Below are 72,089 nucleotides of genomic sequence, written 5' to 3' on the forward strand. Positions count from 1 at the left end.
CAAATTCCTCATTGAAAGCTTTGTTAGGGGAACCAAAGATAATATCATCAACATATAGTTGGCACACAAACAACTCCTCTTTGACCTTCTTAGTACAAAGAGTGGGGTCGATTAGCCCAACTTCAAATCCACGATCTTGTAACAACTCAGTAAGGTGGTCATACCACGCACGTGGGGCTTGTTTAAGGCCATAGAGTGCCTTATCGAGTTGATACACATGATCGGGAAAGTAGGGATCCTCGAACCCGGGGGGTTGTTTGACATAGACCAACTCATTAATGGGACCATAAAGAAAAGCACTCTTCACATCCATTTGTTGCAACTTAAAGTTATGATGAGAAGCATAGGCAATTAACATGCGAATGGACTCAAGGCGAGCAACGGGAGCAAAGGTTTCACCGTAGTCGATACCCTCGACTTGGGAGTAGCCTTGTGCCACCAAACGAGCCTTGTTGCGAATGATAGTTCCATGAGCATCTTGCTTGTTCTTGAATATCCACTTGGTCCCAATGACATTATGGTTCCCCGTTGGCCTTGGCACCAATCTCCACACCTTGTTGTGCTCGAAGTTGTTTAGTTCTTCATGCATTGCATTGAGCCAATCCCGATCCTCGAGTGCTTCATAAACCTTTTGGGGTTCCACACAAGAGACAAACGCATGATGTTCACAATAGTTTGCTAATTGTCTACGAGTGCTTACCCCCTTAGTTAAGCTTTCAAGCACATTCTCCATGATGTGCCCTTTGGTGGTGAGCTTGGAAGCAATCTTGGCGGCACGATGCTCCAATTCCTCCTCGGAAGTGAGATGAGGAGAGGAAACTTGATCATCTTGAGCGCCGTCTTGAGCTTGTTCTTGATCTTGAGCTTGCTCTTGATCTTGAACTTGCTCGGTGGTGAGAACTTGACCTTGGGCATCATGTGGTGGTTCACCACCATCTTGAGGGTGATCTTGCCCTTGATCTTGTTCATTTGGTTGAGGGCCTTCACTATGTTCTTCGGAAGCGTGTGGGTCTTGGGTTGGTGATGGTTCCACTTGAGTGGAACATTGTCCTTCTCCTTCGGCCACAAGGGGTTCCTCAATGGGTAGGATATGACCAACACCCATTCTTCTTATGGCTTGGGGAGGAATTTCATCACCTACATCACAAGTACCGCTTTGCTCCACTTGGGAGTCGTTATTCTCATCAAACTCCATGTTACACATCTCCTCAATAAGCCCCGTGGACTTATTGAGAACACGGTAAGCATGGGAGTTTGTAGCATAACCAACAAATATGCCCTCATGAGCTCTAGCCTCAAATTTAGACAAACGAACACCTTTCTTGAGAATGAAACACTTACACCCGAACACCCGAAGGTACTTGAGGTTGGGCTTGTTACCAGTGAGTATCTCATATGGAGTCTTGTTCAAGCCTTTGCGGAGATAGAGCCGATTTGATGCATGACACGCGGTGTTGATGGCTTCGGCCCAAAAGTTGTAGGGAGACTTGAACTCCGCCATCATGGTCCTTGCCGCATCCATCAACGTCCGGTTCTTCCTCTCCGCTACACCATTTTGTTGAGGGGTGTATGGTGCGGAATATTGATGCTTGATCCCCTCATCACTAAGAAACTCATCCAAGGTGTAGTTCTTGAACTCGGTGCCGTTGTCACTTCTTATAGTCAAGATATTTGCATTGTGTTGACGTTGGGCTTCATTTGCAAAGTCAATGACGGTTTGTTGGGTCTCGCTCTTCCTCTTGAAGAAATATACCCAAGTGTATCTTGAATAATCATCCACAATCACCAAGCAATACTTTCTACCCCCAAGACTATCAAAAGATGGAGGCCCAAAGAGATCCATGTGAAGGAGCTCCAAAGGCCTCTTCGAGTAAATGATAGTCGTGGGAGGGTGAGCCTTCTCATGTAGTTTCCCTTCGATACAAGCACTCCAAGCACGATCTTTAGCAAAGCTAACATTTGTTATTCCACGGACATGGTCCCCCTTGAGAAGACTTTGCAAAGATCTCATATTGACATGGGCTAGGCGGCGATGCCAAATCCATCCCACGTCAACTTTAGCCATTTGGCATGTCGCGGTCTTAGTGGGTCGCTCCGAAAAGTTAATCACATAGAGACCATTCTCGACATGCCCAACAAAGGCTACTTTAAGAGTCTTGCTCCACAAGAGGGCCACGGTATCAATATCAAAGAATGTGGCAAAACCCATGATTGCAAGTTGACGAACGGAAAGTAAATTGTATGCAAGGGACTCAACAAGCATGACCTTCTCGATCGTGAGATCATGAGAAATGACAACCTTGCCAAGTCCCAATACCTTAGAAGACGAGGCATCACCCCACTCGACATTGGTGGGCATAGGTGGAATCTTGTGCACGTCCACCACCAAGTCCTTGCTTCCGGTCATATGATTTGTAGCTCCACTGTCGAGCAACCATGATCCTCCACCGGAAGCAAACACCTACAAGAGATCAATGCTTGGTTTTAGGTACCCATTTTGTAATGGGTCCTTTGATGTTAGTGACAAGGGTCTTAGGAACCCAAATAGACCATTCTATGTACTCATAAGGAGAACCAACAAATTTGGCATAAACATGCCCATCACTAGCACGGCATAACACATAAGAAGGGTTAAAGTCGCCGGCTTTGTTAGGAGGGGTGGCATTGCCCTTCTTGACACCGCCACCCTTCGCATTGTTCGTCTTCTCCTTGGAAGCACCCTCTCCCTCCTTCACAAAAGTTTTCTTGAGAGGAGGAGGTCGTTTGGTCTTGTCATTCTTCTTCTTGTTCTTGGGCTTGGGTGCGAACCCAATCCCCTCCTTGGCCACAACTTCCTTTTGATTGCTCAAAAGGTCGTTGAGGTTCTTCTCACCTTGTATGCATGACACAAGGCCTTTCTCAAGTTACTCCTTCGACTTAGCATTTTCCTCAACAAGATGCACATGCTCACAACACGGGTTAGAAGCATTTGCATTATCAATTAAAACCATATGAGGAAAAGTGGCTTTCTCCTTAGTTAGCTATACTTGGAGTTGATCATGAGACTCCTTGAGGCTAGCATGAATACCTTTCAAGGCCTTGTGAGCCTTGTCAAGTATATCAAACTCCTCCTTGAGTCTAGCAAGATCAACCCCAAGTTTGGCCTTCTCGGAATTTAGCACACGAGAAACAACAAGAGCATGATCAAGATCTTTCTTCAACTTAGCATGATCATCATTGTATGACTCCTCAAGATCCAAACGATGACCACGCTCTTCCTCTAGAGCGTTGGAGAGATCCGATATCTCATCGGCATAGTCACGACTATGTCCCTCCATCCTAGAGATGGTCTCTTCATGAGCCTCGATCATGACATTGGCTTCACCAAGTTGTTCCAAGAGAGCAACGAAGTGCTTCTTGGATTTACCCTTAAGATTACTCATAAAAGACTCAAACTCATTATTCTCCACATTAGACCCCTCATGTTCATCAATGCAATCCGTCAAAGAGGGATTATTAATGATGGTAGTTTTGATGTTGGGGGTTACCTTGTTGGTGGCTTTAGCCATGAGGCACTTGGCGGTGATGTTCTCATTTGGTGAGTCGAAGAGAGACACCCGTGGGGTTGTCGCAATGGCAACGGGGGCCATGGCGATCGACTCTCCATCTTCATCATCATCATCCTCATGATACTCTTCTTGGGCCACCAACCCCTTGGAATGAGTCTTCTTGGTGAAGTTGCTCTTGTTGGGGAAAGACTTGGCCTTGTCTTTTCGGATGAGCTTGCCACCATTGTCTTCCCTCTTCTCGTATGGACATTCCGCAACAAAGTGACTCACATTGCCACAATTATAGCAAGTTCTCACTCGTTGCTTGACTTTGGCGCCACTTGAGTTGCTCTTGTTGAAGTTGGGCCTTGAGTTCTTCTTGTTCCAAAATTGCCTAGAAGCAAGAGCCATGTGTTCATGATAGTCATACTTTGTATGTTCGGGGTTGTTCTCCTCTTCTTCCTCTTCTTCAACACAAACCTTGGCCTTCAATGCAAGGTTGGGCTTCTTTTCCCTTTGAGAGCGTAGCACCGCATTGTCGGCGGTCTTGTCCAAGATGCTCATAGCCACAAACTCATCCAACACTTCACTTGAGGACAAAGTATGGAAGTCCGGCCTTTGACGAATGACGGAGGACATGGCCTTGTGGTAAGGCATCATTGCCTTGAGGAATTTACGCTTGATCCAATTGTCATCCGTGTCCTTGCTTCCATGATCTCGGAGTGAAACCGCGAGTTTGGTTACTCTCCGATAAAGCTCACGAGGTTCTTCATCCTCTTTCATTGCAAACTCGTCGGCTTCATCTTGCACCACTTCATAGTTGGAGCGTTGAATGCTTGCGCTTCCCCGGTAGAGGGAAACAACTTGGTGTCATGCATCTTTGGCCATGGCGTAGGGCCGGAGGTGAGGAAGATCTTCGGGAGGAATTGCATCTTGAATGATGAAGAGAGCATTCTCATTGAATTGATTATCCGCGGCTTCTCTAGGAGTGAAGTTGCTTCAGTCATGCAAATAGAAACCTTCTTCAATGATTCTCCAAAGATTAGTATTCACATGACTTAAATGACGCTTAAAACGATAGACCCAAGAATCAAAGTCCTCATTTTTCACAATCTTAGGGGGAGGACTGGCATGATTCAAATGAGTAGAAGGAATCGGTCCACCATAAACAGGTGGAGGTTCCACATGGGCAAAGATGTCGGTGCCATTCTTACCACTAGAAGAAGGAGCCTTTTCACTAGTAGCTTCCCCCTTGTCAGAGTTAGCATCCGTCACCTTGTTAGTGGGATCACCCACTTTCAATGGTGCGGTGGATAGTTTAAGCCCTTCAATAAATTTATTAAACATGCTTTCAACCTCGGTCGTCATGGAGGTTTTCAATGTGTCCAAGGCCACATTGAATTCCTCACGAGAGACCAAGGTTCCCCCATCGCCTATAGACGAGACCGGATTCGCACCGGAGTGCTCCTCCACACCGTCTACGACGTCAACCATACTCTTCGGACGGCAAAGTCCTAAATAAAGAGACGAGGCTCTGATACCAATTGAAAGGATCGATATAGTTGACTAGAGGGGGGTGAATAGGCAACTAACAATTTTTAGCTTTTCTTTATCAAATTAAACTTTGCATCAAAGTAGGTTGTCTAGATATGCAACTAGGTGAGCAACCTATATGATGCAACAACCACAAGCACACAAGCAAGCAAAGGATGCAACACAAATAAACTTGCACAAGTAAAGGGAAGAGATAACCAAGAGTGGAGCCAGTGGAGACGAGGATGTGTTACCGAAGTTCCTTCCTTTTGAGGGGAAGTACGTCTCCGTTAGAGCGGTGTGGAGGCACAATGCTCCCCAAGAAGCCACTAGGGCCACCGTATTCTCCTCATGCCCTCACGCAATGCGAGATGCCGTGATTCCACTATTGGTGCCCTTGGAGGCGGCGACCGAACCTTTACAAACAAGGTTGGGGCAATCTCCACAACTTAATTGGAGGCTCCCAACGACACGACGAAGCTTCACCACAATGGACTATGGCTCCGCGGTGACCTCAACCGTCTAGGGTGCTCAAACACCCAAGTGTTGGGTAACGTAGTAATTTCAAAAAAATTCCTACGCACACGCAAGATCATGGTGATGCATAGCAACGAGAGGGGAGAGTGTTGTCCACGTACCCTCGTAGACCGAAAGCGGAAGCGTTAGCGCAACGCAGTTGATGTAGTCGTACGTCTTCACGATCCGACCGATCAAGTACCGAACGCACGGCACCTCCGAGTTCAGCACACGTTCAGCCCGATGACGTCCCTCGAACTCCGATCCAGCCGAGTGTTGAGGGAGAGTTTCGTCAGCACGACGGCGTGGTGACGATGATGATGTTCTACCGACGCAGGGCTTCACCTAAGCACTACTACAGTATTATCGAGGTGGACTATGGTGGAGGGGGGCACCGCACACGGCTAAAAGATCAAACGATCAATTGTTGTGTCTCTAGGGTGCCCCTGCCCCCGTATATAAAGGAGCAAGGGGGATGTGCGGCCGGCCAAGAGGGGGCGCGCCAGGAGGAGTCCTACTCCCACCAGGAGTAGGACTCCCTCCCTTTTCCTTGTTGGATTAGGAGTGGAGGGGGAAAGAGGTGGAGGAGAAGAAGGAAATGGGGGGCGCCGCCCCCCTCTCCTTGTCCTATTCGGACTAGGGGGGAGGGGCGCGCGGACCTTGCCCTGGCCGCCTCTCCTCTTCTCCACTAAGGCCCACTATGCCCATTAACCCCCCGGGGGGTTCCAGTAACCCCTCCGGTACTCCGGTAAAATCCCGATTTCACCCGGAACAATTTCGATATCCAAATATAGGCTCCAATATATCAATCTTCATGTCTCGACCATTTCGAGACTCCTCGTCATGTCCGTGATCACATCCGGGACTCCGAACAACCTTCGGTACATCATAACATATAAACTCATAATATAACTGTCATTGAAACGTTAAGCGTGCGGACCCTACGGGTTCGAGAACTATGCAGACATGACCGAGACACGTCTCCGGTCAATAACCAATAGCGGAACCTGGATGCTCATATTGGCTCCCACATATTCTACGAAGATCTTTATCGGTCAGACCGCATAACAACATACGTTGTTCCCTTTGTCATCGGTATGTTACTTGCCCGAGATTCGATCGTCGGTATCTCAATACCTAGTTCAATCTCGTTACCGGCAAGTCTCTTTACTCGTTCCGTAATACATCATCCCGCAACTAACTCATTAGTTGCAATGCTTGCAAGGCTTAAGTGATGTGCATTACCGAGTGGGCCCAGAGATACCTCTCCGACAATCGGAGTGACAAATCCTAATCTCGAAATACGCCAACCCAACAAGTACCTTAGGAGACACCTGTAGAGCACCTTTATAATCACCCAGTTACGTTGTGACATTTGATAGCACACAAAGTGTTCCTCCGGTAAACGGGAGTTGCATAATCTCATAGTCATAGGAACATGTATAAGTCATGAAGAAAGCAATAGCAACATACTAAACGATCGAGTGCTAAGCTAACGGAATGGGTCAAGTCAATCACATCATTCTCCTAATGATGTGATCCCGTTAATCAAATGACAACCCATGTCAATGGCTAGGAAACATAACCATCTTTGATTAACGAGCTAGTCAAGTAGAGGCATACTAGTGACACTCTGTTTGTCTATGTATTCACACAAGTATTACGTTTCCGGTTAATACAATTCTAGCATGAATAATAAACATTTATCATGATATAAGGAAATAAATAATAACTTTATTATTGCCTCTAGGGCATATTTCCTTCAGTCTCCCACTTGCACTAGAGTCAGTAATCTAGATTACATAGTAATGATTCTAACACCCATGGAGCCTTAGTGCTGATCATGTTTTGCTCGTGGAAGAGGCTTAGTCAACGGGTCTGCAACATTCAGACCCGTATGTATCTTGCAAATTTCTATGTCTCCCACCTGGACTAAATCCCGGATGGAATTGAAGCGTCTCTTGATGTGCTTGGTTCTCTTGTGAAATCTGGATTCCTTCGCCAAGGCAATCGCACCGGTATTGTCACAAAAGATTTTCATTGGACCCGATGCACTAGGTATGACACCTAGGTCGGATATGAACTCCTTCATCCAGACTCCTTCATTTGCTGCTTCCGAAGCAGCTATGTACTCCGCTTCACACGTAGATCCCGCCACGATACTTTGTTTAGAACTGCGCCAACTGACAGCTCCACCGTTCAATGTAAACACGTATCCGGTTTGCGATTTAGAATCGTCCGGATCAGTGTCAAAGCTTGCATCAACGTAACCATTTACGATGAGCTCTTTGTCACCTCCATAAACGAGAAACATATCCTTAGTCCTTTTCAGGTATTTCAGGATGTTCTTGACCGCTGTCCAGTGATCCACTCCTGGATTACTTTGGTACCTCCCTGCTAGACTTATAGCAAGGCACACATCAGGTCTGGTACACAGTATTGCATACATGATAGAGCCTATGGCTGAAGCATAGGGAACATCTTTCATCTTCTCTCTATCTTCTGCAGTGGTCGGGCATTGAGTCTTACTCAACTTCATACCTTGTAACACAGGCAAGAACCCTTTCTTTGCTTGATCCATTTTGAACTTCTTCAAAACTTTGTCAAGGTATGTGCTTTGTGAAAGTCCAATTAAGCGTCTTGATCTATCTCTATAGATCTTGATGCCCAATATATAAGCAGCTTCACCGAGGTCTTTCATCGAAAAACTCTTATTCAAGTATCCCTTTATGCTATCCAGAAATTCTATATCATTTCCAATCAGCAATATGTCATCCACATATAATATCAGAAATGATACAGAGCTCCCACTCACTTTCTTGTAAATACAGGCTTCTCCAAAAGTCTGTACAAAACCAAATGCTTTGATCACACTGTCAAAGCGTTTATTCCAACTCCGAGAGGCTTGCACCAGTCCATAAATGGATCGCTGGAGCTTGCACACTTTGTTAGCTCCCTTTGGATCGACAAAACCTTCCGGTTGCATCATATACAACTCTTCTTCCAGAAATCCATTCAGGAATGCAGTTTTGACATCCATTTGCCAAATTTCATAATCATAAAATGCGGCAATTGCTAACATGATTCGGACAAACTTAAGCATCGCTACGGGTGAGAAGGTCTCATCGTAGTCAATCCCTTGAAATTGTCGAAAACCTTTCGCAACAAGTCGAGCTTTATAGATAGTAACATTACCGTCAGCGTCAGTCTTCTTCTTGAAGATCCATTTATTTTCAATGGCTTGCCGATCATCGGGCAAGTCAACCAAAGTCCACACTTTGTTCTCATACATGGATCCCATCTCAGATTTCATGGCCTCAAGCCATTTTGCGGAATCTGGGCTCACCATCGCTTCCTCATAGTTCGTAGGTTCGTCATGGTCTAGTAACATAACCTCCAGAACAGGATTACCGTACCACTCTGGTGCGGATCTTACTCTGGTCGACCTACGAGGTTCAGTAACAACTTGATCTGAAGTTCCATGATCATCATCATTAACTTCCTCACTAATTGGTGTAGGCGTCACAGGACCCGGTTTCTGTGATGAACTACTTTCCAATAAGGGAGCAGGTACAGTTACCTCATCAAGTTCTACTTTCCTCCCACTCACTTCTTTTGAGAGAAACTCCTTCTCTAGAAAGGATCCATTCTTAGCAACGAATGTCTTGCCTTCGGATCTGTGATAGAAGGTGTACCCAACAGTCTCCTTTGGGTATCCTATGAAGACACATTTCTCCGATTTGGGTTCGAGCTTATCAGGTTGAAGTTTTTTCACATAAGCATCGCAGCCCCAAACTTTAAGAAACGACAACTTAGGTTTCTTGCCAAACCACAGTTCATAAGGTGTCGTCTCAACGGATTTCGATGGTGCCCTATTTAACGTGAATGCAGCCGTCTCTGAAGCATAACCCCAAAACGATAGCGGTAAATCAGTAAGAGACATCATAGACCGCACCATATCTAGTAAAGTAAGATTACGACGTTCGGACACACCATTACGCTGTGGTGTTCCGGGTGGCGTGAGTTGCGAAACTATTCCGTATTGTTTCAAATGTAGACCAAACTCGTAACTCAAATATTCTCCTCCACGATCAGATCGTAGAAACTTTATTTTCTTGTTACGATGATTTTCAACTTCACTCTGAAATTCTTTGAACTTTTCAAATGTTTCAGACTTATGTTTCATTAAGTAGATATACCCATATCTGCTCAAATCATCTGTGAAGGTGAGAAAATAACGATATCCGCCACGAGCTTCAACATTCATCGGACCACATACATCTGTATGTATGATTTCCAACAAATCTGTTTCTCTCTCCATAGTACCGGAGAACGGCGTTTTAGTCATCTTGCCCATGAGGCACGGTTCGCAAGTACCAAGTGATTCATAATCAAGTGGTTCCAAAAGTCCATCAGTATGGAGTTTCTTCATGCGCTTTATACCGATATGACCTAAACGGCAGTGCCACAAATAAGTTGCACTATCATTATCAACTCTGCATCTTTTGGCTTCAACATTATGAATATGTGTATCACTACTATCGAGATTCATCAAAAATAGACCACTCTTTAAGGGTGCATGACCATAAAAGATATTACTCATATAAATAGAACAACCATTATTCTCTGATTTAAATGAATAATCGTCTCGCATCAAACAAGATCCAGATATAATGTCCATGCTCAACGCTGGCACCAAATAACAATTATTTAGGTCTAATACTAATCCCGAAGGTAGATGTAGAGGTAGCGTGCCGATGGCGCTCACATCGACTTTGGAACCGTTTCCCACGCGCATCGTCACCTCGTCCTTAGCCAGTGTTCGCTTAATCCGTAGTCCCTGTTTTGAGTTGCAAATATTAGCAACAGAACCAGTATCAAATACCCAGGTGCTACTGCGAGCTCTGGTAAGGTACACATCAATAACATGTATATCACATATAACTTTGTTCACCTTGCCATCCTTCTTATCCGCCAAATACTTGGGGCAGTTCCGCTTCCAGTGACCAGTCTGCTTGCAGTAGAAGCACTCAGAATCAGGCTTAGGTCCAGACTTGGGTTTTTTCTCTTGAGCAGCAACTTGTTTGCTGTTCTTCTTGAAGTTCCCCTTCTTCTTCCCTTTGCCCTTTTTCTTGAAACTGGTGGTCTTATTGACCATCAACACTTGATGCTCCTTCTTGATTTCTACCTCCGCAGCCTTTAGCATTGCGAAGAGCTCGGGAATCGTCTTATCCATCCCTTGCATGTTATAGTTCATCACGAAGCTCTTGTAGCTTGCTGGCAGTGATTGAAGAATTCTGTCAATGACGCTATCATCCGGAAGATTAACTCCCAGTTGAATCAAGTGATTGTTATACCCAGACATTCTGAGTATATGCTCACTGACAGAACTATTCTCCTCCATCTTGCAGCTGTAGAACTTATTGGAGACTTCATATCTCTCAATCCAGGCATTTGCTTGAAATATTAACTTCAACTCCTGGAACATCTCATATGCTCCATGACGTTCAAAACATCGTTGAAGTCCCGGTTCTAAGCCGTAAAGCATGGCACACTGAACTATCGAGTAGTCATCAGCTTTGCTTTGCCAGACGTTCTTAACGTCGTCAGTTGCATCTGCAGCAGGCCTGGCACCCAGCGGTGCTTCCAGGACGTAATTCTTCTGTGCAGCAATGAGGATAATCCTCAAGTTACGGACCCAGTCCGTGTAATTGCTACCATCATCTTTCAACTTTGCTTTCTCAAGGAACGCATTAAAATTCAACGGAACAACAGCACGGGCCATCTATCTACAATCAACATAGACAAGCAAGATACTATCAGGTACTAAGTTCATGATAAATTTAAGTTCAATTAATCATATTACTTAAGAACTCCCACTTAGATAGACATCCCTCTAATCCTCTAAGTGATCACGTGATCCAAATCAACTAAACCATAACCGATCATCACGTGAAATGGAGTAGCTTTCAATGGTGAACATCACTATGTTGATCATATCTACTATATGATTCACGCTCGACCTTTCGGTCTCAGTGTTCCGAGGCCATATCTGCATATGCTAGGCTCGTCAAGTTTAACCTGAGTATTCCGCGTGTGCAAAACTGGCTTGCACCCGTTGTAGATGGACGTAGAGCTTATCACACCCGATCATCACGTGGTGTCTGGGCACGACGAACTTTGGCAACGGTGCATACTCAAGGAGAACAATTTTATCTTGAAATTTCATGAGAGATCATCTTATAATGCTACCGTCAATCAAAGCAAGATAAGATGCATAAAAGATAAACATCACATGCAATCAATATAAGTGATATGATATGGCCATCATCATCTTGTGCTTGTGATCTCCATCTCCGAAGCACCGTCATGATCACCATCGTCACCGGCGCGACACCTTGATCTCCATCGTAGCATCATTGTCGTCTCGCCAATCTTATGCTTCTACGACTATCGCTATCGCTTAGTGATAAAGTAAAGCATTACAGTGCGATTGCATTGCATACAATAAAGCGACAACCATATGGCTCCTACCAGTTGCCGATAACTCGGTTACAAAACATGATCATCTCATACAATAAAATTTAGCATCATGTCTTGACCATATCACATCACAACATGCCCTGCAAAAACAAGTTAGACGTCCTCTACTTTGTTGTTGCAAGTTTTACATGGCTGCTACGGGCTGAGCAAGAACCGTTCTTACCTACGCATCAAAACCACAACGATAGTTCGTCAAGTTAGTGCTGTTTTAACCTTCTCAAGGACCGGGCGTAGCCACACTCGGTTCATCTAAAGTTGGAGAAACTGACACCCGCCAGCCACCTGTGTGCAAAGCACGTCGGTAGAACCAGTCGCGCGTAAGCGTACGCGTAATGTCGGTCCGGGCCGCTTCATCCAACACTACCGCCGAACCAAAGTATGACATGCTGGTAAGCAGTATGACTTGTATTGCCCACAACTGACTTGCGTTCTACTCGTGCATATGACATCTAGGCATAAAACCAGGCTCGGATGCCACTATTGGGTAACGTAGTAATTTCAAAAAAATTCCTACGCACACGCAAGATCATGGTGATGCATAGCAACGAGAGGGGAGAGTGTTGTCCACGTACCCTCGTAGACCGAAAGCGGAAGCGTTAGCACAACGCGGTTGATGTAGTCGTACGTCTTCACGATCCGACCGATCAAGTACCGAACGCACGACATCTCCGAGTTCAGCACACGTTCAGCCCGATGACGTCCCTCGAACTCCGATCCAGCCGAGTGTTGAGGGAGAGTTTCGTCAGCACGATGGCGTGGTGACGATGATGATGTTCTACCGACGCAGGGCTTCGCCTAAGCACTGCTACAGTATTATCGAGGTGGACTATGGTGGAGGGGGGCACCGCACACGGCTAAAAGATCAAACGATCAATTGTTGTGTCTCTAGGGTGCCCCCCTGCCCCCGTATATAAAGGAGCAAGGGGGATGTGCGGCCGGCCAAGAGGGGGCGCGCCAGGAGGAGTCCTACTCCCACCAGAAGTAGGACTCCCTCCCTTTTCCTTGTTGGATTAGGAGTGGAGGGGGAAAGAGGTGGAGGAGAAGAAGGAAAGGGGGGGCGCCGCCCCCCTCTCCTTGTCCTATTCGGACTAGGGGGAGGGGCGCGCGGACCTTGCCCTGGCCGCCTCTCCTCTTCTCCACTAAAGCCCACTATGGCCCATTAACCCCCCGGGGGGTTCCGGTAACCCCTCCGGTACTCCGGCAAAGTCCCGATTTCACCCGGAACACTTTCGATATCCAAATATAGGCTTCCAATATATCAATCTTCATCTCTCGACCATTTCGAGACTCCTCGTCATGTCCGTGATCACATCCGGGACTCCGAACAACCTTCGGTACATCAAAACATATAAACTCATAATATAACTGTCATCGAAACGTTAAGCGTGCGAACCCTACGGGTTCGAGAACTATGCAGACATGACCGAGACACGTCTCCGGTCAATAACCAATAGCGGAACCTGGATGCTCATATTGGCTCCCACATATTCTACGAAGATCTTTATCGGTCAGACCGCATAACAACATACGTTGTTCCCTTTGTCATCGGTATGTTACTTGCCCAAGATTCGATCGTCGGTATCTCAATACCTAGTTCAATCTCGTTACCGGCAAGTCTCTTTACTCGTTCCGTAATACATCATCCCGCAACTAACTCATTAGTTGCAATGCTTGCAAGGCTTAAGTGATGTGCATTACCGAGTGGGCCCAGAGATACCTCTCCGACAATCGGAGTGACAAATCCTAATCTCGAAATACGCCAACCCAACAAGTACCTTCGGAGACACCTGTAGAGCACCTTTATAATCACCCAGTTACGTTGTGACGTTTGATAGCACACAAAGTGTTCCTCCGGTAAACGGGAGTTGCATAATCTCATAGTCATAGGAACATGTATAAGTCATGAAGAAAGCAATAGCAACATACTAAACGATCGAGTGCTAAGCTAACGGAATGGGTCAAGTCAATCACATCATTCTCCTAATGATGTGATCCCGTTAATCAAATGACAACCCATGTCAATGGCTAGGAAACATAACCATCTTTGATTAACGAGCTAGTCAAGTAGAGGCATACTAGTGACACTCTGTTTGTCTATGTATTCACACAAGTATTACGTTCCCGGTTAATACAATTCTAGCATGAATAATAAACATTTATCATGATATAAGGAAATAAATAATAACTTCATTATTGCCTCTAGGGCATATTTCCTTCACCAAGAGTAACAAGATCCGCTAGGGATTAGTGGGGGAATCAAATTTCTCTTGGTGGAAGTGTAGATCGGGGCCTTCTCAACCAATCCCGTTCAAATCAACAAGTTTGATTGGCTAGGGAGAGAGATCGGGCGAAAATGGAGCTTGGAGCAACAATGGAGCTTTTGGGGGAAGAGGTAAGTCAACTTTGGGGAAGAAGACCCCCTTATATAGTGGGGGGGGGACAATCCAACCGTTACCCCCCAAAGCAGCCCCGCAGAGGGCGGTACTACCGCAGGAGGCAACGGTACTACCGCTGGGCCCAGTGGTACTACCGCTCCCCCACGCGGTACTGCCGTGTAGTCTGGGAAGGCAAGAACATGTGCAGGGATTGGACCCAGTGCGGTACTGCCGTGGTGGTAGGGCGGTACTACCGCAACTACTGCCGCTGCTTTGTGCCCCACAATCCGACACGAGAGGGGACCCCCTCGAGTCGAGGCGGTAGGAGCCCGGTACCGCAGCGGTACTATGGGTGAGGACCCACAGGCGGTACTACCGCTGTAGAGCGGTACTACCGCCTGTGGCTCTTGAGCGGTACTACCACTGGGACCAAATGATGCACATAGGAAGGGGAATGAGCTCTCCATTGAAGCGGAAAGGCTCAGAGGGTGTGAAAAGGATGTGTACGTGTTGATTCCACCCTAGCCTTACCAAAGCGGACCCCCTCTTGATAGTACGGTGACTCCTACGAAACTAGTTCACCAAAATAGAAACGAAAGAGCTACACCGTCTTAAATAACACTCCGAGGGGAAAGAAACCGTCTCGTGCCAAAGGATGAATATCTTGCTCAAAGCACACGATTAGTCCGCAAACATGTTGTCATCAATCACCAAAACTACATCTAGAGAGATATGCCTTAACACCGGCTCCTAGCAGGCGGCCCCCTCCGCTCCCTTGAAGTTCGCACCACATTATTACGACGAGACGGGGCATGGCTACAGTGCAGCCTGCCACCCCCGAATCCAGGGCGGAGCGTGGCCACAGTGCAGCGTACTGGGCGGACATCCCTCGCCCGGCGCGGCACTATTGCCACGCAGCCCGTGACATCACCCATGGCAGAGGAGGCCATGCTCCCACTACGGACTGTCAGTACGGCCCGTAGGCGGCATGCCCTACCTGTCCGTGAGAGACCGACTCCTGACCAGTCGGCGTAGGGGAGGCCGACTCCCCACCAGGCGGCTCTCCCCCTTCCTCAAAGTCCGTGCGCCATTAATCAGAAGAGACGGCAAGTGGCTACTGTGATCGCCCGCCAGGCGGCGGGACTGTAGCCACGCCTTCCCCGACCAAGCACACATCATCAGTGGCACTGCCACAGTACTAAGCAGCCGGCAGGACCTGCAAGCGGCGGGCGCAGCCTGTCGGTGAAGTACGAGACAGCCGGCGGGACCCACCAGGCGGCGGGCCCCAGCGGCCGACGGAGAAGCCGGCGACCACAGACACTGACAGCCGGGTCCTACACCCAGCCAGATCACCATTGTACCCCTGGGTGGTAGGCCTATATAACCCCCCCAGAACACCCATGCAAAGGGTTCAGCCTCATAGAGATTACACACACACGCATAGAGAGAGTGAAGCTAGGACTAGCCTTGTTCTTCTTCCTCCTCTAGAGAAACAGCTCAAGGAGCAAGCTTGTAGCCACCCTTGTTGAGATAGTGATCATGCGGAGACCCCGCAGAGCAGGACTAGGGGTGTTATCTCCTAGGAGAGCCCCGAACCTGTTTAAAGTTCGCCGGCGTACATGTCTACGCCTAATCCCGTTTCCAGGCACCGGCGATGTCTTACTCTCCCCCACCATGATAAGCCATCCTTTGGCATATGTCGCACGACACCCCCGACACCGAAGCATTTCAAGATATGAAATAAACGCCTACGACTAAGTTGACTTTTTCCGTAGCAACACATTCAACAAATCGAAATTGCTGAAATGAACTGAATTTCGGTTATTTTGGTTTGGGGTGAAACTGAAAGTGAAAACCTTTAACAGCATCGAGCTGCGCGTTCCTCGCGTCACTCTCTTGCTCTGCTCATCTCCGACCGATCTGATGGATCGCACCGACCCTGCGCGGGGCCGCCTCGCCGTGCTCTCTTCCCACCTTCTCGGCGTCGGCGCGGAGGGCGCGGACCCCGCGGCCGCACTGGAGAGGTCGCCGGCGTCGGCCGCACCTCCGGGGACCCGCGCCGGCGTGCTCGCCGTGGTGAACACGAGGACGGGGGAACGGTACGAGGTCAAGGTTTCGGAGGATGTCACCGTCCGTGCCACAGACTTCAAGTACAAGCACATGACAATTTAGAATGTTTTCGACTACTATTTTAGTGACGTGAGAATGGCAACTTTAGCTGCCAAGCATGGCAACTTTTACGCTTTAGTTTAATTTTTTGGCAGGTGCTTGCCCCTAACTTAGGCCCTGTTAGGCAAATCGCTACGGAGTGGAGCCTGCGGAGCGCCTTTCCAGCCATTCCCCAAATTAGAACTAGATTCTGCTCCACTCCGGCGTGGAGTTGGAGAGTGGAGAGAATCCGAACAACCCCTTACAGTCAACTAAAGTTGTCATGGAAAGCGTTCGGGTTACCACGCTTAAACCCCGAACGTGAGGCACTTATCATTTCCGCTCTTTTTATTTCTTTGCTCCATACACGGGAAGGAAGGGTCCACACAGGGGCGGCGCTAGGGGTATTCTTGGGTCTTCATGTGAATACCCATGATTTTTACAAAACAATGACATTTTTCGAAAAACAAGAATGATTTTGGCAAAATAAATACACATGAATACCCGGTTGCAAATTCCTGGAGCCGCCACTGGGTCCACATTGCGAGATAAGTGAGATGACTAAGATGCATTATTTGCCACGGACGCAGTCTGACCGGTCAATGCAAACACAATATGAAGCTACACGATACAGTGAACACACGAGACAAAAACATTCACCTCAAAAAAAAAAACGCGCCAAATACATTGACCACCGATGCTACTTCAGAATTCAGAAAGGAAAGATAAACAGCAACGTGCTGCGTGAAGCAAAAGCCGTACCCAACCAGAGACGTCCAAGCAACCGCTTCCCTCTCTCCTCTTGCTCTGCTCGTCGTCCCTCCAGTCCACCTACTTCGCACCGACCGATCCGATGGACCGCGCCGATCCCGCGCGGGGCCGCCTCGCCGTGCTCTCCTCCCACCTCCTCGCCGCCGGCGCGGAACCCGCGGCCGCGCTGGAGAGGTCGCCGGCGTCGGCCGCGGCCCCGGGGACCCGCGCCGGCGTGCTCGCCGTGGTGGACTCGAGGACCGGGAAGCGGTACGAGGTCAAGGTCTCGGAGGACGGCACCGTCCGCGCCACTGACTTCAAGAAGGTATAAAACCGGCAGTCCAGCCTGATATTAGCTTGTGTTCTTCGGCGGTGGGGTGTGGCGTGAATCGATCTGTGCTGCCTCTGTCCGTAGCAGAGAGCTTGTGTTCTGCAGTTCTGTTGGCAGTGGGCTGGCCTTATGGATTCGGCATAGGATTAGGATTTACTCTATACTTGTCGTAGCTAAGCGCAAGTAATCAAAGAGCTTAATTTTTGGGTTCGAAGTTGAGGTTCCAGTCCAGTAATTAGGAGCAACTGTTGAACCTGTGAACTGTGATCAATTGATCCAACAATTGATCAAGTATTCTTTTGCTTCACGACATGTATATTGGAAATTATTGGACGACATGTATAGCTTAGGGAAGCTGGTAGCTGTAACTGATTTTGTTTGTTATTGCGGTAGACATTGTCTATAAATTTCTGTGATTTTGCAGCACCAAATTTGAACGAAACACACTACTCCCTCTGATACATATCAAATTGTGGCTGATTTAGTACAACTTGTACTAAATCAGCGACAATTAATATGGATCGGAGGAAGTATAAGCATTTTACTCTCAATGGCACCTTGGCCACAGCTCTGCCTCAATGATGCTTCACTTGTATCATGAAACCAGATCGAAGAGAACAAACTGATTGTCACTGTGTTATGTTGTAGATTACCGCTGGAAAAGATGACAAGGGTCTTAAGACTTATGATCCTGGTTATCTCAACACTGCCCCTGTGCGTTCTTCCATCTGCTACATTGATGGGGATGAGGGAATTCTTCGCTACAGGGGTTATCCAATTGAGGAGGTTGCTGAAAGCAGTTCGTTTGTTGAGGTCGCCTACCTCTTAAGTAAGTGTTTTGGAACTAGTATTTCTATTGAATTCGAGAGCATATATATATTTTTTTTTTGTAATTGTTGGTTAATGACTTCTGCGTCCACAGTGTATGGGAATTTGCCTTCTCAGAGTCAACTGGCAGCCTGGGAGTTTGCAATTTCACAGCACTCTGCTGTTCCTCAAGGACTCTTGGTATGCTTTGTCCCTTACCTTTTCTTTTAAAGTCTTGATACTGCAATATATTAAGAATATCATGTAGGTTTCGGGCTTCCCTCAGATTACAAAGTGATGTATGGTGCTTTCTAATTTTGGCAGGATATCATACAATCAATGCCTCATGATGCCCACCCCATGGGTGTCCTTGCCAGTGCAATGAGCACACTTTCTGTCTTCCACCCAGATGCAAACCCTGCCCTTAGAGTAAGCACATTCTGAATGCACCAATTTAGGCAGATGATTATTCACATAGTTCTTACGCAATGCGATAGTATCCGTCAAACCCTTGAACTTTCACTGTTATAAAATTTATTTGATAGTTTGTTGTATATGCCATACTTAATTTTGTTTTTTATCTTTTATTATGCTCAACAGTTTGAAGTTGATCTTTGACATATTCTACCCATACAGGGGCAAGATCTGTACAACTCAAAGCAGGTTAGGGATAAGCAAATTGTGCGAGTTCTTGGGAAGGTATGACTAATAATCTGATTATCTTCAGTTAGTGTAGTTTTTCAGGATACTCATCCAACTGATTAAATTATGTTTGCCATGCTAAAAATATCCGCGGATTCTGCATATAACCTCATGATGGAAGTTGCAACAACAGTACTTTCTGTCTTTAGTCATGTACTTGGCTTAACTTTCTATATCTGACCATTTGTTTAGGCACCAGCAATAGCAGCTGCAGCCTACCTGAGACTAGCAGGAAGGCCTGCCGTCCTTCCTTCAAATAATCTTTCTTATTCAGAGAATTTCTTGTATATGCTAGACTCTTTGTAAGTCACATTAGTTTATAATTCTTTTTATTTGTTTTTCCCACATATTTTTGGCTAAAGAATTCATTTTGTACATATTTTTCTACTTTTGATGTGTTGCAGGGGTGACAAAGAATATAAGCCAAATCCCCGACTTGCACGGGTTCTAGATATCCTTTTTATTCTCCATGCTGAACACGAAATGAACTGCTCAACAGCTGCTGTTAGGCACCTTGCTTCAAGGTATCATGTCCTTCATTCTCCTCTCAAGTGGGAGTAGTAAATTGATGTCTAATTAGCTATGATATCTGTGTAGTGGTGTCGATGTCTTCACTGCTCTTTCTGGTGGTGTTGGAGCTCTATATGGTCCACTGCATGGTGGCGCAAATGAGGTAAATTATATCGAGCTCTGCCTCCTCCTGGTTCATGCATTCAAGCTTATAATGTTTCTGCATATTTAACAATCCCCATCATTAGAAATTCATTAGTTAATCTAAGAAACAACAGGACCTTGCTTCAGCAGCTCTTACATGAAAAACCTTATGAATCCTGCATCCACTTGTAAGGAAGTTCGTACTTTTAAGTCAGTTTTAGACCATGCGTTCCACCTCTGGCTCTACCAGGCCCATTCAAAACCCAAATTGAAACCTAACAAAACTGAACGTATGTTATTGGCAATCTCATGCAGTTGTAGTTCATCCTATGTGCCCTAAGTTTGTTGGTGGCAGGAGCTTGTAACAGTTCTATGACGACCTATGCCTCCAACTTCTTTTATGAGGAGAGTCTGATATCAATATATCCCTGACCTCATCTACATTGCTCAATATCTCCTTCATTTGGAACAACCAAAACTAGTGCAGAAAGTATAACCAAGGTTATTAAACCACAAGGAACAACATATTGACCCGTGTGTGGATTTTATTAGATTTGGTACCTGTAAAGAGTTTATGCATACTGGCAGGCTGTCATTTTTTCCATGTAAAGCAGACTCCATTACTATTTATAATTTGGAAGGTCTTTAATCTTTGTCTGATTCACATTGAAACTCAATAAAATGAATTTCTGAAGCAAGGCTCACCAACACATTTTCTAAATATGTATTTTTGTTTCTCATCGCGGCGTCAATGCAAGTAGACCATCCTCTCTCAAGAATTTCCTTCCAGCCTCACATCACCTTAGTTTTGGGGGAATTTATGTATCGTGAAGTATTTCAATTTGAGAAACCTGCATCCTGGCCCATAGAGATCAAAGGATTGGCATCTTACTATGGGACTTAGTGTTATGTTCTGTATGTCAGGCGGTACTTAAAATGTTGAATGAGATTGGAGCTGTGGAGAATATTCCAGATTTCATTGAGGGAGTGAAGAACAGGTGATACACAACTCCTACTTGATTGATATTTTTCTTGTCTCCGTGATGGTCTTTTCAATAGAATTTCTACTTCAATACCTTTTTGATGCACCGTTAGACCTGTTTTACAAGCGATGTCTGTCCTTTTTCAGGAAACGGAAAATGTCAGGTTTTGGGCACCGTGTGTATAAGAATTATGATCCTCGCGCTAAAGTCATCCGGAAGTTAGCAGAAGAGGTTTTCTCGATTGTCGGACGGGATCCTCTTATCGAGGTCAGCTATTCCCGATCTGTTTGACTGTAGAGAGGAAGGTTTTCTGAGAACTTTACCAAACCTCCATTTATGTAGAGAGAGTTTGATCAGTGCTCTCATGTAATGAAACAGAGTTGCTCTGTTTATGCCATGGGTACCAAGTGTCAGTAACTTAGTCTATGAAGCATTATGTTTCGAAATAATAGTGTAAAAGAATCGAACCATGCAAAGTAGAAAATACAGTAAAAATATATTTTTCTACTGGGTGAAAATTGAGTCGAAAAACGGTGAGATAGATGAATTGCAATTCAGATTATTTCCACTTTGGATCTGATGACTGTTGAAAGGAACAAAAATAGTGGACTTAAGTTGTCCGATTGTTCGCCATCTGTTCTTTTTATGACCGAACGAAAGCTGTCTGTTTTATGCTACTCTTATTTGCCAATATCACAAATGGCTAACACTTCAGGGTTTGATAACCGTTCATTTTGCTAATTAACTTCTTTTTCTATAAACACCCTAGAGTTATGCTATCAACAAGGTCCTAATAATTATGTCGTTTTCTTTAAATGAGGATCCTAAACAGCTTGGCTATCTGTGTGCAACTGTAACCATGCGTTGCCAAATCAAACACATCCTTATGATGTTTTCTGATGCCATACCAGGTTGCTGTTGCTTTGGAGAAGGCAGCACTGTCAGATGAGTATTTTATCAAGAGGAAGCTGTATCCAAATGTGGATTTTTACTCTGGCCTGATTTACAGGTGTGTCAGTTGTTTCTTCGAAACTGAGTCTACTTTCTATCCCCCATGCACCCTATTTCTGTTATTGAATACTTACATTGCGACTCGTTGATTTTCAGAGCAATGGGATTCCCTACAGAATTTTTCCCTGTATTATTTGCAATTCCTCGCATGGCTGGTTGGCTAGCACATTGGAAGGAGTCACTTGATGACCCAGACAATAAAATTATGAGGCCTCAACAGGTCAGTAGCTATCAACAGTTTTATGTAGAGCACTTCTTTTTGCTTGTTCTGAATTCGGGGACAACCATTTTGTTTTGTTTGTCAGTCTATATATACTGAGCACCAGCTTAAGAGTTACTATTATTCTTTGATCTGTAGTGCGAAATATATTGTTGTGCATGCTTCTTGTTCTGTTGAGTGTTGTTCGGTGGATCTAGTTTTCTCTGTGCTTTAGCAAGGACTTCTTATCACTGTGATACATGTTCCTCTGTGCACCTTGAAACGATCAAACGATTTTGCTTATACAGAAGTCGGTCAATGAATTCTAGCCATGTTTCACTTTATCTTGTCTTCCTAGGGCATCTTTTTTTTCTTCTTCTGTCATATTCTCAAAACTAGTAGAACCAATAATCCCGTCAACACTATTTGAGTCATGCAGTTGCTAAATCAAAACCATCCAAGACACAGTATTTAGTTACTCAGGCAGCCAGATCTTCTCATACTTGTGCAATGATTGCTTTGTCGGCGTTAATTCTTTTGCTATTTCTTCAGGTATATACGGGCGTTTGGCTGAGGCATTACACCCCTGTGAGGGAACGAGTGGCATCTAACCAGGGCGAGGAACTTGGTCAGATCGCTACATCAAACGCGACGAGGCGTCGCCGTGCCGGTTCTTCCCTGTAGAACAACAGCACGCATGGATGCATGGTGCAGCATCCAGCCCACACAATAAACCAAGCTGCTGTCCTTGCCACTCATAACGCCGCAGCGGCTTGAGACTGGGGGCTGTTACCCTTCTGGTGTCACCAAGACACTTAGCGGTTGCCATGTAATAAAGTAGTAGTAGAAGGCACGCTGTGGACACTATCTATCCACGCACTTCCAGTTTCCAGCTTCATCTCTGCATGCATGCAATGTGAGCTCATGATTGGAAAAAATAAATCATACTCCCTCCGTCCCAAAATAAGTGTCTGAACTTTTGATGGCATGTCGGTCTTCATAAGAGTGCACATATTAGTGCGGTGCGTAGGATTCGATCCCTGGCCAGCAATGAAAAATCATGCCATTTGACCGTTAGTTAACGCGCTGTTTGACCATTATTTAGTTCTTTTTTACCTTGGGGAAACGTTGGTTTTTTTCGGTTCCGTTTGGCCAGACCATGGCGTGGTTGCCGGGGGCGGTGCCTTGATGGTCGAACCTGCCAAATCGCATCCAAAGATCATGAATATAGCGTGGCGCAACAGAGCGCGCCATTCTGTCTAGTTCATTTTCTTTATCATGTGGTTACTGTTTTCAGTTTTTGCTGTTGTAACTTGCTACCTTACTCTGTTCTAAGTCTGATTTTGGATCTATGCATGCCACATCCCCTGTCTTCTTGAGCAATGATAATACATTGATGCAATGAGGAGACACATTGCTGGCTCTCACTTGTGCCCGCCACCATCGATGTTTGTTCTAGAAGCGATGATGCACCAAGCTGGATGGGGTCGGTGTCGATCATCGTCTTTTGTAGGCAGTACCTTATGGGAATTATGCACCTCGTATTTCTAGCACTAGCTAATGATATGTGCATTTTCTCGGTGAAGGAGCAGTGGGTTAGCTTGGACCAACGACAGAAGTGGTGAGGCATTCTTATGGAAGTTTATCTCACTACACCCGACTAGAGTCAAGGACTGTTAACATGCTTCTTGATGTCGCCCGTTCCGAAGAAGCAAAGCCAAACAAATTGCTGCCTCCCCTTGGGCATCTAAGACGCGCATGCGTTCTTGTCGAGAGAGGATTGCGTATAGATATTTATAGATGTAGAATAGTAAGAAAGAGTCGCCAAAAAGCGAGGAAAATTATGAGGTGGACACATTTAAGAACCTAGATGCACATAAATAATTGAAGGTACTGCTCCGTCAAAACTTTACGAGAGACTTTGGACATGATAGGTAGGCTGCATCACCGATCAGGCATGTTACACAAGCTATGACTGTCTGGTTATCTGTATGCGTCCATCATATGTTAATCGGAGTTGCTCCATTGCTTACATGACTACTCTAGACGACCGTATGTTAATTGGAGTTGCTCCATTGCATACATGACCACTCTAGACCAACATGAACCTTAAAGCATCTTTAGGCACGCGCAATAAATATAGACATATCCAAGGACTCGTGCAACCTTTTTTAATCTAGACTTTAACATAAAAAATATACAGTCGTACATACAGTGGGATTTATAGTTAATTACTCCTTCCGTTCCAAAATGTAGTGCATATAGATTTTCTGAAAAGTCAAACTTTACAAACTTTGACCCAAAAACTATTTATATCTATAATATAAAATATATAAAATACGAAACTACATCTTATGATGAATATAATGATATATTTTTGGCATTCTATATGTCAATGTTTTCCTCCACGAACTTAGTCAAACCTTGGGAGGTTTGACTTTTCAGAAAATTTATGTGTACTACATTATGGAGTGGAGGGAGTAGTAAACAGTGGGGTTTTTATTAGTTAAAAAGATGACCGCTTTGCAAAAGAAAATGACCGGCCGTATACCATCACTAGTAAAAAAAGGGGCCTAATGTGAAGTACATTAGTCCCGGTTTGTAGCTGAACCGGCACTAATGTGACCTGATACGTCTCCAACGTATCTATAATTTTTTATTGCTTCATGCTATATTATATTCTGTTTTGGATGATTAATGGGCCTTGTTATATATTTTTATATTATTTTTGAGACTAACCTATTAACCGGAGGCCCAGCCCAAATTGCTGTTTTTTTTTGCCTATTTCAGTGTTTCGCAGAAAAAGAATATCAAACGGAGTCCAAACGGAATGAAACCTTCGGGAACGTGATTTGAACGGAGTCCAAATTTTTTAGTGACGGTTGGAGCCACCACCCGGTACTAAAGGGGTGCCCTTCCCGACGTTTGGCCTGGCCAAATTTGACCTTTAGTACCGGTTGGTGGCTCCAACCGGCACCAAAGGCCCCTCCTATATATATAGCACTTACGAAAATTTCAGTTAGTTTCTTCTTTATCTGCTTCTTCCTCGTAGCGCCCGTCCACGTCCCCGTCCCCATCGCCGTCCCCGTCCCCGTCACCGCCCCCGTCGCGCGTGCCCGTCCCCGCCCTCGTCGCCGCGCGCGCCCGTCCCCGCCCTCATCACCGCCCCGCCCGACCCCGTACGTCGCCGGCCGGCCGCCCCGGCCCCATCGGCGCTCCCCGTCGCCTCGCATCGTCGTCCGTCGCCCCGCTGTGTAAGATCGATCGACCGCCCTGGCCCTGCGGCGCGCCATAGCCGGCGGCCCTCACACACACACACACACACACCTACATGTACAGTACACACAAATGTTAGATAAATGGTTAGATTAATGTCAATTGTTAGATGATTATAGAAATGTTAGATATTAATGTCAAATGTTAGATATGAATTAGATAGAAATGTTAGATATTAATGTCAAATGTTAGATGAATTAGATAGATATTAATGTTAGATGATGAGTTAATTTTTTATACTTCTAGTTATAGATAAATTAGATATATTAATGTTAGATGAATTAGATATATTAAATTTGGGTATATAGAACTAGCTACTTTATTTTTAGTAAGAAAATTAATAGAAGTAGTTTATTTTTAGTAAGTGCGTAGTTGAATTAGTTGAATTAATAGAACTAGTTGAATTAGTTGAATTAATAGAACTAGTAAGTGTTTATCAATTAATGTTGCAACTATGAACATAGAAAATGTGGTCTGACGACGAAAACGAATTCGGTATGTGCGAATACTGCGAAGACGAGCGCGGGCTGTGCGACAGAAATTTCCTAGTTGATGATAGGCGCTTCAGCATCAAGCTGGATGAGACCTTCGAAGTGGATACAGTAAGTCACAATATGAAAAGTCTTTTTTCGTAATTAATCATGACTTATGCTTCATTTGCTTCAACTTTTTTACTATTCTACTAGCATATCCCCTGCCATGCAAGAATTTTTGTCTTGGATAAGATAGGTTTCAGTCCTAAGAAAACTATGGAGGTAAAGAGAGTTTACTTAAAGACCGAGCATGGTTATACTTTCAACGTCAAATTATACAATGCGGACACCTACACCTATTTTGAACGCAAAACTTGGCAAGCACTATGCAAGGCTTATGCATTTGAGCCTGATATGGTTCTCACCTTTGATATTTGTCTGGAAGATGATATTGAAGGTAATAGAGACATTTGGGTCGATGTGCAGTCGCCTCCAGTTCTACCATTATGTGAGTTTCTCAACCATATTGATGTCTTTGATATTGTTTATTCAAAAATTGTTGACAACTCATTTCTATTGACAACTTATTTCCATTCAAGCAAACATGTGCGGCGCTTGGTAGACAGGACCATCCACTGTCCCGGGGTTGAACTAAACTGCGAGGAGATAAGTCATTATGTTTCATGTCTTGAGGATCTTGATGCTGTCAAGAGAAATTATTTTCCCGAATTTCAAAATCTCAGTACTCAAAACGTGCGACCAATAGTGTTCGTATTGAACTACGGTCACATCTATTTAGGAAAGATGGTAAGATTTTTACTATTTTTCCTCAGTGCATCTTTTGCATACATTATTTTTCAAGCTAAAATTCATTGCTAAGTATGTTACTATACGATGTTCTTCAACAGGGACTCCCGATGATAGTTGTGCCTTAATGGATCGAGACTAAAGGTCGCATGTCAATGGTTAGCTTACGACCAAGACATCCTACATTGCACATGAGTGCATTCAGGATTTCTAAAACCGAGGAATGCTAAATAGTGAAAGACTGGAGCAAAATTGTGAACGATCGCAGAGAAGTACTAGGGGGCAGCAATCAGAAGTGCAGCCCACGATTAGGAGTCAGGTTCATCTGCATGCTCCAATATGATGAATCAGGAGAGCTACACATGTTCTATGCTATTTTACCTGAGAGAGAGCAGCAGGAGTGATTCAGCTGCTAGTTCCTGCTCTTAGTACTTGTCCTCTCACGTGTTCTTCATCCTGAACTTAATCTATCTCAAAGTGATTTGCTTTTGTGGTCTTATGAACGCTTATAATCTCATGACCATGTTGAACTCGATGATATCTTTGCTTCTGGTACAAGTGAATGCTTCTTCTTTAAGCTAGTGTTGGTGGCGTACCGGTAATGAGTATGATGCATGATTAAATTAATAGTGGTAATGACTATGATGATGATTACCTAGAGTGTTGTTGGTGATGATATGATGCAAGAGTTTTTATATTAATATGATGATGAGTTATATATATCATTTATGAAAGAACAACAGATATTAGTTTCAACTGGATATATGGATCCTAGCTAAGTGATCAAGTAATATGGATTATCAATAATAATCCATATTACATGATCACTTAGGATCCATGCACTTAAAACTAATCCGCGGTTCTTTCACCTAGTGAGTTAATAACTCATTATAATGTAAAAACAATCTCTAAATTAAATGGAAAACACAAAATTAAAGGAAAAATAAATAATAAACCAAAACCCCCAAACCTTTTAGTATCGGTTGGTATTACAAACCGGTAATAAAGGTCTCCCCGCCCCCGGCGTTGGCTCGTGCCACGTGGTGGCCCTTTAGTGGCGGTTCGTGTTGAACCGGTACTAAGGGGGGGACCTTTAGTCCCCACCCTTTAGTACCGGTTACAGAACCGGCACTAAAGGGCCTTACAAACCGGTGCTATAGCCCGGTTCTGCACTAGTGCATCTAATAGACTTGCCAAAAAGGGATGACCTCACTAGTAGTTATGGCATCTACTTTGGTTTCCACTTTGTCTATAAATAAAGCGAGGCGAAAGCCTGTTTCGATATATGAACACACTATTGTTGTTAGGATATCTAGTAAGACATTTGCAATTATCACCATATTAGTTGAAAATTACAAGATCTCTCGAAAACTATGTGTCAAGGGATTTGATAGCTCAAATACGTCGAAATTGGATTATTAAATTTTTAATTACATACCATTCCTTGTTCCTTCTAGAATTGGAAAGGGCAATAAAGAGCCTACGTCCATTGACGTTCAAAGGCACCTAGGCTCCGAATGTTGATGTTGAATTGGCTGCAGAGCTCAATCTTTTTGATCAATCAATTTCATTCTCTCAACATTATTTTCTCTGCTTTGACGTCCATTTTGAGGCTATTCCGAGATATTTGAAAATTGTTCTTGGCAAGCAGGGACAAAACTAATTCATCCAGCTGCATCCTAACTTAATATAAGGTGTTTTTTGACGCTGTGATAGTGGCAGTTGTCGCTCGAAAGATTCGTTGGGGCGCATGTGGCATCCAGCTACGGAGACAAGATTCGTTGCAGTGACACTAGGCACGCTATGGATGTCATATCTGGAGTTCATAATTGCGTGACTGGTCTTTGTACGGTATCTCGTCCTGTCCGTCCTACCATTTATAGAGGATCTGGCTGATGCCACGTGACACACGGGCGAGGTAAGGGCGTGCATCATGGCTCTCTTCCTGATGCCACTCGTTCCCAAGGAGAATAAATGGAAGAAATGGAGGACGCATGGCATGGTTTATGCTTTAGTGTCAAGGCTTAACTAATTGGTTGGAGACTGATCTATTATAACTCCATCCTACAAGCACCCCCCCATAGAGGCATAGCGGAGGAGTGAATGACTGAACGAATAAGAGATGTATGGGGATGCAACAAGAGCAAGAGTCTCATATATAAGAGGTGTGACGCTAATTTGTCACGGGATGGAGTCAGCACTGGAATTAATGTCATGTGATCTCCATCGGGCGCATGTGGCCATTGATTGATGGTGGTGTCCCTCGCGGGGGAAAAGACGACACAAGAGCCTTTTGCCTGGTCTTAAAACAGTTTACAACTATTCTAAAAAAACAAACCAAATGATAGGTGCTACACGTGTGGCACGAAGCAATCTGGTACCGACGTTTTTTACAACTAAAGTTGTCATCCGAAAAGAAAAGGCAAACAAAAAAACTAAAGCTTGACATCCGAAAAGAAAGTTGTCATGCTTAACAACTAAAGTTGTCACTAACTTGCCATAAAAAACGTTCGGAGTTGCCATGTGTTTGTGCCACACGTGTGGCACTTATTAGGATCAAAAAACAAACCTACAACTAAAAGTTCAAAATAGAAACAAAAAGGGCTCGATAGAAGGCCGTAAATGGCTGAAGTAAAGGTAACAAAGATCCACACAATCCTAAAGTACCCCACCTAGACGCATAGGTGGCTCCCCTAGGAGATTAACTAATTGAGAGAGCAAAACTAACTGTGGTTACTCTTTGGAGAGGACCTCGGGGGTCACTTTGTATTTTGATGCTAGGGGAGTACGTTATATGGGCGTCTAGACGCCACCACATGTCACGTGTCGGGTGTTTCGTGTTTAAAATGTGTTTTTTTGTTTTTTTCATTTTTCTCTGGTTTTCCCTAAGTTTTGGAGAGAAAACATTAATGGCTTTTTCTCTTTTTTTGTGCGGAAAAAATATGTGCTCCCACAAAGAATCACATATTTGTTTTTCATGGAGGCATAATTGTGCTTCTCGGAAAGGAAAAAAAATGTGCTTTCACGAGAAGTAAAGATTTGCTTCCGTGAGATTCCTGAAAAGAGAAAAAGTATTTGCTTCTCTTTCACAAGAAGCACATATTTGCTTCTCGTGGAGCCAAAGATTTTTTTCCGCGAGAAGCACATCTATGCTTCTTGGAAAGGAAAAATATTTATGCTTTCGCGAGAAGTACAAATTTGCTTCAGTGAGAATGTGCTTCTTGAAAAGGGAAAAATATATGCTTCCACGAGAAGCTTACTTCCGTGAAAGACACTGTTGTACTTCTCAAAAAAGGAATGAAAGTAAAAAGAAAAGAATGAACATACTTTTTCCTTGAAAGAGACACCAAAAGAAAAAAAATCTTCAATTTTACTTTGCCCCATTCCTGTGAACCAAATGCATAAACATATTTTTTTAGTCGTCAAAGCATATTCAAAATGAATCTTATTTGAAAGCGCTGGTCACGAGAAACACTAGTGCGAAAAAAACGTAATTTGAACTTTTTGTTTAAAGGATACATAAGTTCGAAAATCAAAAGGTAAAATGAAAATCACCTGAAAAGAAAAGCTAAAATAAGAAACCCGTGGACCTGCGTGCCCTCTCCCTCATGTTTTAGGGGAAAATCTCTCTCGATCTCTCTCATAGTGCGACCAACCAAGCACGCAGAGATGACGAACCAGAAAAGCAGAATGAGAGGTTCCGCTTGCTCCAAAGACCTCGTCAACCATTCTGCTCTTCTGGCTACTGTTTTGCCCACAACTGGGGAGCCAGCCCCCTTCCACCCCTCCCACACCCCACACCCCACACCCGGCGGCGCGCGCGGCGATGGTGCCCCTCGCTCGCCGTGGACTGCCGGCGGCGGCGACGATGTAAGGCAGCCAACCAAGTACTGGAGTATGATTTATTCTCTCAAATATTCATTACGGCAATTACTACCACCCAATTGATTTCCCCCAATTGTCACCCTTCATTGTTTCTGACAAGTATCTGGAATCAGTCTACAGTGTAGTTGTTGATAATGCTTGTTCATGGTGACATACTTAGCATATGCAGATATGCTCTTTACCGAAAAAACCGCCACAGAGCACCCATACAAGGACTAGTTCACAACACACACGCACCCATGTCTCACAAAAGGAAGTACAATAGGTTCTGCTGAGGGCACACCTCAACAAGCCCAAACAAAAGAGAAAAGAGAGGCCGGAGAACGAGTCCGGCCCCTAACCCGGCTCCGGAGGTGGCGGAGGGAGCGGCGGCGACAAACGTACAGCCATCGAGCGGAGGTCGGCGATGAAGGCAGAGATGGCGTCCCGGTCTTGGGGCGGCGCTTTTGTGGTCGAACCTGCAAAATCGCATCCAAAGATCATGAATACAGCGTGGCGCAACAGAGCGCACCATTCTGTCTAGTTCATTTTCTTTATCATATGGTTACTGCTTTCAGTTTTTGCTGTTATAACTTGCCACCTTACTCTGTTCTAAGTCTGATTTTGGATCTATGCATGCTACATCCCCTGTCTTCTTGAGCAACGATAATACATTGATGCAATGAGGAGACACATTGCCGGCTCTCACTTGTGCCCGCCACCATCGATGTTTGTTCTAGAAGGGATGATGCACCAAGCTGGATGGGGTCGGTGTCGATCATCATCTTTTTTAGGCAGCACCTTTTGGGAATTATGCACCTCTTATTCCTTGCACTAGCTAATGATTTGTGCATTTTCTCAATGCAGGAGCAGTGGGTTAGCTTGGACCAATGACAGTAGTGGTGAGGCATTCATATGGAAGTTTATCTCATTACACTGGACGAGAGTCAATGACTGTTAACAAGCTTCTTGATGTCGCCTGTTCCGAAGAAGCAAAGCCAAACAAATTCCTGCCTCCCCTTGGGCATCTAAGACGCGCATGCGTTCTTGTCGAGAGAGGATTGCGTATAGATATTTATAGATGTAGAATAGTAAGAAAGAGTCGCAAAAAAGCGAGGAAAATTATGAGGTGGAAACATTTAAGAACCTAAATGCACATAAATAATTGAAGGTACTGCTTCGTCAAAACTTTACGAGAGACTTTGGGCATGATAGGTAGGCTGCATCACCGATCAGGCATGTCAGACACAAGCTATGACTATCTGGTTATCTGTATGCGCCCACCATATGTTAATCAGAGTTGCTCCATTGCTTACATCACTACTCTAGACGACCGTATGTTAATTGGAGTTGCTCCATTGCATACATGACCACTCTAGACCAACGTGAACCTTAAAGCATCTTTAGGCACGCGCAATAAATATAGACATATCCAAGGACTCGTGCAACCTTTTTTATCTAGACTTTAACATAAAAAATATACAGTCGTACATACAGTGGGATTTGTAGTTAATTACTCCCTCCGTTTCAAAATGTAGTGTGTATAGATTTTCTGAAATGATAAACTTTACAAACTTTGACCAAAAACTATTTATATCTATAATATAAAATATATAAAATACGAAACTACATCTTATGATGAATCTAATGATATATTTTTGGCATTCTATATGTCAATGTCTTCCTCAACAAACTTAGTCAAACCTTGGGAGGTTTGACTTTTCAGAAAATTTATGTGTACTATATTATGGAATGGAGGGAGTAGTAAACAGTGGGGTTTTTATTAGTTAAAAAGATGACCGCTTTGCAAAAGAAAATGACCGGCCGTATAACATCACTAGTAGAAAAAGGGCCCAATGTGAAGCACATTAGTGCCGGTTTGTAGCTGAACCGGCACTAATGTGACCTGATACGTCTCCAACGTATCTATAATTTTTGATTGCTTCATGCTATATTATATTCTGTTTTGGATGATTAATGGGCTTTGTTATACACTTTTATATTATTTTTGGGACTAACCTATTAACCGGAGGCCCAGCCCAAATTGCTGTTTTTTTTTTGCCTATTTTAGTGTTTCGCAGAAAAAGAATATTAGACGGAGTCCAAACAGAATGAAACCTTCGGGAACGTGATTTTCGGAACAAACGTGATCCAGATGACTTGGACCCTACGTCAAGAAAGCAACCAGGAGAGCACGAGGTAGGGGGGCGCGCCTACCCCCTGGGCGCGCCCTCCACCCTCGTGGGGCCCACGTTGCTCCACCGACGTACTTGTTCCTCCTATATATACCTACGTACCCCCAAACCAATAGAAGCATCCACGAAAACCTAATTCCACCTCCGCAACCTTCTGTACCCGTGAGATCCCATCTTGGGGCCTTTTCCAGCATCCTGCCGGAGGGGCCATTGATCACGGAGGGCTTCTACATCAACACCATAGCCTCTCCAATGATGTGTGAGTAGTTTACCTCAGACCTTCGGGTCCATAGTTATTAGCTAGATTGCTTCTTCTCTCTCTTTGGATCTCAATACAAAGTTCTCCACGATTCTCGTGGAGATCTATTCGATGTAATCTTCTTTTTGCGGTGTGTTTGTTGAGACCGATGAATTGCGGGTTTATGATCAAGTTTGTCTATGAACAATATTTGAATCTTCTCTGAATTCTTTTATTTATGATTGGTTATCTTTGCAAGTCTCTTCGAATTATCAATTTGGTTTGGCCTACTAGATTGATCTTTCTTGCAATGGGAGAAGTGCTTAGCTTTGGGTTCAATCTTGCGGTGTCCTTTCCCAGTGACAGTAGGGGCAGCAAGGTGTTGGGGAACGTAGCAGAAATTCAAAATTTTCTACGCATCACCAAGATCAATCTATGGAGTTTACTAGCAACGAGAGGAAAGGAGTGCATCTACATACCCTTGTAGATCGCGAGCGGAAGCGTTCAAGAGAACGGGGTTGATGGAGTCGTACTCGTCGTGATCCAAATCACCGATGATCCTAGCGCCGAACGGACGGCACCTCCGCGTTCAACACACGTACGGAGCAGCGACGTCTCCTCCTTCTTGATCTGGCAAGGGGGGAGGAGAGGTTGATGGAGATCCAGCAGCACGACGGCGTGGTGGTGGAAGTAGCGGGGATCCCGGTAGGGCTTCGCCAAGCACTAACGGGAGGGAGAGGTGTCACGGGAGGGAGAGGGAGGCGCCAGGGGCTTAGGTTTCGCTGCCCTCCCTTCCCCCCACTATATATAGGGCCAAGGGAGAGGGGGGGCGCAGCCTTGGCCCTTCCTCCAAGGAAGGGTGCGGCCAGGGAGGAGTCCTTCCCCCCCAAGGCACCTCGGAGGTGCCTTCCCCCTTTAGGACTCTCCCTTTTCCTTATCTCTTGGCGCATGGGCCTCTTGGGGCTGGTGCCCTTCGCCCATATAGGCCAAGGCGCACCCCCTACAGCCCATGTGGCCCCCCGGGGCTGGTGGACCCCCTTGGTGGACCCCCGGACCCCTTTCGGCACTCCCGGTACAATACCGATAAAGTGCGAAACTTTTCCGGCGACCAAAATAAGACTTCCCATATATAAATCTTTACCTCCGGACCATTCCGGAACTCCTCGTGACGTCCGGGATCTCATCCGGGACTCCGAACAACTATCGGGTTACCGCATACTAATATCTCTATAACCCTAGCGTCACCGAACCTTAAGTGTGTAGACCCTACGGGTTCGGGAGACACGCAGACATGACCGAGACGACTCTCCGGTCAATAACCAACAGCGGGATCTGGATACCCATGTTGGCTCCCACATGCTCCTCGATGATCTCATCGGATGAACCACGATGTTGAGGATTCAATCAATCCCGTATACAATTCCCTTTGTCTATCGGTATGGTACTTGCCCGAGATTCGATCGTCGGTATCCCGATACCTTGTTCAATCTCGTTACCGGCAGGTCTCTTTACTCGTTCCGTAACTCACATCATCCCGTGATCAACTCCTTGGTCACATTGTGCACATTATGATGATGTCCTACCGAGTGGGCCCAGAGATACCTCTCCGTTTACGCGGAGTGAAAAATCCCAGTCTCGATTCGTGCCAACCCAATAGACACTTTCGGAGATACCTGTAGTGCACCTTTATAGCCACCCAGTTACGTTGTGACGTTTGGTACACCCAAAGCATTCCTACGGTATCCGGGAGTTGCACAATCTCATGGTCTAAGGAAATGATACTTGACATTAGAAAAGCTCTGAGCAAACGAACTACACGATCTTGTGCTAGGCTTAGGATTGGGTCTTGTCCATCACATCATTCTCCTAATGATGTGATCCCGTTATCAATGACATCCAATGTCCATGGTCAGGAAACCGTAACCATCTATTGATCAACGAGCTAGTCAACTAGAGGCTTACTAGGGACATGGTGTTGTCTATGTATCCACACATGTATCTGAGTTTCCTATCAATACAATTTTAGCATGGATAATAAACGATTATCATGAACAAGGAAATATAATAATAACCAATTTATTATTGCCTCTAGGGCATATTTCCAACAGTCTCCCACTTGCACTAGAGTCAATAATCTAGTTCACATCACCATGTGATTAACACTCACAGGTCACATCACCATGTGACCAACATCTAAAGAGTTTACTAGAGTCAACAATCTAGTTCACATCACTATGTGATTAACACTCAATGAGTTCTGGTTTGATCATGTTATGCTTATGAGAGAGGTTATTAGTCAACGGGTCTGAACCTTTCAGATCCGTGTGTGCTTTACGAATATCTATGTCATCTTGTGGATGCTACCACGCGCTACTTGGAGCCATTTCAAATAACTGCTCTACTATACGAATCCGGTCTACTACTCAGAGTCATCCGGATTAGTGTCAAAGTTCGCATCGACGTAACCCTTTACGAAGAACTCCTTTTCACGTCCATAATCGAGAAAATTCCTTAGTCCACTAGATACTAAGGATAAGTTCGACCGCTGTCATGTGATCCATTCCCGGATCACTATTGTACCCCTTGACCAACTCATGGAAAGGCACACTTCACGTGCGGTACACAGCATAGCATACTGTAGAACCTACATCTAAAACATAGGGGACGACCTTCGTCCTTTCTCTCTCTTCTGCTGTGGTCAGGTCTTGAGTCTTACTCAATACTCACACCTTGTAACACAGCCAAGAACTCCTTCTTTGCTGATCTATTTTGAACTCTTTCAAAATCATGTCAAGGTGTGCGTTCTTTGAAAGTATCATCGGGCGTCTTGATCTATCTCTATAGATCTTGATGCCCAATATGTAAGCAGCTTTATCCAGGTCTTCCTTTGAAAAACTCCTTTCAAACAACCCTTTATGCTTTCCAGAAATTTTACATCATTTCGGATCAACAATATGTCATTCACATATACTTATCAGAAATGTTGTAGCGCTCCCACTCACTTTATTGTAAATACAAGTTTCTAACAAACTTTGTATAAACCCAAAAACTTTGATCACTCCATCAAAGCGTATATTCTGACTCCGAGATGCTTGCTCTAGTCCATGGAAGGATCGCTGGAGCTAGTATACCTTTTAGCATCCTTAGGATCGACAAAACCTTTCTGATTGTATCATATACAACCTTTCCTTACGAAAACTGTTAAGGAAACTTGTTTTGACATCCATCTGCCAGATTTCATAAATGCAGCTAATGCTAACATGATTCCGACGGACTTAAGCATCGCTACGGATGAGAAAAATCTCATCGTAGTCAACTCCTTGAACTTGTGGAAATACTCTTTGCCACAAGTCGAGCTTCATAGACGGTAACATTACTGTCCATGTCCGTCTTCTTCTCAAAGATCCATTTATCTCGGATTTCATGGTTTCTAACCATTTGTCGGAATATGGGCCCACCATCGCTTCTCCATAGCTCGTAGGTTCAGTATTGTCCAACAACATGATATCTCAGACAGGATCACGTACCACTCTGAAGTAGCACGCATCCTCGTCGTCCTACGAGGTTTGGTAGTGACTTGATCCGAAGTTTCATGATCACTATCATAAGCTTCCACTTCAATTGGTGTAGGTGCCACAGGAACAACTTCCTGTGCCCTGCTACACACTAGTTGAAGTGACGGTTCAATAACCTTATCAAGTCTCCACCATCCTCCCACTCAATTCTTTCGAGAGAAACTTTTCCTCGAGAAAGGACTCATTTCTAGAAGCAATTACTTTTGCTTCCAGATCTGAAATAGGAGGTACACCCAACTGTTTTTGGTATTCTATGAAGATGCATTTATCCGCTTTGGGTTCGAGCTTATCAGCCTGAAACTTTTTCACATAAGCGTCGCAGCCCCAAACTTTTAAGAAACGACAACTTAGGTTTCTCTAAACGGTGTCGTCTCAACGGAATTGCGTGGTGCCCCTTTTAAAGTGAATGCGGTTATCTCTAATGCCTAACCCATAAACGATAGTGGTAATTCGATAAGAGACATCATGGTATGCACCATATCCAATGATGTTCGGACACACCATCACACTATGGTGTTCCAGGCGGTATTAATTGCGAAACACTTTCCACAATGTCTTAATTGTGTGCCAAACTCGTAACTCAGATACTCATCTCTATGATCATATCACAGACATTTTATCCTCTTGTCACGACGATCTTCAACTTCACTCTGAAATTACTTGAACCTTTCAATAATTCAGACTTGTGTTTTATCAAGTAAATACACTCAGCATCTACTCAAATCATCTGTGAAGTAAGAACATAACGATATCCACTGCATGCCTCAGCACTCATTGGACTGCATACATCAAAATGTATTACTTCCAATAAGTTGCTCTCTTATTCCATCTTACTGAAAATGAGGCCTTTCAGTCATCTTGCTCATGTGGTATGATTTGCATGTCTCAGGTGATTCAAAATCAAGTGAGTCCAAACGATCCATCTGCATGGAGTTTCTTCATGCATATATACCAATAGACATGGTTCGCATGTCTCAATCTTTTCAAAAACGACTGAGTCCAAAGATCCATCTACATGGAGCTTCTTCATGCGTTCTACACCAATATGACTCAAGTGGCAGTGCCACAAGTATGTGGTACTATCATTACTATCTTATATCTTTTGGCACAAACATGTGTATCACTGCGATCGAGATTCATTTTAGGTGCAAGACCATTGAAGGTATTATTCAAATAAACAGAGCAACCATTATTCTCCTTAAATGAATAACCGTATTGCGATAAACATAATCCAGTCATGCTCAACGCAAACACCAAATCTCGATGGTAGAGGGAGCATGCGATGATTGATCACATCAACCTTGGAAATACTTCCAACACATATCGTCATCTCACCTTTAGCTAGTCTCCGTTTATTCCGCAGCTTTTATTTCGTGTCACTAACACTTAGCAACCGAACCGGTATCCAATACCCTGGTGCTGCTAGGAGTACTAGTAAAGTACACATTCATATAATGTATATCCAATATACTTCTGTCGATCTTGCCTGCCTTCTCATCTACCAAGTATCTAGGGTAGTCCTGCTTCAGTGACCGTTCCCCTCATTACAGAAGCACTTAGTCTCGGGTTTGGGTTCAACCTTGGGATTCTCCACTAGAGCAGCAAACGACTTACTGTTTCATGAAGTATCCCTTTTGCCCTTGCCCTTCAAGAAACTAGTGGTCTTACTAACCATCAACAATTGATGCTCCTTCTTGATTTCTACTTTCGCGGTGTCAAACATCTCGAATAGCTCAAGGATCATCATAACTATCCCTGATATGTTATAGTTCATCACGAAGCTCTACTAGCTTGGTGGCAGTGACTATGGAGAGCTATCACTATCTCATCTGCGAGATTAACTCCCACTCGATTCAAGCGATTGTGGTACTCAGACAATCTGAGCACATGCTCAACGATTGAGCTTTTCTCCCTTTAGTTTGCAGGCTTAAGAAACTTGTCAGAGGTCTCATACCTCTTGACGTGGGCACTAGTCTGAAATCCCAATTTCAGTCTTCGGAACATCTCATATGTTCTGCGATGTTTCAAAACCGTCTTTGGTGCCACAATTCTAAACCGTTAGCATTACGCACTGAACTATCACGTAGTTATCAAAACGTGTATGTCAGATGTTCCGCAACATCTACAGACGCCGCTGAGGTTCAGCACACCGAGCAGTGCATTAAGGACATAAGCCTTCTGTGCAGCAATGAGGACAATCCTCAGTTTACGGACCCAGTCCGCATAATTGCTACTATCAACTTTCAACTAAATTTTCTCTAGGAACGTATCTTAAACAGTAGAACTAAAGCGTATGACATAATTTGCAAAGATCTTTTGACTATGTTCATGATAATGAAGTTCATCTGATTAATGAACTCCCACTCAGATAGACATCCCTCTAGTCATCTAAGTGATACATGATCCGAGTCAAACTAGGCCGTGTCCGATCATCACGTGAGACGGACTAGTCATCATCGGTGAACATCTCCATGTTGATCGCATCTACTATACGACTCATGTTCGACCTTTCGGTCTCTTGTGTTCCGAGGCCATGTCTGTACATGCTAGGCTCGTCAAGTCAACCTAAGTGTTTCGCATGTGTTCCGAGGCCATGTCTGTACATGCTAGGCTCGTCAACACCCGTTGTATTCGAACGTTAGAATCTATCACACCCGATCATCACGTGGTGCTTCGAAACAACGAACCTTCGCAACGGTGCACAGTTAGGGGGAACACGTCTCTTGAAATTTTAGTGAGGGATCATCTTACTTACTACCGTCGTTCTAAGCAAATAAGATGCATAACATGATAAACATCACATGCAATCAAATAGTGACATGATATGGCCAATATCATTTTGCTCCTTTGATCTCCATCTTCGGGGCACCATGATCATCTTTGTCACCGGCATGACACCATGATCTCCATCATTGTGTCTTCATGAAGTTGTCACGCCAACGATTACTTCTACTTCTATGGCTAACGCGTTTAGCAATAAAGTAAAGTAATTTACATGGCGTTATTCAATGACACGCAGGTCATACAAAAAATAAAGACAAATCCTATGGCTCCTGCCGGTTGTCATACTCATCGACATGCAAGTCGTGATTCCTATTACAAGAATATGATCAATCTCATACATCACATATATCATTCATCACATCTTCTGGCCATATCACATCACATAGCACATGCTGCAAAAACAAGTTAGACGTCCTCTAATTGTTGTTGCAAGTTTTTACGTGGCTTGTATAGGTTTCTAGCAAGAACGTTTCTTACCTACGTAAAACCACAACGTGATATGCCAATTTCTATTTACCCTTCATAAGGACCCTTTTCATCGAATCCATTCCGACTAAAGTGGGAGAGACAGACACCCGCTAGCCACCTTATGCAACTAGTGCATGTCAGTCGGTGGAACCTGTCTCACGTAAGCGTACGTGTAAGGTCGGTCCGGGCCGCTTCATCCCACAATGCCGCCGAAACAAGATAAGACTAGTAGCGGCAAGAAGAATTGGCAACATCTACGCCCACAAATACTTTGTGTTCTACTCGTGCAGAGAAACTACGCATAGACCTAGCTCATGATGCCACTGTTGGGGAAAGTAGCAGAAATTCAAAATTTTCTACGCATCACCAAGATCAATCTATGGAGTTTACTAGCAACGAGAGGAAAGGAGTGCATCTACATACCCTTGTAGATCGCGAGCGGAAGCGTTCTAGAGAACGGGGTTGATGGAGTCGTACTCGTCGTGATCCAAATCACCGATGATCCTAGCGCCGAACGGACGGCACCTCCGCGTTCAACACACGTACGGAGCAGCGACGTCTCCTCCTTCTCGATCCAGCAAGGGGGGAGGGGAGGTTGATGGAGATCCAGCAGCACGACGGCGTGGTGGTGGAAGTAGCGGGGATCCCGGTAGGGCTTCGCCAAGCACTAACGGGAGGGAGAGGTGTCACGGGAGGGAGAGGGAGGCGCCAGGGGCTTAGGTTTCGCTGCCCTCCCTTCCCCCCACTATATATAGGGCCAAGGGAGAGGGGGGGGGGGCGTAGCCTTGGCCCTTCTTCCAAGGAAGGGTGCGGCCAGGGAGGAGTCCTTCCCCCCCAAGGCACCTCGGAGGTGCCTTCCCCCTTTAGGACTCTCCCTTTTCCTTATCTCTTGGCGCATGGGCCTCTTGGGGCTGGTGCCCTTGGCCCATAAAGGCCAAGGCGCACCCCCTACAGCCCATGTGGCCCCCCGGGGCTGGTGGACCCCCTTGGTGGACCCCCGGACCCCTTTCGGCACTCCCGGTACAATACCGATAAAGTGCGAAACTTTTCCGGCGACCAAAATAAGACTTCCCATATATAAATCTTTACCTCCGGACCATTCCGGAACTCCTCGTGACGTCCGGGATCTCATCCAGGACTCCGAACAACTTTCGGGTTACCGCATACTAATATCTCTATAACCCTAGCGTCACCGAACCTTAAGTGTGTAGACCCTACGGGTTCGGGAGACACGCAGACATGACCGAGACGACTCTCCGGTCAATAACCAACAACGGGATCTGGATACCCATGTTGGCTCCCACATGCTCCTCGATGATCTCATCGGATGAACCACGATGTTGAGGATTCAATCAATCCCGTATACAATTCCCTTTGTCTATCGGTATGGTACTTGCCCGAGATTCGATCGTCGGTATCCCGATACCTTGTTCAATCTCGTTACCGGCAAGTCTCTTTACTCGTTCCGTAACTCACATCATCCCGTGATCAACTCCTTGGTCACATTGTGCACATTATGATGATGTCCTACCGAGTGGGCCCAGAGATACCTCTCCGTTTACGCGGAGTGAAAAATCCCAGTCTCGATTCGTGCCAACCCAACAGACACTTTCGGAGATACCTGTAGTGCACCTTTATAGCCACCCAGTTACGTTGTGACGTTTGGTACACCCAAAGCATTCCTACGGTATCCGGGAGTTGCACAATCTCATGGTCTAAGGAAATGATACTTGACATTAGAAAAGCTCTGAGCAAACGAACTACACGATCTTGTGCTAGGCTTAGGATTGGGTCTTGTCCATCACATCATTCTCCTAATGATGTGATCCCGTTATCAACGACATCCAATGTCCATGGTCAGGAAACCGTAACCATCTATTGATCAATGAGCTAGTCAACTAGAGGCTTACTAGGGACATGGTGTTGTCTATGTATCCACACATGTATCTGAGTTTCCTATCAATACAATTTTAGCATGGATAATAAACGATTATCATGAACAAGGAAATATAATAATAACCAATTTATTATTGCCTCTAGGGCATATTTCCAACACAAGGCACGTATTGTATTGTTACCATCGAGGATAACAAGATGGGGTTTATTTCATATTACATGAGTTTATCCGTCTACATCATGTCATCTTGCTTAAAGCGTTACTCCGTTCTTATGAACTTAATACTCTAGATGCATGCTGGATAGCGGTCGATGTGTGGAGTAATAGTAGTAGATGCAAGCAGGAGTCGGTCTACTTGTCATGGACGTGATGGCTATATACATGATCATACCTAGATATTCTCATAACTATGCTCAATTCTATCAATTGCTCAACATTAATTTGTTCACCCACCGTAATACTTATGCTCTTGAGAGAAGCCACTAGTGAAACCTATGGCCCCCGGATCTATTTTCCATCATATTAATCTTCCAACACTTAGTTATTTTTATTGCCTTTTATTTTGCTTTGCATCTTTATTATAAAAATACCAAAAATATTATCTTATCATATCTATCAGATCTCACTTTCGTAAGTGACCGTGAAGGGATTGACAACCCCTTTATTGCGTTGGTTGCGAGGTTTTTATTTGTTTGTGTAGGTGCGAGGGACTTGAGCGTGGCCTCCTACTAGATTGATACCTTGGTTCTCAAAAGCTGAGGGAAATACTTACGCTACTTTGCTGCATCACCCTTTCCTCTTCAAGGGAAAACCAACGCAGTGCTCAAGAGGTAGCATGACCATTAGTGCCGGTTCAAACGGCTAGGCAGGCGTTGCTCATTAGTACCGGTTCGTGGCGAACCTTTACTATCAGTTCATGCCACGAACCGGTACTAAAGAGGCTGTGGCAGGCTGTTGGTAGGCTGGGGCCCCACCAGCCCCTTTAGTACCGGTTCATGCCACAAACTAGTACTAAAGTTTTTTAGTTGCAGCGGGTTTTTAGTCCCACCTCGCTCCGCTAACAGGGTTTTTACCACCTTAAATATGTTACTTCTCAAACTATAACAACCACTTGGTCTTCACTGAACTCTATGTGTAGGATCGGTGGCCGCAATAGGAATCTTTGCCGGTTCTTAAACCGGGGAAGATTCCTATTGACAATTCAGATTCTACACAAAAGATTATTGATGATCAATGTATTTTTGATGTATATTTTTACATGTTTACACGGACAAAAACTCATTTGTTACACCGACACTTTATTTTTTTAACTTATTACAACTCCAGACTTTTTTGCGTTTAGTATGCACCATTCAAAGCCACGTCATCAACTTTCAACCCTTTCTGACATCATTTGCTATTTTTCATGCATTTACAGATTTGTTTTGAGCTAAATGACCCTGAAATTGAAAAGCACTACAAATGAACTCTGAAAAGGTTGAAACTTGGCATGGTATCATCATTTCACCCACATAGCATGTGCGAAAAAGTTGAGACGGTTACAGCAAAAAATGGATGCACTTTGTGTACAAACTGGACAATCTCTTTCGAAGTATCAGAGTTTCGGACGAAAACTCATCTGTTACAAAGGCACTTCATTTTTTTAAACTTATTACAACTGCAGACTTTTTTTGCGTTCAGTATGCACCATTCAAAGCCACATCATCAACTTTCAACCCTTTCTGACATCATTTGCTATTCTTCATGCATTTACAGGTTTGTCTTGAGCTAAATGACCCTGAAATTGAAAAGCACTACAAATGAACTCTGAAAAGGTTGAAACTTGGCATGGTATCATCAATTCACCCACATAGCATGTGCGAAAAAAGTAGGGAGGGTTACGGCAAAAGCTGGATGCACTTCATGTACAAACTGAACAATCTCTTTCGAAGTATCAGTGTTTCGGACGAAAACTCATATGTTACACCGACACTTCATTTTTTTAAAATTATTACAACTCCAGACGTATTACCAATTCGAATATAATGATAAAACACACTAATATTAAACATAAAAAAAGAATCATTGAAAAATCTACTTTTAAAGTTAGGTTATTCACAAACTAGTGATTCACACAAATTTCAAATAATTCAAATTTGAAAACTACTACCACTAACAGAAAGTTTGTAATTTTCTGTATCGAAAGCAAAAATATTCACAAAAAAACTCTAAATATAGCAAAAAAAACAACTCAGAAATAAATAAAGCAGAAAAGAAAAAATATATAAAAAAACATTTATGCGCGCTGCCCAGTGGGCCCGCTTGGCCTTGGGCGTGGATGCAGGCCCATAAGGCCCAGCAGACTCACATGGCAGTGCGGAAAATTCAGGCCCAGAAGCCTGCTTTAGAGAGGAGCTCGAAGTAGCAGCCACGGCTGGGTTTATAAACCAGTGCGGCTTCCCTTCGCTCGACGAGGTGGGACTAAACTTTGTGCACCGCGGGATGGGAGCACACCCCCTTTAGTACCGGTTCATGGCTCCAACCGGTACTAAAGGGGGGGGTCTTTAGTGACGGTTGGAGCCACCACCCGGTACTAAAGGGGTGCCTTTCCCGCCGTTTGGCCTGGCCAAATTTGACCTTTAGTACCGGTTGGTGGCTCCAACCAGCACTAAAGGCCCCTCCTATATATAGCACTTACGAAAATTTCAGTTAGTTTCTTCTTCATCTGCTTCTTCCTCGTAGCGCCCGTCCACGTCCTCGTCCCCGTCGCCGTCGCCGTCGCCGTCCCCGTCGTGCGTGCCTGTCCCCGCCCTCGTTGCCGCGCGCGCCCGTCCCCGCCCTCATCACCGCCCCGCCCCGACCCCGTACGTCGCCGGCCGGCCGCCCCGGCCCGTCCCCATCGGCGCCCCCCGTCGCCTCGCATCGCCGCCCGTCGCCCCGCTGTGTAAGATCGATCGACCGCCCCGGCCCTGCGGCGCGCCATGGCCGGCGGCCCTCACACACACACACACACCTACATGTACAGTACACACAAATGTTAGATAAATGGTTAGATTAATGTCAATTGTTAGATGATTATATATATATATATATATATATATATATATATATAAATGTTAGATATTAATGTCAAATGTTAGATATGAATTAGATAGAAATGTTAGATTTTAATGTCAAATGTTAGATGAATTAGATAGATATTAATGTTAGATGATGAGTTAATTTTTTATACTTCTAGTTATAGATAAATTAGATATATTAATGTTAGATGAATTAGATATATTAAATTTAGGTATATAGAACTGGCTACTTTATTTTTAGTAAGAAAATTAATAGAAGTAGTTTATTTTTAGTAAGTGCGTAGTTCAATTAGTTGAATTAATAGAACTAGTTGAATTAGTTGAATTAATAGAACTAGTAAGTGTTTATCAATTAATGTTGCAACTATGAACATAGAAAATGTGGTCTGACGACGAAAACAAATTCGGTATGTGCGAATACTGCGAAGACGAGCGCGGGCTGTGCGACAGAAATTTCCTAGTTGATGATAGGCGCTTCAGCATCAAGCTGGATGAGATCTTCGAAGTGGATACAGTAAGTCACAATATGACAAGTCTTTTTTCGTAATTAATCATGACTTATGCTTCATTTGCTTCAACTTTTTTACTATTCTACTAGCGTATCCCCTGCCATGCAAGAATTATTGTGTTGGATAAGATAGGTTTCAGTCCTAAGAAAACTATGGAGGTAAAGAGAGTTTACTTAAATACCGAGCATGGTTATACTTTCAACGTCAAATTATACAATGCGGACACCTACACCTATTTTCAACGCAAAACATGGCAAGCACTATGCAAGGCTTATGCATTTGAGCCTGATATGGTTATCACCTTTGATATTCGTCTGGAAGATGATATTGAAGGTAATAGAGAGATTTGGGTCGATGTGTAGTCGCCTCCAGTTCTACCATTATGTGAGTTTGCTCAACCATATTGATGTCTTTGATATTGTTTATTCAAAAATTGTTGACAACTCATTTCTATTGACAGCTTATTTCCATTCAAGCAAACATGTGCGGCGCTAAGAGGCATAGCGGAGGAGTGAATGACTGAACGAATAAGAGATGTATGGGGATGCAACAAGAGCAAGAGTCTCATATATAAGAGGTGTGACGCTAATTTGTCACGGGATGGAGTCAGCACTGGAATTAATGTCATGTGATCTCCATGGGGCGCATGTGGCCATTGATTGATGGTGGTGTCCCTCGCGGGGGAAAAGACGAGACAAGAGCCTTTTGCCTTGTCTTAAAACAGTTTACAACTATTCTAAAAAACAAACCAAATGATAGGGTGCTACACGTGTGGCACGAAGCAATCTGGTACCGACGTTTTTTACAAGTAAAGTTGTCATCTGAAAAGAAAAAGCAAACAAAAAAACTGAAGCTTGACATCCGAAAAGAAAGTTATCATGCTTAACAACTAAAGTTGTCACTAACTTGCCATAAAAAATGTTCGGAGTTGCCATGTGTTTGTGCCACACGTGTGGCACTTATTAGGGTAAAAAAACAAACCTACAACTAAAAGTTCAAAATAGAAACAAAAAGGGCTCGATAGAAGGCCGTAAATGGCTGAAGTAAACGTAACAAAGACCCACACAGTCCTACAGTAGCCCACCTAGACGCATAGGTGGCTCCCCTAGGAGATTAACTAATTGAGAGAGCAAAACTAACTGTGGTTACTCTTTGGAGAGGACCTCCGGGGGTCACTTTGTATTTTGATGCCAGGGAAGTACGTTATATGGGCGTCTAGACGCCACCACATGTCACGTGTCGGGTGTTTCGGGTTTAAAATGTGTTTTTTTTGTATTTTTCATTTTTCTCTGGTTTCCCTAAGTTTTGGAGAGAAAACATTCATGGCTTTTTCTCTTTTTTTGCGCGGAAAAAATATGTGCTCCCACAAAGAATCACATATTTGTTTTTCATGGAGGCATAATTGTGCTTCTCGGAAAGGAAAAAAAATTATGCTTTCACGAGAAGTAGAGATTTGCTTCCGTGAGATTCCTGAAAAGAGAAAAAGTATTTGCTTCTCTTTCACAAGAAGCACATATTTGCTTCTCGTGGAGCCAAAGATTTTTTTCCGCGAGAAGCACATCTATGCTTCTTGGAAAGGAAAAATATTTATGCTTTCGCGAGAAGTACAAATTTGCTTCAGTGAGAATGTGCTTCTTGGAAAGGGAAAAGTAGATGCTTCCACGAGAAGCTTACTTCCGTGAAAGACACGGTTGTACTTCTTAAAAAAGGAATGAAAGTAAAAAGAAAAGAATGAACATACTTTTTCTTTGAAAGAGACACCAAAGAAAAAAATCTTCAATTTTACTTTGCCCCATTCCTGTGAACCAAATGCATAAACAAATATTTTTTAAGTCGTCAAAGCATATTCAAAATGAATCTTATTTGAAAACGCTGGTCACGAGAAACACTAGTGCGAAAAAACGTAATTTGAACTTTTTTTAAAGGATACATAAGTTCGAAAATCAAAAGCTAAAATGAAAATCACCTGAAAAGAAAAGCTAAAATAAGAAACCCGTGGACCTGCGTGCCCTCTCCCTCATGTTTTAGGGGAAAATCTCTCTCTATCTCTCTCATAGTGCGACCAACCATGACGAACCAGAAAAGCAGAATGAGAGGTTCCGCTTGCTCCAAAGACCTCGTCAACCATTCTGCTCTTCTGGCTACTGTTCTGCCCACAACTGGGGAGCCAGCCCCCTTCCACCCCTCCCACACCCCACACCCCACACCCGGCGGCGCGCGCGGCGACGGTGCCCATCGCTCGCCGTGGACTGCCGGCGGCGGCGACGATGTAATAAGGCAGCCAACCAAGTACTGGAGTATGATTTATTCTCAAATATTCATTACGGCAATTACTACCACCCAATTGATTTCCCCCAATTGTCACTCTTCATTGTTTCTGACAAATATCTGGAATCAGTCTATAGTGTAGTTGTTGATAATGCTTGTTCATGGTGACATACTTAGCATATGCAGATATGCTCTTTACCGAGAAAACCGCCACAGAGCACCCATACAAGGACTAGTTCACAACACACACACGCACCCATGTCTCACAAAAGGAAGTACAATAGGTTCTGCTGAGGGCACACCTTAACAAGCCCAAACAAAAGAGAAAAGAGAGGCCGGAGAACGAGTCCGGCCCCTAATCCTGCTCCGGAGGTGGCGGAGGGAGCGGCGGCGACAAACGTACAGCCATCGAGCGGAGGTCGGCGATGAAGGCAGAGATGGCGTCCCGGTCTTGGGGCGGCGCTTTTGTGGTCGAACCTGCAAAATCGCATCCAAAGATCATGAATACAGCGCGGCGCAACAGAGCGCACCATTCTGTCTAGTTCATTTTCTTTATCATATGGTTACTGCTTTCAGTTTTTGCTGTTATAACTTGCCACCTTACTCTGTTCTAAGTCTGATTTTGGATCTATGCATGCTACATCCCCTGTCTTCTTGAGCAACGATAATACATTGATGCAATGAGGAGACACATTGCCGGCTCTCACTTGTGCCCGCCACCATCGATGTTTGTTCTAGAAGGGATGATGCACCAAGCTGGATGGGGTCGGTGTCGATCATCATCTTTTTTAGGCAGCACCTTTTGGGAATTATGCACCTCTTATTCCTTGCACTAGCTAATGATTTGTGCATTTTCTCAATGCAGGAGCAGTGGGTTAGCTTGGACCAATGACAGCAGTGGTGAGGCATTCATATGGAAGTTTATCTCATTACACTGGACGAGAGTCAATGACTGTTAACAAGCTTCTTGATGTCGCCCGTTCCGAAGAAGCAAAGCCAAAAAATTCCTGCCTCCCCTTGGGCATCTAAGACGCGCATGCGTTCTTGTCGAGAGAGGATTGCGTATAGATATTTATAGATGTAGAATAATAAGAAAGAATCGCAAAAAAGCGAGGAAAATTATGAGGTGGAAACATTTAAGAACCTAGATGCACATAAATAATTGAAGGTACTGCTCCGTCAAAACTTTACGAGAGACTTTGGGCATGATAGGTAGGCTGCATCACCGATTAGGCATGTCAGACACAAGCTATGACTATCTGGTTATCTGTATGCGCCCACCATATGTTAATCGGAGTTGCTCCATTGCTTACATCACTACTCTAGACGACCGTATGTTCATTGGAGTTGCTCCATTGCATACATGACCACTCTAGACTGTCGGTGGGGAACGACACTTATGGGATCACAAGAATCCCTACTACGGTTGCCGGGGCGCGGGGTTGTGAGAAGAGCAGGATTAGCAGTCAACACGAGGATCGTACCCAGGTTCGGGCCGCGAGGATGCGTAATACCGGAGTCCTGCTTTGGTGTGTATTTGAGAGAGTTCTTGAGCTCTCGAACTAGCTATGGTGGCTGCATACTTCAAAAGAGCCGAATCCCTCTCAAGTATGCCAGGGGCCTACTTTTATAGTTGAAAAGGGGCTGCCACAGTGGCACACAGGAGGTGGAAAGGCCTACAGTACTATGAGCTTATAGCTCGTATTACAGGACAAGACGCATTTAATGCGTCGCTTAGGTGTCCCCTAGCTTTATCGGGGACGGGAGCGAGGCCCGTCCCGTCCGTCGCCGCTCCTCTTCGCTTCGACACGCGCCCTGGCCAGCAGTGCATGCGGTGCCATGTAGGCAGGCAGGCAGCTGAGGTGGCGCAGTGGTAGGGTCTTCACGAAGATCTGCATGCCACCATGCAGGCGCTTGCTGATCTGGCCTGGAAGCTGCATGTTGCCACGCAAGTGCCTGCCCAGTTGGTCGGGCTGGCAGCTGCATGCTAATGGCGATGGAAACTTGGCTGGTGTGGGCCTGGTAGTGGCCCCGCTGATGTCGTCGGCAAGGGCCTTGCCGGGGGCCCGGCAAGGGTCCTGCCGTGGCGCGCAGTCGTCCCCTGCAAGGATCTTTAAGGACCAGCGAACCTGTCTATTTTCCTCTCTTTTGTAAACAGGGTAGAGTTTTGAAAAGTACAACTCGATCTTTCACCTCTGCTTATGGTGGTTACTTTACCTATTTAGGAATTTCTATATGTCATCATACCTTTTAGGATCATAACCATCCTCATCTTGTAAAGTTTCTATGGTGAAAACTGTAGGCGGGTGACCCTGACGATTGCACCAAGACTGGTATCAGAGTCCCTCGGTAATCAAAATCATAGAGGCCAAAGTTGCTAATGTATCTGCAAAAGAAGAGCTATAGGAAGTAGCAAGGAATCCCACATGGACCATAAGCTAGAATACTTGTATCAAGAGAAGTTATTACAGGTACAACCCTATTTTCGTCACTGTATAGGGGCATTCGAGGTTTCATAGACAAAGGTTAGATAGATGGAAAAAATCTAGGTTAGATAGAAAGAACTTGGTAATTGAGGGTTGGCCAAAGCAGGATCTATGGTTCGGTTGCTTTTCTTCTCCTGATTTTCTGATCCAAACCCTATTTCATTGATCTTCTGACTGGAATTCCAGAAGGAAAACTAGGAGAAATTGACTGGAAATGATTATCCCATTTCTTGCTTTCCCAATCGGAACAGCAAACTAGTAGGAAAGGATCTGTTATTTTGGAGTTCTGTCCCAACCTTCATTCAATTATCCGGGCTCCCCTTCGGCTTGAAGAAGACCGCTTTCCCTTTCTGTTCTTCCCTGGCACCCAGCATAAGTTATAGGGCGCCCTGAGGGTAGACCCAGCAATTTGTCAATCTATACACAACATAAGTTATAGGTCGGCTAGGTCAATCAGTTGAGGGAAGGCCGAAGTAGTTCTGGTTTCGGAAATCAAGGCAGATAAGCTATGGTGTCCTATAATCCTCTCCCCTGAAGGGTTGTTAGATTACCAAGTCCGCAAGGAATGGGAGATAGGACCTTTAAATCAATGCAAGTAAGGGATGATTAACCTAAAGAAAAGAGTGCATGCATCAGAAAACACTTTTATTTGACTCTAATTCTTGTATCAACAAGATCATATCGGGATCCATCTATGAAAGATCTCTATTGCATCAATAAAACAAACCCCTATATATCCCTTTTTGGTATAGAAAGTTCCAGCCAATTCCAATAGCTTGTGATAGAGTCAAGGGTGCGATTACCCTAGAATTTCAGCTCACACTTTCGGAAAGCTCGATAGTATCGTATTCCGCTCGTATGCTCTCATTATGTAATAGAATACCTTTTACCGTTCATCAAGTGAACGTAGCCCTTTTGTAGTCTATGCCCCTTTATTCTTAAGTGGGGGAATCCCCTGAAAGCCGGTGATCGAGTGAGTTTTTTCCAGGAAGCTAGTTCTTTAGGGCTTCAATGCGCCGCTTGTCGGCTGTGAAAAGTATACCTTTCCTTTCCCACCTGTTTTCGGTGCCTTCTTTATGCTCTTTCCTAAGGAAGCAAGAGGAAGAGTGAGGGTCGACAGGCAAAGAATGGCTTGAGTGAAAGCTGGAGTGGCACAAGACAGATTGAAAGCAAAGGGAATAGCTCATATGGAAAGAAACATATATAGTCAATGAAATTCTAAAGATAGCCGTAATAAGCGATATGATAAAAGATTCAGAATGAATGAATAGAATCTAATAACATCGGGTTCCCGTGAAAAAATGGGATTGGGGGAGTAGTTCCCCTCTAGCCAATCCTAAAAGTTCTTCTGCCTTCGATCCCGTGGTAAGCCTTTCAAGTTTCCAGCCAGTAGACAAGAAATTCAGTAAGTAATAGAAACGGGATAGCCATCATAAAAGGGAAATCTCAATCAGTACTTCTTTTTTGGAAAGCGAGGTTGAGTTATTTGAAACTAAGGCAAGAAGACGAAAAGACGTTCATGTTACCAATTCCGTCTCGTCTGATCTTTTATTGGTTTTCTTTTTTCTCTCGTGCCCTTCTGGGCGGTACAAAGAACTGATCTAGGGGTTGCCGCTCCTTAGTTCATCTCTCGGTAGAACAAGGAACCTATGCGGTGGGTTCGGCTCCCACAGGAGCGTTCATTTCCAATCGATTTGGTACTTTTCTTGATTCAGAGTTCTTGCTGTCCATTACGGATTCTTTAGCGATGTAAAGCCATCAAGAAGTAGACCAGCAAGGGTTTGTTCTGTCTTGGTATTCGTTCTTGAATTAGTGACTGAGAGTAAGGTCTAGTGATCCATCTAATCACTAAAGGTGGGGCATCTTTCTTTTCGTAGTAAGCAACTCTATTGAGAATCTAGTTTCTTGATCAAAGTAAAGAAGAATTGCAGTTCCTCTTTAGGCGAGCTACTTCGTTCCTATTCTCCGATTCTGAATAGGAGAAGGTTGTAATGAACCCAAAATACTTCGCTAAGGTTCAACCATTTCGCTACGGTTTTCTTCCAGTTTCATCTAAGGAATTCTGATCAACAGAAAAAAATCTAAGCGAAGGCACCTTTCTCTATATAGAAAAAGGAAGAAGATGCTGCTTCGGCTTCCGTTTCTAGCTCTGCTTGAGCTGCTTCGTCTGTTTCTCTTGATGTGGGTGTTGGTCTTTTGAGATCTCTTCTCTCACTTTCGGAGCACAGTTTGTCCTCAATTTGAAAACCGACAAAGGTGACTTCTCCCTTATTCACGCCTTGATGCACCTTTTTTCGTGTTCAATCTCGCCTGAGAGCAGTGCATCGATACAACAGAGTTCTTATTCTTACCCTTTAGAAGATCGGGAAAAGTCATTCTAGGATCTTTATCAGATGTCTCATTCCATCCTTTACCTTGTGCCATGCATGATTCCTAGATCGATTGAATGATCAATTCGAACTTTAGGAACGTAGTCCCTTTGGCCACACAGGAAAAGGTTCATTGTTTTATTCGAAGTAGTGAAACTAATCAACCAAGTGAAGCAAAAGAGATACAAGTAGTGATTATTATTAAAAGAGCGGCATGCTATTAAGCATAACGAGACGCTAGCTCACGTTGGCATCTTTCAACCTTTCGGATAACTTCTCTCCATACTAACCAAGAAGAGCAGGGCGGTTTTACTACCATTAGCGAGTAGTTCCCTCTCCATTTTGCAATACAAATATAAGATCACTATTATTACGAGTGGTGAAAGCGAAAGCAATAGTCGTGTACTGGAATCCCAGTAAAGAAGAGTGATTTTCGTCAGAAAGAACAAAAGCTGGAGGAATGTGATCCAGAAAAAAATAGAAACATTGCACTTTTTTTTGTTTGCAAGTAGTTGAAGAGGGAATCCACTACCAAAAGAGAAAGAGTTCAGCTGCCCCGATTTCTCGAAGGGTAAGAAGAAAATAAGAAGTCTCTTGAGCAGTGAGGAGCACAACGATTTGTGCTCTGAGCGATAGAGGTCTAAGGTGCTACTAAAAGAGGGCAATGAGATAACAGCTTGAAACAATAGGAGAGAAGTGGTAGCTTCATGTCGGGGCGAACTGAAACATCTTAGCCATAAAAAACCTTCCCTTTTCAAGTCCTTGCTACCCCTCTCGCTCTACCCAACTATCTATAATGGGGCAGAGAAGAATAAGCAAAGTAGGCGCACGAATATTTATTTATTAAGAGTTTTCGAGACTTCATTCTCTTTTTAGTTTTGACTCTGGGTCCGGTACAGGTTGACGCGGATGATAGGGATGGGAAAAGAAGCCCTAGCTTTGGGAAAGACCGGATCATAACATGAATTTTAGGGCATACTTAGTAGATGCAGATCTAGGTACTCTTTCTTCCCCAGATGGGGAATGGGCCAAGCCGATCCGTTGTTGGCTCTGAAAGTGCATTTGCTAGTTCGAAAGAAGCTGAATCCGGGTGCAAATGGGATTCAAAATGATTCTTATGTTTCATAGCATGCTGCGCAGACTTACTTGGTAAATAGCCTTCCCTAAAAGAGGCAAGGTGCTCACACATGAAATTCCCTTTTGAAGGATATGCTATTTGACTTTTATGCCATACTTGGGCAAAGCCATCGAGACTATATCCATCACCAGGAAGAAGAGAAGCAAAGCCATAATTTCTTTAGGATAAGCCTGAGATATCTAGTACAGTAACATTGGTCGAATTGTTGCATAGCCCCCCTGATACGAATTTGGCAAATCCTCATTCTAAAGTTAGCGCACCATTGAGGTAAGTAAATATTAGTAGGCACACAGGCAGCCCGTTGCAAGGAGGGAAAGAGCAAGAGCTAGGGCTAAGTGCTCGAGTTACGGTTGTTGACTCGGAATTGTAAGCCGAAGAAGCATTCCTGTGACCTGGCCGTATGAATGGTTTCTTTCTCAATACCAGAGCTAAATAATTAGGCATCAGAATTCAAAGAAGGTTTGCCTTCACTTCAACCTTAACCATTGACGGAAGATTCATACCTAACTCTGTTGTATCGATGCACTGCTCTCAGGCGAGATTGAACACGAAAAAAGGTGCATCAAGGCGTGAATAAGGAAGAAGTCACCTTTGTCGGTTTTCAAATTGAGGACCAACTGTGCTCCGAAAGTGAGAGAAGAGATCTCAAAAGACCGACACCCACATCAAGAGAAACAGACGAAGCAGCTCAAGCAGAGCTAGAAACGGAAGCCGAAGCAGCATCTTCTTCCTTTTTCCATACAGAGAAAGGTGCCTTCGCTTAGATTTTTTTCTGTTGATCAGAATTCCTTAGAAGAAATTGGAAGAAAACCGTAGCGAAACGGTTGAACCTTAGCGAAGTATATTCCCCTCCTCATTTGCTGAAAGCACTTCCTATAGCGAACCAGGCAAGGAACATATCGAGTAGGCTAGTACCAATTCCTCCACATCAACAGCAAAATAGGCATATGAATCTGAAGTAGGAAATTCCTTCATCTCAGATGAGGTAGGTAATCTACCATAATTTATTTCCATTTCCAGGTAAGATGAGCGGAGACGAGTTTATCAGCACCGATACCCCCACGCATCGTGGCTGGTTCCCTCGGGGGTAGAAACTTAGCTTGGAGAAATATCCCGTTGATCTTCGGGCTGGCCCTTGCCTATTGAAAGTATGGTGTCTCATAAATGCTTTGTTAATGCCTCTTATTCGTAGGATCGGTCCAAAGCACGGCTGAGTTGACGTTGATAGACTTGTGCGTGATCTGCCGCTCGTAACCTTTTTTTCTCCCATCGATCGAATCGAGGAGGTCAAGTTTCGAGAGCAGATCCTCTCGCTTCTGATTATCAGTCATATCTTCGTCGAGCAGAACGCGCAGGGAAGGAATCGTTGAGTTCACTGGGAAGAATGGCGTCCATGCCAACGACTAAGGAGAAGGGGACCAGTGGCTATACAGATTGACGTCCGATAAGCCCAGAGAGCCTCAAGAAGGCGATCTGGCCAGTCTCCTCTGACTCAAAAGTGTTTGTAGCTATGGTATGGGTCTGGTCTGAAGACCAATGGGTCAAAAAAAGGGGGATATCCTCTTATTTGGCTACACCAACTAATGTAGTAGATTGCGTTCCCGGAGGACACTTTCTCCATTTCGTCGGTACTGGTAACAATGGATCTTGACCTCGTTTCTTTTTCTTGTTATTTGACTTCTTGGAATGGAATTCTTCTCATGATAGTCACACAAGCAAAGGAGAAGAGGATGGGTCTCGAGGGAACTCTTTTTCTTCTATTCTAAGTTTGGATTGCACGAGCAGCATAACAACATAACAGTTTTGTGTAAGGAAGTAAGGAAAGACTCCTTTCTGAAATTGAAGGACTTAATTAGCCTGTCGTATATAACAGATAATGAGTCTCAAAGAGAGTTTCCAATGGGTTACATCAAGTTCCATCCCCAGTATGCGAAATCAGTAAACACGAATATCTGTATATAAGAAACTTCTATTCCAATCCACAATCGGTCCAACAAGGCAATTGTCTTCAACTAGATCAATCAGGAATAAGCAATATGTCGTACCCTATCTGTCATATTTGCTTTTCGGTAAAGGGTACACACGACTTTATTTTTACTTATTCAATTCTCTGTCTTGCTAAACACAAATCCTTCTTTTCTTGTATAGACGAAATAAAAATGAGAACTAAGTAGGTTTCGACCCATTAAAGGAGTCAATGGAACGCACACAAAGCAGGAGGAAATCGGTACCCCGCGAGGCTGGCGAAGTCGGCACAAGAAGTAGGCGGAGTAGAGGCAGCAGTTGCGGTCTCAGGTGCGGCTAAATCGCAATCAATATTCCCGTATGGGGTTGGCGGAGTTGGTAGAAAGCACGGTTGTTGATAAGCTGGTACTAGTTTAATTCTTTCTATTCCAAAATCCAATACCTGGAACTGGTAGATCAAACAATGTAGGCACGCGTTGGCACAGTTCTGTAAATAAGAGATGTCTCATCCGGTTGAGCTGTCGCAATCAGTCTTTCTCTTCCTTTCTTAGTAGCAGATCCAACATGACTGTATAAAACCTTAAGCAATCAGGGTTAAGCTAGCTCATTGCCTGAAAGTGGAGCTCGTATTATACACCTTGACCCCCACCTTTTTTTAATCCTTCCTCCATATATATTTTTATATAAGATAAGTCCCATAACTGCCTCATTCAGATCGATTCCAGTCGCCGCTACGATCACATCAATCCATTATGGCTCGGACCCTCTTAGCAGCTGGATCCTTCGGGAAGCCATAGTAGGGATTACGTCAGTACATTCTTAGGCGAGCAGTGGGTTATATCACCGCTATTTTGTTTTTGACCTTCTTTATTTTTTAGGCATGGGACCAAACCAAGGTTGATCGACGTTGAACATTCCTATGGAACTCCCCTTCAGACGACTTCTCTGAGCTTGCCCAGCACCTTTCGTTTTATGGACCAGGACCAATTTCACCTCAGACCATGGTCAAGTCATAACTGACTGGATAACATTCTCTCAAGGACCTGCAAAACTCTCTAATGCGGATGATCAAACGTTGCTTCAGATGTGTATGAGAAGGAAGCGTCTCACATGACTCTTAGATAGAAACCAGCATAGTCTATGAATCAGCATGAACAGTTTACTAAACTTGGTTGCACTCGTAAAGCGAGCGTGAAGAGAGCTACGAAAGAAGCCCACGGAACGGAGCGGTTATTTTTCCTGACTAGCAAGTGGACAGGCTCAGATGGCGTAGCTGATGTGTCATGCTAGGTATCTTTTAATGGCCAAGTCAGGTAGGATAGTCAAGTAAGAAAATAGACCATAAGCCATCCTTTATCTTTTTTTTCTAAGAAAGGAACAATAAATAGCTCATAGTTTGCTTGCAACTGCCCTAAGAGTTGTTCTTCTATCATCAGCGAGAGTTTACTTTGCTGTCGATGCAGGCAATAATAGATAGATTTCTGTACATAGTTGGGACCAGGCTAAGAAATAAATAATAAATGGATTCCTCCCCCTTTAGCATATGCTTATGTAGCACTCCTATTTTGAGTAAGCTTATGGGCAAATACTATAATATGCTTTTCTCCATTCGGTGATTTATATTCTGTCTCCTTATTTTTGAAAATAAGTTTTTAAGCAAGTGAGCAAGCTATACCATTCATCCTTCACCTCGTCGTCCATGAAGTCCGTTGACTTTCTTTTTTCGGTAAAGGCAGCATATGCCCTAAGAGCCTATTTTTCCACATCAAGAGGAAAGTCCCACACACAACCCCAAAAGAATAAACTGGATGGACCCCTATTCGCGCGCCTATGGACCGATGGTTCCCAACCAGTAACTAGTGCCCCCCTATGGACCACTCCTATGTAACTCCAACAGAAAAGTGAGACAGAATATAAATGGAATATTATGGGCTTGCTCACCCTAAGCAACTGAAGGAAACTCGTATAGAAATACAGGTTTTGCTTCCGCATAAGAAAGGTCGCTACAAAGCTGGCTCACAGCAGTTCTCTCCTCTAGAGTGTAAAATCATGGATGGAGCTTGATGCAGCAGCCACTGGATTCCTACCTTTAGTGCTTGCCAATGATGGTCCTTCTTTCCCTTCTGATACAAAAAAATGATTTATTGGCCTTCTCACTAGTGGTCTCAATCGTTGACTCCAGTATGTATCTCATATCTGGTGCCCTACGCCTTTTTATAGATAGATGCGTCTGGAGACTGATAACGCTTGTGATCTCTTTCTTTTTCTATTGGTTAAGGAATGCTAATAATGAAATAACTGATAGAGCTGCTAATGGATTTCATCTCCCTCTTGATCTCCATTCTCATTGGACGTTTTGACTTAGTAGCTATGTGATTTTTCACTTTGATCCGCGTACTTTATTTCTTCTTTCACTACTTCCTTTCGTCTCTCTTCTTCGTGCCCTGTATTGGGAACCATTCTTTTCCCGGTTCCCGTTAGAATAGCATTCCTTCCATTCTGCCAACCAACCATATCTCTTATCCCTAGCTCTGCTCTTTTAGAACCAATTTCCATCTTTCCACTGACAGCTGCGAAGAGCTCCCCTTCACTAGGTATGGTTGTTTTTGGTTCATAATGGTGGTCTAGGAGAACCCGAAACTAGAGCACACACGGGATATGCATTTTTTTCTATGGCTTGTGATTGTTGTAACCACCTGTCTCTCTTTTTTTACTTTATCAGATATTTCATAAAACGTACTCTATATGGATCCCCACCATAGAAGGGCAACAAGAGCTAATGGACTCAGTTAGGGCAACAGATGATAATGACTTGTCAGGTTCGAACTGGCATTATTTATATACTAAGACCTATATTCCATGAAGGAGTCGCGAAACTTCTGTTAGGTTCTTATCTGAGATTCCGTCTATACAGAGCATATGTTGGTTTAGAATTGCTCGGGAATTCATTGATAGTGACTTTTGAAGTTCTAGGTTTTCTAGTCTACTCCTCTTTTTTCTCGATCGAGCCACTTTCCCTCATTCTACTCGTCCAGCCCTCTTCACGAACTTGTACAATCAATGCTACAAAGATAGCAAACTCGATTATCGAATATATAAGGAAAGGGGTGACGGTTTGGCACCAGATATCCGGGGGTGTGGAAAGAGCAGCTGTGAAAAGCGGAAAAACCATCAAAAACGACGATTGCTCGTGAAGGTTTCCACAAAAAGACCCCTTGGTTCTGGCAAACAGATCACAATTACAGGTACCTGGGAGCATACCGATGGAATGAACAAAATACGAACAGTTAACATAATATAGTCATAGATCTTAGGTTGTTACTTGATCATGAGCGAATTTGTTGATGTTGCACCGACGAAGAATGGAAAGTGCCAAACATTGGGAACTACCCGGGGAGGAGTTAGGAGCAGGAACAAGGAGAAGCGAGAACCACTTAAATGGAGGATTCTATTGTATTTCTGCCTTTGTTCCCCATAGCAACTGGGGATCGAAAAGCACCAAATTTGATGACTTATTAAGGGAAAGACGAAGTAAGAGCATGCTATTGAAGACGTTGCAACATATGTCGGGGGGCCTCCGTTGATTGTGTACAAACAAAATACGAGTCCAAAGGTAGGGTAATAAAGGGTTTAGCTAATGGAGAAATTGACTCTTCTAGGAACCAGTAACGCGTAAACCATGTCAAACCAAGACCGATCAATATCCGAATGGAACGGATTCGAACTTCTCCTAGAAAAGTGTCTGGTGCAAAATTCAAAAAATGAGTAATTCAAAGGAAAAATGAATTTGAGGCATGCGCCGGACTGAAGAGACTGATTCCTTTCTCCGGGACCATTTCTTTGTTTGCGTTAGAGAATCCCGCACCCTGTTTGCAATCAATGCAAATTAACATTTCTCAAGACCCCGAGAAGGCCCTGATAGAAGTGGGACCGTCTCTTCTGAGCTTTGAAGTCCCTTTTCCATTTCTGTAATTCCTTTACGACAAAATCCCCCAGCACGCAGTTGTCCAACCTGAGTTTTTAGATAGTGGTTGATTGCCCTGGATTCATAACTACTACCCTCGCCCCCCAACATATTTTTATTACGATTCGCTCATTTTGAAGGTTCGTTCTGCTTTTGGTCTTCAAGAAATTCAGAATATTTCTGAATTCCCGTTTTTGCGCTGGGTCAAGGGTGTCCCCCTCCAGAAAATCCGCAATGGGATCGTCCTGAGCAGGCGGGGCGTCCTGAGCAGGTGGGGGTCCAGAATCAATTCCAAAGTCTAGTGCCAACTTCATGATCAAAATCAACTATCACCTTCTCGGGACTCGACCTGGAACTTCTTGCACTTTAATATGCCTCGTTCAATGAGAAAGCATCTGATCGAAGAGCAGCACTAAAGAAGCATGCTAGTCTTCCTACTTTTGGGGTTTTTAAGGTGACCGATGCCTTTCAAAAGTGTGCTTTGGGCCCATCCTTAGTACTTGGCGCAGAATGGAGCTAGTTATCCATTTTCAAAAGCGGATTTGGTGGTTCAATAAGTAGAATTATGCATAGATTGCCGAAAGAAAGACGAATAAAGACGAATGGAAAGGTCTGTGGACATGACCAAAACAAGGGCTAGTAGCACTTTTCTCAGGAATTCCCCTGCAGACGGAGGGTTTTCATCTCGCGAAGTATCAGCAGTTGTGTTGTATGTTGACTAAGCTAAATACCATTTTCACTACTTTTGGCCACAGGCGAGATAGAGTTTTTTCTTGAAATTGAGTTCGGACCGATTACTCATAGAAAATGACTACAAAGCATGGCGAAAGCATGGAGAATTCAATACTGACGAGAAGGTATTAGTTAGTGGGTGCAAACGAGCTTTTCCAACCAAGCTAGCGTGTGATTGCGATGAAATACTTTTGGGCGGGGCATTACCGATACTAAGATGAAATTCGAAATGAGAAAGGGCTTCGAGCCTCATGCTTTCCTGTTTTATTTGGTTGGGAAATGGCTCTTTCCTGATCTATTTTTGAAATAATTCTATCTCTGTTTGCTAAGTATGTCAATTTCTCCTTAGTAACAAGGCCAAAACCGGGGTTTTACAAGTTTTGACTCATTTTTGACCGGTTTGGATCATCCCGATTGTGCCGCCGTGGAGTCTTATCTTTGTCTGCTCCGATCTCTGGAAGCGATTAAACTTCTTTTGTGGGTTATTCTTTTACTGCTTATTGCCGGACCCTTCTTTCCTCTTATACGGATTGGGAAAGTATTTCTATTATACGTATATTCTTAAACACATGACACCTTAGGCGCACACTTTATTCGGACAGTGGGGCAGATGCTCTAAAAGAACTTATTGAAAAAAAACATAGCGGTAACGGCTGTTTTAGAAAGCACCTCTTCCTTTCCTGAAACTCAAACAACCTACTAGGCTACTAAAAGGCGAATCCAGACGAAGAAGATAGCGAGAAAACGACTCCTCAAGCCGAAGTAAGGGCGGGACCATCTTCTTTTCTGACCGTTTGGAGCTGCTCACAAGGCCTAAACCTTCCTGTAATCCCTAGAGCTTCATCAGAGCCTTTTCCTTCCCCACAGACCAGAGCTCGATTTACCTTCGCCACAGCTCTAAAATAAGGAGAATCAGCTCAAGATAAAAGGGCTCGCACTTAATTGATCCGGGTCAACACTTCCTGTATCTGGTTTCGGCTTTATTTTGACTCCTTGTAGGGGCTCATGACAGTCCTGTAGGGGATCCAAAGGCTTTCGAGCAGTAGCGGTAGTGGGGCGGGAGAGTTGTTTATTCAATTGATCCTCTGATGTTGGCCCTTCTGCATCATCCAGCAAGGCTCCGAAGTCTGAGCTATTAAGGTTCGGTTGATGGATAAGAGGCCTTCGATATGTTAAGGGAGAGAGGGGAGAGTCGTGGCTTTCCTCGGCAAGGATCCCGCCGAGGGTCGCCGTCTTCTGGTCCTCATTTGATCTCATATATCTATGGTCTTGACAAAGATCTGCATGCCACCACGGAGGTGCCTCCCGAGTCCTGGTCCAATCGTAGTTGGTTGGGTTGGAACCTGTGGGCTCAAGGGCGGCTCGCTCTGTTGGTGTTTGGGCAAGTTGCCACGGCAAGGTTCTTATCGGGGCCGCGGAGGCCGCCCCGGCAAGGGCCTTGCCGGGGGTCTCCACCTCGCCCCTTTGCTGTCTTGTGTTTCTCGCCTTGGCGTTGCCTCTGACCATCTTGTTCCTCTGGCTTCTCTCAGGCTTCCCTCCCCTGCTCTGCTTAGTGTGGCTGTAGGCGCGGCTCCGACTGTCCGTGCACAATTAAAGGGGTCAAAAGGGGCGCCCCTAATTTTGTACACCGACAGGAGCCCCCGGGCCTGGGCCACACATTAGCGCGACACGTTGTTGGGCCCAAAACGGTGCGCGGGCAGGAGGGGCGGATTCTACCACAGTAAATTTCCGTCTGCTATGCTTCCCCATGACCCGCGTTGAATGCGCGATGTGGGGGGTCGTGCGTGACGTGGGGGGCATGCGTGGGGCGGTTTCCGCATGCATGCGTCACATCATGGTAAAGAGGTGGCTCGCGCCTTCCCCATAAAAAGGGGGAGGCGTGGAGGCGCGGCTCATTTACTGGATGGACTCGGGTCGCAGTCTCCAAGGCGCCCACGCCCCCCGATCACGGGGCGGGGAACGGTCGCCTCACCCGTCCTTTCGACCCTGCACATTCGCCACACGTCCTTCATGCAAGTGGCGGGCTGTGGAGGCGGGAAACCGGGCCGTCGCTGATTGGGGCAGCAGGTTGGTCCTGATTCCCTGCGCCTCCGCCGGCTGGATTGGCTGAGTGGGGCGGCCGAGTCTCGACCCCACCCCTTTATAAAGAGGGGGAGGGAGGGCGCGACCCCACATTCTTCAGTACCCATCCTCCTCTATCTTTGCTTCTTTCTTCCACCTGCCATGGCGAGAGGAGGCGCTGGGCCTTCGACGGTGGCGGCGAGGGTCGCTGCTCATTAGCGCGTCCCTCCTTCCCACAAGCCCGTGGCGGTGGAGCCAGCCACAAGAGGAAGGGGGAGGGGGCGTGGCCGAGGTCGCCGCGGCGGTCGGGGGAGAGGGGGACGAGGTGGCGCGGCGGCCGCGCCTCCGCCAGCGGTGCCTCCTACGATGGAGGGTCACGTCGGGGACTGGCCCCGTGAGTTCTTCATCAGGCTGCGCCAGCCATCGCGTCTTCGTCTCCCCACTCCCTTCGCAGAGGAGATGGAGCTCGATCCGCCCCAGACCCTCAGGTTGCACATGAGGGGCTGCGGGACCGGCGGCACGCGGGTCGACGTGGACTTCCCCGCTCCTCATGTCATGTATCTCCGTCGCGGATGGAAGACATTTGCCCGCATCCATAGCCTGGCGGTGGGGCTCGTCCTCTACTTCAAGTTAATGGAGGGCGGCCTGCTCTCCGTCAAGGTCTTCGGAGATATTGGCACTCGCCTGAAGTGCTGCGTGGAGAGCTCCTTCGACGATGAAGATTCCTCCCCAAGCGGGAGTGACGAGGAGGACAGCGACAGCGGCGATGAGGGAGTCGAGCGGCAGAATGCCGACTCCGACTTCGACTGACCGCGCCGCCCCTCCCTCGGCCACGCGCCCTGCCGAGGGCCATCCTCGCCAAGCTCTCCATCGGGGTGCTCCCCATCGTCTCCTTGGGCGGCTGGCGTAGGAGGGTCGGAGAAGGCGAAGAAGGCGGGTGGCGGCCGTCAACTTGGAGTACGCGGGCACCGACGCCTTCGTCGTGTATTGCCGGCCCGCTGCCTCGTCTTCCAGCTCCTTTCCCGGCACCAAGATGTCCTCTTGGTGTCTTCTGCTCCTCGCACCTCGCCTAGGCGCCCCTTTTGCCCTCTGCTGTCTTGCCCTATCTTCTGAGGAGAGGGACAAGAAAGGGATTACGGGCATTTTATCTCTTTTTAGTTTGTAAGCCTGCGGGCACTCGTTAGATTTAAAGCTTGCAATCCCCTTGCTCATGTTTTTCTTTCTGTATGAACGGTACCTATATGGGACGATTTTAATGAAAAAGGGTGTTTGCCGGGTTCTTTGTGCGTGAGCGAGGCCCATGCCAAGGACGAATCCTTGTTATTTCTAAGGTAAACATTGTCGCCCGGTAACAGACCTTGCCGTTCCCCACTTCGGTCGACCATTCTCGCGCTCTTGCCGGAGGCAGGGCGAAGTAGAGTTAGGCCCCTCGTTTATCTCCTCGCCACCGCGACTACTACCACATTCCGACCCAGGAGGTAGCTCTCAGGTACAGGAAAGGGGGAGCATGGTGGTTTTGGGAACATAAATGAGGCTTCATATGTCCCAGTTCTATACGGAAATGCATAATAGGGGGATGAAAGACTTATCTGAATCCGCAGCCCCTGGCAACCCTGGCTTGCCGTGGTTGAATCCTTGTATCTTCAGCCTCTGGCAACCTTGCCCTGCCGGGGCCGGAGCGCCGGTCCATCCTCTTTCTCCCAAGCGGCTCAGGAGATATGTCCACGTGCCCTGCGAACCAAAGAGGACAGAAAGACGCACACTCGACCTCTAGGCTAGGGTTTAGTCGCTGCTAAGCACTATCAACCCTAACTGAGGAAGAGACTTAACCTAGCAAGCATGCTATAACTTAGGGCGCCAGCACTTCCTTTATTTATGCTCAGGGTCTACGCCTGGCTTTGTACAGAGGGTTACATGCCTTGCCGACAAAGCTTGTACAAAAGGTGGCTTGCCGGGGGGCCCGGCAAGCCGCGCCTTATGGGTAAAACTTGTGAAGATGCTCGATGTTCTAGGAGTTGCTCACTGGGAAAGCATCTTCGGTCTCCAGGTGGACTGCATCGGGCCTGGTGACTCGTATTACCCGATAAGGGCCTTCCCACTTTGGCGTCAACTTGTTGGTATTCTTGACCGACTGAATGCTCCGAAGAACAAGGTCGCCTTCGTCAAAGCTTCGGGCATGAACCTTGTGGCTATGGTAGCGGCGCAAGGCTTGCTGGTAGCGAGCTGCTCTCACAGCCGCCCGAAGACGATCTTCCTCAAGGAGCGTTGTGTCATCTTACCGCAATTGCTCTTGCTCAAGCTCGTCGTAAGCGAGCACTCGAGGTGACCCGTATATGATTTCCGTCGGGAGAACTGCCTCTGCCCCATATACTAGGGCAAAGGGTGTCTGGCCGGTGGCTCTATTTGGCGTCGTCCTGATCGACCAAAGAACCGCCGGCAACTCAGCAATCCAGCGCCTTCCGCTCTTGTGCAGCCTGTCAAAGGTCTTCGTTCTCAGGCCTTGCAATACTTCAGCATTCGCCCTCTCCGCTTGGCCGTTGCTCCGGGGGTGTGCCACGGAAGCAAAACAGACCTTGCTGCCGAGGTCTTGGATGTATTGCACGAAAGTGTGGCTTGTGAACTGCGTGCCATTGTCGGTGATGACTCTGTTTGGCACACCAAAATGGCAGACTAGTCCCTTGAAGAACTTGACAGCGGACTGTGCTGTCACCTTCCTCACTGCTTCCACCTCCGGCCACTTTGTGAACTTGTCGATTGCAACGTACAAGTACTCAAAGCCCCCGACAGCATGGGGGAAGGGGCCCAGTATGTCGAGCCCCCAGACCAAAATGGCCAGGAGAGAGGGATTGTTATAAGGGCTTGAGCTGGTTGATGAAGCTTCTTTGAATGGAACTGACACGCTTCACACTTGGTTACTAGTGCCGTTGCATCCTGGAGGGCAGTGGGCCAGAAGAAACCCTGTCGGAACGCCTTGTCGGCAAGGGCCTCGTGTTGGAAATATGCCCTAGAGGCAATAATAAATTGGTTATTATTATATTTCCTTGTTCATGATAATCGTTTATTATCCATGCTAGAATTGTATTGATAGGAAACTCAGATACATGTGTGGATACATAGACAACACCATGTCCCTAGTAAGCCTCTAGTTGACTAGCTCGTTGATCAATAGATGGTTACGGTTTCCTGACCATGGACATTGGATGTCGTTGATAACGGGATCACATCATTAGGAGAATGATGTGATGGACAAGACCCAATCCTAAGCCTAGCACAAGATCGTGTAGTTCGTTTGCTCAGAGCTTTTCTAATGTCAAGTATCATTTCCTTAGACCATGAGATTGTGCAACTCCCGGATACCGTAGGAATGCTTTGGGTGTACCAAACGTCACAACGTAACTGGGTGGCTATAAAGGTGCACTATAGGTATCTCCGAAAGTGTCTGTTGGGTTGGCACGAATCGAGACTGGGATTTGTCACTCCGCGTAAACGGAGAGGTATCTCTGGGCCCACTCGGTAGGACATCATCATAATGTGCACAATGTGACCAAGGAGTTGATCACGGGATGATGTGAGTTACAGAACGAGTAAAGAGACTTGCCGGTAACGAGATTGAACAAGGTATCGGGATACCGACGATCGAATCTCGGGCAAGTAACATACCGATAGACAAAGGGAATTGTATACGGGATTGATTGAATCCTCAACATCATGGTTCATCCGATGAGATCATCGAGGAGCATGTGGGAGCCAACATGGGTATCCAGATCCCGCTGTTGGTTATTGACCGGAGAGTCGTCTCGGTCATGTCTGCGTGTCTCCCGAACCCGTAGGGTCTACACACTTAAGGTTCGGTGACGCTAGGGTTGTAGAGGTATTAGTATGCGGTAACCCGAAAGTTGTTCGGAGTCCCATATGAGATCCCGGAAGTCACCAGGAGTTCCGGAATGGTCCGGAGGTAAAGATTTATATATGGGAAGTCTTGTTTTGGTCGTCGGAAAAGTTTCGCACTTTATCGGTATTGTACCGGGAGTGCCGAAAGGGGTCCGGGGGGTCCACCAGCCCCGGGGGGGCCACATGGGCTGTAGGGGTGCGCCTTGGCCTATATGGGCCAAGGGCACCAGCCCCAAGAGGCCCATGCGCCAAGAGATAAGAAAAACGGAGAGTCCTAAAAGGGGAAGGCACCTCCGAGGTGCCTTGGGGAGGAAGGACTCCTCCCTGGCCGCACCCTTCCTTCGAGGAAGGGCCAAGGCTGCCCCCCTCTCCCTTGGCCCTATATATAGTGGGGGGAGGGAGGGCAGCAATATCCTAGCCCCTGGCGCCTCCCTCTCCCTCCCGTGACACCTCTCCCTCCCGTTAGTGCTTGGCGAAGCCCTACCGGGATCCCCGCTACTTCCACCACCACGCCGTCGTGCTGCTGGATCTCCATCAACCTCTCCTCCCCCCTTGCTGGATCAAGAAGGAGGAGACGTCGCTGCTCCGTACGTGTGTTGAATGCGGAGGTGCCGTCCGTTCGGCGCTAGGATCATCGGTGATTTGGATCACGACGAGTACGACTCCATCAACCCCGTTCTCTTGAACGCTTCCGCTCGCGATCTACAAGGGTATGTAGATGCACTCCCCTTCCCCTTGTTGCTAGATTACTCCATAGATTGATCTTGGTGATGCGTAGAAAATTTTGAATTTCTGCTACGTTCCCCAACAGTGGCATCATGAGCTAGATCTATGCGTAGTTTCTATGCACGAGTAGAACACAAAGTAGTTGTGGGCGTAGATGTTGCCAATTCTTCTTGCCGCTACTAGTCTTATCTTGTTTCGGCGGCATTGTGGGATGAAGCGGCCCGGACCGACCTTACACGTACGCTTACGTGAGACAGGTTCCACCGACTGACATGACCTAGTTGCATAAGGTGGCTAGCGGGTGTCTGTCTCTCCCACTTTAGTCGGAACGGATTCGATGAAAAGGGTCCTTATGAAGGGTAAATAGAAATTGGCATATCACGTTGTGGTCTTACGTAGGTAAGAAACGTTCTTGCTAGAAACCTATACAAGCCACGTAAAAACTTGCAACAACAATTAGAGGACGTCTAACTTGTTTTTGCAGCATGTGCTATGTGATGTGATATGGCCAGAAGATGTGATGAATGATATATGTGATGTATGAGATTGATCATATTCTTGTAATAGGAATCACGACTTGCATGTCGATGAGTATGACAACCGGCAGGAGCCATAGGAGTTGTCTTTATTTTTTTTATGACCTGCGTGTCATTGAATAACGCCATGTAAATTACTTTACTTTATTGCTAAGCGCGTTAGCCATAGAAGTAGAAGTAATCGTTGGTGTGACAACTTCATGAAGACACAATGATGGAGATCATGATGATGGAGATCATGGTGTCATGCCGGTGACAAAGATGATCATGGTGCCCCGAAGATGGAGATCAAAGGAGCAAAATGATATTGGCCATATCATGTCACTATTTGATTGCATATGATGTTTATCATGTTTACATCTTATTTGCTTAGAACGACGGTAGCATAAATAAGATGATCCCTCACTAAAAATTTCAAGAGATGTGTTCCCCCTAACTGTGCACCGTTGCGAAGGTTCGTTGTTTTGAAGCACCATGTGATGATCGGGTGTGATAGATTCTAACGTTCGAATACAATGGGTGTTGACGAGCCTAGCATGTACAGACATGGCCTCGGAACACATGCGAAACACTTAGGTTGACTTGACGAGCCTAGCATGTACAGACATGGCCTCGGAACACAAGAGACCAAAAGGTCGAGCATGAGTCGTATAGAAGATACGATCGACATGGAGATGTTCACCGATGATGACTAGTCCGTCTCACGTGATGATCGGACACGGCCTAGTTTGACTCGGATCATGTATCACTTAGATGACTAGAGGGATGTCTATCTGAGTGGGAGTTCTATAATAAGATGAACTTCATTATCATGAACATAGTCAAAAGGTCTTTGCAAATTATGTCATAGCTTGCGCTTTAGTTCTACTGTTTAAGATATGTTCCTAGAGAAAATTTAGTTGAAAGTTGGTAGTAGCAATTATGCGGACTGGGTCCGTAAACTGAGGATTGTCCTCATTGCTGCACAGAAGGCTTATGTCCTTAATGCACCGCTCGGTGTGCTGAACCTTAGCGTCGTCTGTAGATGTTGCGAAACATCTGACATACACGTTTTGATGACTACGTGATAGTTCTAATGGTTTAGAATTGTGGCACCAAAGACGTTTGTGAAACGTCGCAGAACATATGAGATGTTCCGAAGACTGAAATTGGGATTTTAGACTAGTGCCCACGTCAAGAGGTATGAGACCTCTGACAAGTTTCTTAAGCCTGCAAACTAAGGGAGAAAAGCTCAATCGTTGAGCATGTGCTCAGATTGTCTGAGTACCACAATCGCTTGAATCGAGTGGGAGTTAATCTCCCAGATGAGATAGTGATAGTTCTCCATAGTCACTGCCACCAAGCTAGTAGAGCTTCGTGATGAACTATAACATATCAGGGATAGTTATGATGATCCTTGAGCTATTCGTGATGTTTGACACCGCGAGAGTAGAAATCAAGAAGGAGCATCAATTGTTGATGGTTGGTAAAACCACTAGTTTAAGAAGGGCAAGGGCAAAAGGGATACTTCATGAAACAGCAAGTCATTTGCTGCTCTAGTGAAGAATCCCAAGGTTGAACCCAAACCCGAGACTAAGTGCTTCTGTAATGAGGGGAACGGTCACTGAAGCGGAACTACCCTAGATACTTGGTAGATGAGAAGGCAGGCAAGGTCGACAGAAGTATATTGGATATACATTATATGAATGTGTACTTTACTAGTACTCCTAGCAGCACCAGGGTATTAGATACCGGTTCGGTTGCTAAGTGTTAGTAACTCGAAATAAAAGCTGCGGAATAAATGGAGACTGGATAAAGGTGAGATGACGATGTGTGTTGGAAGTGTTTCCAAGGTTGATGTGATCAAGCATCGCATGCTCCCTCTACCATCGAGATTTGGTGTTTGCGTTGAGCATGATTGGATTATGTTTATCGCAATACGGTTATTCATTTAAGGAGAATAATGGTTACTCCGTTTATTTGAATAATACCTTCAATGGTCTTGCAACTAAAATGAATCTCGATCGCAATGATACACATGTTCGTGACAAAAGATATAAAATAGTAATGATAGTACCACATACTCGTGGCACTGCCATTTGAGTCATATTGGTATAGAACGCATGAAGAAGCTCCATGTAGATGGATTTTTGGACTCAGTCGTTTTTGAAAAGATTGAGACATGCGAACCATGTCTATTGGTATATATGCATGAAGAAACTCCATGCAGATGGATCGTTTGGACTCACTTGATTTTGAATCACTTGAGACATGCAAATCATACCACATGGGCAAGATGACTGAAAGGCCTCGTTTTTAGTAAGATGGAACAAGAGAGCAACTTATTGGAAGTAATACATTTTGATGTATGCAGTCCAATGAGTGCTGAGGCATGCAGTGGATATCGTTATGTTCTTACTTCACAGATCATTTGAGTAGATGCTGAGTGTATTTACTTGATGAAACACAAGTCTGAATTATTGAAAGGTTCAAGTAATTTCAGAGTGAAGTTGAAGATCGTCGTGACAAGAGGATAAAATGTCTGTGATATGATCATAGAGATGAGTATCTGAGTTACGAGTTTGGCACACAATTAAGACATTGTGGAAAGTGTTTCACAATTAATACCGCCTGGAACACCATAGTGTGATGGTGTGTCCGAACATCATAACTGCACCCTATTGGATATGGTGCATACCATGATGTTTCTTATCGAATTACCACTATCGTTTATGGGTTAGCCATTAGAGATAACCGCATTCACTTTAAAAAGGGGCACCACGCAATTCCGTTGAGACGACACCGTTTAGAGAAACCTAAGTTGTCGTTTCTTAAAAGTTTGGGGCTGCGACGCTTATGTGAAAAAGTTTCAGGCTGATAAGCTCGAACCCAAAGCGGGTAAATGCATCTTCATAGAATACCCAAAATAGTTGGGTATACCTGCCATTTCAGATCTGGAAGCAAAAGTAATTGCTTCTAGAAACGAGTCCTTTCTCGAGGAAAAGTTTCTCTCGAAAGAATTGAGTGGGAGGATGGTGGAGACTTGATAAGGTTATTGAACCGTCGCTTCAACTAGTGTGTAGCAGGGCACAGGAAGTTGTTCCTGTGGCACCTACACCAATTGAAGTGGAAGCTTATGATAGTGATCATGAAACTTCGGATCAAGTCACTACCAAACCTCGTAGGACGACGAGGATGCGTGCTACTTCAGAGTGGTACGTGATCCTGTCTGAGATATCATGTTGTTGGACAATACTGAACCTACGAGCTATGGAGAAGCGATGGTGGGCCCATATTCCGACAAATGGTTAGAAGCCATGAAATCCGAGATAAATGGATCTTTGAGAAGAAGACGGACGTGGACGGTAATGTTACCGTCTATGAAGCTCGACTTGTGGCAAAGAGTATTTCCACAAGTTCAAGGAGTTGACTACGATGAGATTTTCTCATCCGTAGCGATGCTTAAGTCCGTCGGAATCATGTTAGCATTAGCTGCATTTATGAAATCTGGCAGATGGATGTCAAAACAAGTTTCCTTACCAGTTTTCGTAAGGAAAGGTTGTATGTGATACAATCAGAAAGGTTTTGTCGATCCTAAGGATGCTAAAAGGTATGCTAGCTCCAGCGATCCTTCCATGGACTAGAGCAAGCATCTCGGAGTCAGAATATGCGCTTTGATGGAGTGATCAAAGTTTTTGGGTTTATACAAACTTTGTTAGAAACTTGTATTTACAATAAAGTGAGTGGGAGCGCTACAACATTTCTGATAAGTATATGTGAATGACATATTGTTGATCCGAAATGATGTAAAATTTCTGGAAAGCATAAAGGGTTGTTTGAAAGGAGTTTTTCAAAGGAAGACCTAGATAAAAGCTGCTTACATATTGGGCATCAAGATCTATAGAGATAGATCAAGACGCCCGATGATACTTTCAAAGAACGCACACCTTGACATGTTTTTGAAAGAGTTCAAAATAGATCAGCAAAGAAGGAGTTCTTGGCAGTGTTACAAGGTGTGAGTATTGAGTAAGACTCAAGACCTGACCACAGCAGAAGAGAGAGAAAGGACGAAGGTCGTCCCCTATGCTTCAGACATAGGCTCTACAGTATGCTATGCTGTGTACCGCACATGGAGTGTGCCTTGCCATGAGTTGGTCAAGGGGTACAATAGTGATCCGGGAATGGATCACATGACAGCGGTCGAATTTATCCTTAGTATCTAGTGGACTAAGGAATTTTCTCGATTATGGAGGTGAAAAGGAGTTCGTCGTAAAGGGTTACGTCGATGCGAACTTTGACACTAATCCGGATGACTCTGAGTAGTAAACCGGATTCGTATAGTAGAGCAATTATTTGAAATGGCTCCAAGTAGCACGTGGTAGCATCCACAAGATGACATAGATATTTGTAAAGCACACACGGATCTGAAAGGTTCGGACCCGTTGACTAATAACCTCTCTCACAAGCATAACATGATCAAACCAGAACTCACTGAGTGTTAATCACATAGTGATGTGAACTAGATTGTTGACTCTAGTAAACTCTTTAGATGTTGGTCACATGGTGATGTGACCTCTGAGTGTTAATCACATGGTGATGTGGACTAGATTATTGACTCTAGTGCAAGTGGGAGACTGTTGGAAATATGCCCTAGAGGCAATAATAAATTGGTTATTATTATATTTCCTTGTTCATGATAATCGTTTATTATCCATGCTAGAATTGTATTGATAGGAAACTCAGATACATA

The 72,089-nt window shown here is 45.0% G+C and overlaps 1 protein-coding gene across 1 annotated transcript; it reads left to right on the forward strand.

The window, feature by feature from the left end:
- Positions 1-17,274: 17,274 nt before the first annotated feature.
- On the forward strand, positions 17,275-23,043 carry LOC109773224 (citrate synthase 3, peroxisomal). The gene is made up of 13 exons (XM_020331922.4): positions 17,275-17,717; positions 18,372-18,552; positions 18,646-18,731; positions 18,855-18,959; positions 19,167-19,229; positions 19,425-19,534; positions 19,637-19,756; positions 19,830-19,905; positions 20,811-20,884; positions 21,016-21,136; positions 21,781-21,878; positions 21,977-22,100; positions 22,632-23,043. The coding sequence occupies exons 1-13, from the start codon at positions 17,496-17,498 to the stop codon at positions 22,761-22,763; spliced, it is 1,512 nt and encodes a 503-aa protein (XP_020187511.1). The 5' UTR covers positions 17,275-17,495; the 3' UTR covers positions 22,764-23,043.
- The last annotated feature ends 49,046 nt before the right edge of the window (positions 23,044-72,089 follow it).

This window comes from Aegilops tauschii, chromosome 5, assembly GCF_002575655.3.
Source record: "Aegilops tauschii subsp. strangulata cultivar AL8/78 chromosome 5, Aet v6.0, whole genome shotgun sequence".
Classification (NCBI taxonomy): Eukaryota; Viridiplantae; Streptophyta; class Magnoliopsida; order Poales; family Poaceae; genus Aegilops; species Aegilops tauschii.

Excerpts from the sequence above, each read along its gene's own strand:
- LOC109773224 (XM_020331922.4), top strand. The coding sequence starts at position 17,496 with ATGGACCGCGCCGATCCCGCGCGGGGCCGCCTCGCCGTGCTCTCCTCC. Across the intron at positions 17,718-18,371 it reads GCGCCACTGACTTCAAGAAG|ATTACCGCTGGAAAAGATGA; the intron begins GTATAAAACCGG and ends GTTATGTTGTAG. Across the intron at positions 20,885-21,015 it reads ATTGAGGGAGTGAAGAACAG|GAAACGGAAAATGTCAGGTT; the intron begins GTGATACACAAC and ends GTCCTTTTTCAG.